The sequence below is a fragment of the Mytilus trossulus genome, unplaced genomic scaffold, assembly GCF_036588685.1.
Source record: "Mytilus trossulus isolate FHL-02 unplaced genomic scaffold, PNRI_Mtr1.1.1.hap1 h1tg000128l__unscaffolded, whole genome shotgun sequence".
Taxonomy (NCBI): domain Eukaryota; kingdom Metazoa; phylum Mollusca; class Bivalvia; order Mytilida; family Mytilidae; genus Mytilus; species Mytilus trossulus.
Window position 1 is genome coordinate 3,288,208 of NW_026963301.1, and position 72,089 is coordinate 3,360,296.

The window sequence follows — 72,089 nt, forward strand, 5'->3', positions numbered from 1 at the left end:
AGGCATATGATTGTCTAGGATCTGAGGGATTTGAACACTTAAAAGTCAACCATTCTGTAAATTTTGTAGACCTGAAACAGGAGCGCATACAAATACGATTGAAAGTACTTGGCGAGCACTCAAAAAATCACTTCCAAAATACGGCACAGTAAAATTCCTTTATGACACTTATTTCAGTCAATATTGTGTACGAAAAAAATATATTATTGGCTCTGAGGACCCTTTCCTAGCATTTATTAACCTTATTAAAAAAGTGTATAATCCGGAAAAACAAAAACAAGCCCTAATTACGACAGAAACTATCACCGTCAGTGTACCACAACCTGCATCTAAAAAACCAAGAGTACTAAACGAAATAACAAACACACTAAATTCTAGTCTGGATGATTTTCAAGCTTAAATGGGTAAGTGCATTATATTTATTTTTAATTGTTCAGTTTCACTAGTTAAAATCACTTTTTAAAAATCATTTACATCGACGTCTTTCGAAGCGGTAAAAAAAATGGCCGCTGTTTATATTTCAGCATAGCAACGTAACTCGGGGTTATCGGTCATGCGCATAAATTGTGAATCTTCCAACTTCCGGGGTCCGCTAAAACAGATTCTTCCCTCTGTGTAAAATGTACAGCAGATAATAATCAGTTACACTAAGATTTGTCTACTCTTATTTATAAGTCTCTTTTCTGTGTCATTTTGGTCTCTTGTGGAGAGTTGTCTCATTGGCAATCATACCACATCTTCTTTTTTTTTATCTTTATTTATGTTTTGTACACGTTTTTTATGAATCTTAGGTATTAAAAGGATCTTCAACCGAAGCTTTATATTTTGACTCTCCCCCTACGATATTACGAGCCCCACTGACTAGTCTGATGTCAACCTATCGTTGTTTGTCCTTATTGCTAAGTCAACGTGCCGGTCATAGTTTTTCTTTGGAAAATAACAGGTCTAACATACATGCATTTTAATTAACTGTAGTGGCGGACCTATGTATCTCTTAATGCTAAATTAAAGTATAAATGTTAAATCTCAGATGACGTTCCTTCTGTTTCAATCAGGGAATAATTTGGTTGTGTTTCAAATAAACTAACATCTTGATTACAACACACTCAAATTCAATAGTCGGACTCGGCATTTTATCAATTCTCCAATATATAATTAAGTTCCCTTATGGCACTTAATTGCTTTGTTAGGGTTTTTTTTATGGGAAAAAATGTTTGTATACTCTTAATTTTGTTAAATTCTTCAACAATTCCGTTATGTTTTATGGATCATGACTTCAGGAAAGATTTAATATAAAAAAGAAGATGTGGTATGATTGCCAATGATACAACTATCTACAAAAGACCAAAATGGCACAAACATTAACAACTATAGGTCACCGTACGGCCTTCAACAAAACGCAAAGCCCATACCGCATAGTCAGATGTAAAAGGGCCCGATAAGACAATGTAAAACAATTCAAACAAGAAAACTAACGGCCGTGTTTATGTAAAACAAAATGAACTAAAAACAAATATGTAACACATAAACAAACGACAACCACTGAATTACTTTTTTTTTTTTTTAATTAATCAAAGTTTTATTGCACTTTTGCTGTTAACAATTTACTCAATCTACAGCTTCAATTAAGTATCCCTTAAGGTCAAGGAACAGTAAATGGGCTATGTCGCAGATTTTGCTAAAAAATCCATACAACATTGGCTCGTTGAACTACAACTGAAAATCGAAAAAATAATACATTTATCTCTTTTTTTTCTGAAAAGTTGCTGATTGATTTCTCTTAATATGGGTGAACATTTGTATAGAAAGCACAGAAAATCAGCGAAAAACCTTCTAAAATTTGTCTTAAAATCGCCAAATCTCTAATTCTACTTTATAGATTTTTCTTAAAAAACTATATATTGTTGACACATAAATTTCTGTTTTAATGATATAAAATAATCATAGGGTCACCGACTTCGTTTTTTGCCTAATAATCAATTTGTTACCTTATTGGTAGTAAAAAAACGTCAAAAATCAACGTTTTACGGCCTGCAACGCGATAACGTTACGATTATTTCGACGTTTTGTTGGATTTTTTAACAAAGAACACAACTTTGAATGATGTATACCGTAAAAACGAAGTCGGTGACCCTATCTTTATTTTGCATCATTTTAACGGAAATTTATGTATCAACAACATATAGTTTTTTAAGAAAAATCTATGGAGTAGAATTAGAGATTTGGCGATTTTAAGACAAATTTTAGAAGGGTTTTCGCCGATTTTATGTCCTTTCTATGCAAATGTTCACCCATTTTGTAAAATTTCGATCAGTAATTTTTCAAATGATAATTGAGATAAATGCATTATTATTTCGATTTTCAGTTGAAGTTCATCGAGCCAGAGCTGTATGCCAAATTTTACTAAAATCTAAGACATAGCCCAATTACTGTAACTTGACCTTAAATTAGTCATTGAATATTTAGGGGAAAATATTCAATAAGTATATCTATAAAGTTAGTTGTATTTATTAAATACATAATAGCACTGAATTACAGGCTCCTGACTTGGAACAGGCACATACATAAATAATGTGGCGGGGTTAAACATGTTAGCGGGATCCAAACCACCCCCCTAACCTGGGACGGTGGTATAACAGTAAACATGTATTTGAAAAAGAACACGTGTAGTATTGAAAGATTAAAAGTGTGTCACTAGTTATTAATTCATCCTCAATATTTCTAAATATTTTCAGAACTTTTTTTGAAAACAAAATCTCAACTAGTACAGCAGATACTTATAAAGGTTGTGCATCCTTAACATTCTTGTAAGTATATGTTTTAATATTAATAATTCTAGTTTTGTTTACCTTCAGTATGCTTGTTTGATCGTTCATCTTAGTTACCTAGAGTCTCTATGTTGACTTCCACATTATTATTTTTTTCGTGGATGTTGTTATGAATGCGATCGCATACCAGTTTTTAAAAGTTAATATCAAACGCGCCCGTCTTTTTCAAGTATTATCAATTATTTTTTCCTGACCTTTCTATAATTCTATATTTATTTGTAGATTTTAAACAGAAAACGAAATTTCATCTATAGCAGCTAACGCATTAAATGATCTGGGTGCTTTGGAACAGCTGTAAGTATGATCTATTCAGGTAACGAACAACTGAAATTCTAGTTGTAAAATGCAAAAAAAATGACATTTTGAATTAATTTATGCTTCTCAAATCATGCTATGGTCACTGAGCTCCTTAAGTAAGTGAGAGGTTTAGCTAGTTATAAAACCAGGTTTGATGCACTATTTCCTTCATACGAAAATGCCTGTCCCAAATTAGGAATATGACAGTTGCTATCCATTCGTTTGATGTCTTTAAACTTTTGATATCGCTATTGCTTCGATATATTTCGCTCTTTTTTTTCTGTTGTTATTTTACATTTGTGCACCGTTAAATATCATTAAATAGTAGTACTACTAGAAACCTTTATAACTAGAAAAAATACATCGATTGCAATATTAATCATCTTTTATTGATAAGCCATTCTAGTTTTACATTAAAAAAAAAGTAAAATAACAAAAAAATGAGCTCCGAGGTCAATTCATAACGGAAAGTCCCTTTATCAAATGAATAATAAAAATCTCAAATACATGAAAAGAAAGATAAATGCTTGTCATTTTTAAATCACTGTCTGGTAACTTCTGTAAGGGAAAAATTGCAGCTACAGGCGTGGATAAGCATATTTGAACATGTTTGAATATGGCCTATAGTGTGTTAAGATTAAGATTCATTCCGTTTTCCCCTCTTGCATTCCTAACAAAAACTTTCAACCGCATTAGGCTCTTAAAAAATTATCATTTACAAATGTAAGTCGTTACAGAAATTGAGAAACCATATTTCTATTCATTAACGACCATTAGCGTGAGGAAGACGGGAAACTTAAGTTTCTAATCAAAACATATGTCGTGATTAATAATCTTCAATAGTATTTTACTTACAATTAATTTGATCCTAATCTTTTACCAAATAAGCATTTGATTATCACAAATGCATTTACATGAAGTAACTAGTGATATCTAACTTTCCAATGATTGTTTTGCAATTGATTGTATTAACATTATCACGTGTGAATGGATATGCAGCAAAACATGTTATAGCTGTAGATGTTTTTATGGATGTAAAATTTGATTTGTGAACATAACATCTATGACGCAATTTTCAGCGAATCACTATGATATTACAGTTTCGAGTGTAACACCAATAAAATGTAGTTTTTTTTCTGTTAATAAAAGTGGTCTGCAGAGGATTAATCAATTCTTAATTTATTCCAGGCAATTAGGTGGAAATCAAATCTAAACTCTAACAGCACAGTTGTTTAAAGGTCTTTTGTCATTGAGATCAGTGTATGTATGGATTATAAATAGTATTTCTTGCCGAAAGCATGCCTAGACATCGTTTGTCTGTCATAATTATTGAGTCAACGTTCTTAATTATATTTCATGACGTCAAACTGCGACATATTAGGAAATAATGCATTTTTTTATTGATCTTTTAGTAATAGACTGGAAACGAGTAAATGAACCCCTCGTTTTAAACTGAATTTTGACTTGGTTCTGTATAATTCTTAACTTCGTTTGATGGGGTTTTTGTTTGAGGTTTTGATTTTGTCTTTAAAAACAAAAATCTCATCAAAGATAAGGTGTAATACATGTACCAACAAATCATGATACATCGCATCCGGTTTTATACGAAAAAAGGTCGAAAAATATATTTCATGGATTTGACAGTTGTAGGTAATTAATTCTACATTTTATTGCAGTAAAACTTTTCTGTGTCATAAACATATGTCTTGGGTATTTCAAAGCACATTTTGTTTTTATTTGGGATTTCTATAGAATATTTTGTAAACTTGAGGTTACATGGTTACTAAACCTTGTACATAAATTAAATAAGGGGAGACATTCGATTGGTTAACTTCCAATGATGGTTATGTTCTTATATGCAATGAAGTATGACTTGATTTTGCCATTTGACTAGAGACTTCAATTTTTTAAATTACTTGTGATTCAAGTTTTCGATATTAAGGGAATAGAGATCCCTGACGAATATGACTTCCTGTCACACTGGGAAGGATAATAGCGTCTTGTGTTCAATGAATTTAAAATGTGCTAATTAATGATAACTTTTTTTCCAGAAATTTGAAAAATAACCAAATTTCAGCTATCGCAACAGATACGTATAAAGATACTGTGTTACTTGAATTCATTACGTTTTGTTTTTACTTATACATGTTATATAAGGAATGTTACTTGAAATGGGTGTGTTATGGATATTAGTAAATTTAGGCTCAAGATCCTTCAAAAAGTCTACAACTAAACGCGTTTTTTTTGTGGAGAATTTAAGATTGTTTCCAGTTTTTTTCGTGAAGAAGATCTAATATCTTTTTGTTGTCAAAATTTCGCGTACAATTCGGTACCTTTTCATATATTACAGTGTGTTGAATGTTGTACAGGTAACCTCATGGTTCTATACATTCTGAATTTAGACTAAAAAGCAAGTAAAATTTATAAACCATACATAATTTACCGCAGTGGATCAGTATAATTAAGACATGCACGATGTTTATAACCTAAGTTTATAAAGATACTGTTGAATCATTCAGACCTGTTCAGATTAAAATTACCGTTTCAGCATGTTCAGTTGGATATTGGTACACTAGCATACGTTCACGCTGTCATCCTGTGTATGAACAATTTTTTTTTTTTGACATACGCTATACAATAAATCAATGTGTATCGCCTTAGTTTTCAGATCGGAATGTCCTTCTGAATGAAAGAGTTTACTTTATAGCTTGTACATTCAACATGCCTTACATATCTTTGATAACTGGTATAGAATACGAAGATGACGTGTCATAGTCTATTTAAACACACATTATAAATTGCTTGCGAGTTCTTCTTGATTAACCTTTCTAGTCGAATATTTAAAAGTCAAGCCCAATAAATGAATAACAATGAAATACAACAATAAAAAGTAAACAAAATCATGTATAGATAATTTGAAAGTGTGAACAACCTGTTGTAAAATGGCCTATTAGTTTATATGTATTATTTTTAAAATCTAAAGGTTCAAGCGCATTAGGTGCTTGCAATAAATGTGTAGCGTAGGTAACCATATCAAATAAAATATGAGCAATTAAAGGTTTGAGACATATCGCAATCGACTTTTAACATCATGAACCAGACCCAGCTAGCTATGTAAAGTCACTCGGAAAAGACTTCGAAAAAAGAGTTAAACAAGTCCGTCTTTAAAAGGCCAAATGAAAAGATGCAATTAAATTAGTTTAGAGTATTCTCTTTTTTGTTAAATTCGGGTTGTCTATACACAAAGCCCCGTTCATTGTAGAATATCTGTTATTCTAAATGTCTTCATTATTTTTTCTCAAATATTGTGTGAAGTGCTTTATGTGGACACACAGACAATAACTGTCTTTATCATGTAACTATTTCTGTATATTGTTAGTTTCTAAGAAAGACACAAATATTCACATGTTTTGCCTTTATTTTCCTGTTTGAAATGCTTGAAGACAAGTTCTCAAAAAAGACTCTTAAATGGTCAACAATAAAGCATCGCCCAAGGTGAATAATTGTCTATTTTAACATAACCAATAGTTTCAACAGTAAAAACAAATATAAAAACATTGTCCAATTTGAAACAAAAGTTGGCATACGCTTCAGAATTTTGAACTTGACTTTCACTTAATATGCATGCTGAAATTGACATGGCTTATTTTGTTACACATGTACACATTCAAGTTTTCATATCGATTGTCGTCGTAGAAAATGCTGCTGTTCATGTTTTTCTGTTATCAGAAAACTAGTTTAATTCCTTTTGCTCTAAAGAAATATTTGAAAACAAACAGAATTTATAAAGTTAAAGTTATCGTTAATTCGCATAACGTCAAACATTACGTCATTGGAATGCGACAACATTACACATTCTTAGGTGACACCGTTGCATACAAGCACTAACAAAAGTCAATAGAAATACACAAACCTAGTCAGGCAGTGGGTGGAGCTCTGAAGCGATATAAACGTACGTGTAGTATACAGATACAGCAAAGCGATATATGTAGGGTTGTATCTGTATAGTAAGACACCCAACTGCAATATATAAAATAAATTCGTTTTGAATCTGCGAGTAAAGCTTGTAATACAAACTTCGATCTAGTTATCCGAAATGAGTGCAATTTCATGCAAGTCAATTATGCATCATATACTATTAGATGGCACTGGATAATGAAAATGTCTATTCCATAGAACATGTTATATGTTTAGCAAATCAACACACCAGAAAATTTACATGTATAATATTTAGATATCAAAATTAATGATAACAAGTTCATAACATGGATATATCATAGTTGAAACATATATTATAACATGAATAATGTGCATATCTTTTCCCCCTTTGTCAAATTTGTAGAATTTATTTTTAACTACGAACTCTGACAATATGTAGCAATAATGTTATTTTACAAGAGGTGGGCAGCGATAACTTATTACTATCATTTCCTTACCAATTTGAAACATATACAAGAAAGACAGGTTTGGTCCTCCAGCCAATAAATCATTATCATGCAAATGGTTTTATCGTCTGGTATTAATTTGTACCTTTGGAACGTTTGATAATCACGTTTTATTTATTTCAAATTCATTTTAGTACCAAGCTTACAATATTAGGATTAAATTAGTGAAACAATTGTCGTAAAAAAAGTATCAAATAAATGATATAGAAGTGAGGGAAAACTTCTATACATACTTGTCTGAATTATTGATATGTCTTATATTAATTAAGTTCTTGTTTTCTTTATAAAGCAAATTGACATGTAAATATTACGTGTATCATTTTCATTCATCTTTTTGTTTTGTACATTTGTCTGGTATACTTATTTACAGATGCATGCAAACTTGACAAAGGCACAGACAAGAAATAAGGTATAATGTTCAAAACTTAAGACCTTGTCCTTAACCGAGATGCTTTTTAACTGCTTAAAAAATGACATTTGTTTTAATTGTGTATACAGCATTTCCTAACAAATTATATAATCATATATACCACGGGTATGTATATCAAGCATGTCAAGGGAACTTCGTTTAAGTAAATTCAATGTAAAACAAATGTACCCTATCATTTTTAGGGTATTTAAGTGTATGACGAGAACTTTTATACCAAATGCTACAATAAATCGTTATAAACTGCTGCTTTATTTCTTTTTTGGTGGTGATTTCATTTGGAACTATAAACCGATTTTTATAATGTCAACGTTTTATATTTCATTAGAATCTATCTTTATATAATTAGTATTAAATTTTGAGGTATTGGCATTTTTTCTAGAAATTACTTAAAATGTTTGCTAAGTATTATCATTGAAACACTACTTTGGCTTTAGGTTAAGTCGTACCAGTAGAAACATTAAACATTCTAAAGGTTAAACAAGTACTGCTTCAGCTATATTTAGCTAGAATTTTGGAATTTTTTTACTTGGTCATAAAACAAATTGTATGTGACCACCATTTATGAGTCTTAAGTTGACAAAACGCACATCTGGCTTTATTGATAGGATTAAACACGTTTTCTAGAATTTATTTTTGTGCAAACTATGACGAATCACTCTCTCTCAAACTGAATAATAGATCACACTGAAAGTAGTTTTGGTAACTTGGTTTAACGAAGTGAAAAAGTAGTGAAAAACCTCTGATGGGCGAATTATATGCAGATATGCAAATCATATAAGAATTATTAAATCAAAAACCATATATCTTTCCTCAGTTTTATTTACTTAAAACACAAAACTTCTTGCTTTTATTACCTAAACAACTTTTCGTACCATTAAGATATTTTAGTATATCAAACATGTTTCAAGAAATGAATGTAAAAATTACGGACGAACCTATATAATTGAATTCGTGTCCCTTTGGTAAAGCAGATAATGGAAGCTAAATGAGTTTTTGTGGTAAACTTTTAATCATAAAACAAGCTATTATTCTGTATAATATTTCAGTATGCCATTTTTTCAGTCTAAAATTGAAGAAGGGAAGGACATGGAAAAGTGAGACTCATCACAGTGATTTAAAATTTGACGGATACAAAGAAATAATAGTAGACGGATGATAGACTTCATATTTCAATATAATGTTGTATAAATGAATTCAAACCTTGGTTTTCTTTTTCTTTTTCTTTGAAACATCATTTTGAAGGTTAATAAATGGGTTTAGTTTATGTTTTACATATATCTGTCTATCATGTCTATGAGTATTTTACTGTTATAATGGGGAAAAAGTGTGGTTAAGAAGGTTCATTGGTAGCTTTTATATACATACATTTACATTCATTTAGGCAAAAGCATTGAGGCCATTTATATTATTATTGTGTTAATTTGATTTTACATACATTGGGACATATATGGAAGCATATTGAAATTATTTTGTTTTTAACATATTTTTTTCGGTTTTTGTAATAAGATAAGATGAATTGTTTGTTTTGTTTTTTTGTTAATTCATTCCATACATTCATTTGTATGTATTTCCTATCATGATTCCTTTGTTAAGGGTTGCTTCTAACCATAATGTTTAAACAAAGAGTTCAAAGAAGTGAATTTGAAATCATCACTTCGTAAAATATACGGACATTATCACAAGTTGGGTGACCGTTATTAAATACTAAAAATGTCTGAACTACAATCCCGTCCCCTTTCCACCAAATGTAACCTACCGAACTAGACTGATCATCGGGTTTGTTCTTTCATAAACAACACGATGGGGACAAAGTGTAGAACAGGATATCATTACCCCTACGGAGCACCTGAAATTACCGCCGGTTTTGTTTGTATTTTTATATTGTAGTTTTATAATTGTTTTTATAGGGTTCATGTTGCTGAGTTTTTTGTTTTTTTTTATGTTACGCCTTGTGTACTTTTGATTGTCTTTTTGTTTTCTTTTTTTAACAATGACACTGTCAGTTTGTTCTCAACTTATGAGTTTGAATGTCACTTTGGTTTCTTTTGGCTCTCTGTGGTGATGAAATTTGAAATGGTGTTTGAAATACCTATATGTAGTAATAAATGTGGTACAAAGGTGGGGTATATTACAACATGAGAAACCTCGTGCAAGGTTCATTGTTATCACGATTTGGATCGGTCAATACAAGTTGGACTATGCGATGCCGATTTATCGTATCATTACATTTTGTATATTAAGTAGTGTATAAATTATGCTCAAATTTGTTAACAGAAAATAGTACGATTATCAATTACCGTGTTTTAAAGAGATCCAAATTGAATATAAAAATACCACAATAAACAAATAACAACAGTAAATTAACGATTTTGAAATAATATACTATTTTAGTCCACTGATGTTTTTCAAACAGTCGAAACACCCTCATAGCTTGCCAAACTAGTATATTGGAATCTTGCTTTTAATTTAATGAAAAAACTTCAAAAGTAGATACAGGGTCGTCGACTAGTTAAGCGTCTTCCGCTGTTATGACGCAATCCATCAAGCATGTCAAGTATATTTTACTATTTTTTTTCGTAAACCGTTTAGTTATAAATAAGTGCATTACTTTTCTCATTTGGAATGTTTCTTATATTTTACGTCTTTTTTTAGCTGACTAAACAGTATGCGATTTTCTCATTGTGAAAGTTTTTTTGTAAAAGGAAAACATATAAATAATGGCAAGCCAAGTTAAAAGAAGTGTTATCGTCTGTTCATTCTTTCCAAAAATCTTCTGTATGAAATCACCTACACATGAGTAAAGAAACAAGTATTCAAAACGAAGAGCAAACGTACGCATTTCAGCTTGATTGTACTTTTAGATATCAGTTGATTCTCATGATTTTTTTATGTTGTAAACACATCATTTTAATATGATTTTTCCTTTTATAAGTCAAGATACCTGTAAAATAGTTCAACTTGATCCTTTTTTTAACGAAACAAAGAAGGACTAGCTCTTTCAAATTTGTTTTTGAGTTTGGAATGTACTGCAATGCGTTAATACAATTGCAACCTCAAAAATTCTTTGTTTCCGTGTTGAAGGTCTTTGGATTTATAAGTATTCACATCTAAATAACCCTACCTTTATACTAGACAGTTACCCATTCTAAAAGGGTTGAACTCTTCTATTGACTTAAGATTGAAGATAAATTGGATAGACATTTAAAATTTGAAAATACCATGTATTGTTGCTTTTATATCAACGTAATATACTACAATTTATATTGAATCTATTGTATTAAAAGATATTTAATAGTTTATTTTGATTGTACTGATAGTGATAATCTTCACAATGTCATATACAATATCGTCATATTCGATTTATGGGGAAAAGGTGTCCATTTGAATCTTTTTCATTCATAATAACTCACTGATTTTTCCACTTGACATTGCTGACGTTATTTGCATATTCAAGTATTTCCTTTTTTTTAATTTCAAATAATAATCAATTGAAAACTTTATGAACGAAAACAATTAAATATAGTGGTAAATAGCCAAATCATTACAATTTTAATTGAAATGGATGAACGAGGAAAATTATGTTAATGTAGTAATGTAAGGGCAGACTTAGTGTTTTGTATCACAGTAAAACATTAAGTATTGTCATTTTATCTGAACGCGTAGGTGGAGAGCAATATCAACTGGTTCAAATCAAAATGTCACTTATATCAGACATGTAGATTTTTATATATTAGACTGTTGGTTTTTCCGTTTGAATGGTTTTACACTTGCAATTTTTGGACCCTTTATAGCTTGTTGTTCGGGGTGAGCCAAGGCTCTGTGTTGATACCGTACCTTGGCCTATAATGGTTTACTTAAATAAAATGGTTTTTGGATGGAGAGTTGTTTCATTGGTACTCATACCACATCTGATGGTGTCTATGTAAATGTAAAAACAAATATTATCACCTTAAAGAACCAAATTATTTATATCGCATTACTGTAGGGGAAATCCATTCCACAACATCAGCTAAATGGAATTTTAAATATCAGTTCATTCTCATGATTTTTTTTATGATGTAATAAATAAAGGCAACAGTAGTATACCGCTGTTCAAAACTCATAAATCCATGGACAAAAAACAAAATCGGGGCAACAAACCAAAACCGAGGGAAACGCATTAAATATAAGAGGAGAACAACGACACAACACCGAAACGCAACAGCACACAGAAACGGACCAAGCAACAGACAATATACCACGAGAATAACAAATATAACATCAAAACCAAATACATAAATATGGGATAGACAAGTACCGTGCCACGTCTTATCTCAAAATTAAGAGAAAACAGAAACGACTCAACGTTAAAATGCAACACACACACAGAAACGAACAATATTATAACAATGACCATCTTCCTGACTAGGTACAGGACACTTTTAAAGGGGAATAAAAGTGGTGGGTTGAACCTGAACACATCATCTTAATATGATTTTTCTCTTTATAAGTCAAGGTACCTGTATCTAAGTTCAACTTGGTCCTTTTGTAACGAAACAAAGAAGGATTAGCTCTTCCAATTTGTTTTTTAGTTTGAAATGTATAACACTGCAATGCGTTAATACAATTGCAACCTCAAAAATTCTTAGTGTCCGTGTTGAAGGTCTTTGGGTTTATGGGTATTCACATTTTAATAACTCTACTTTTAGACTAGTCAGTTACAAATTCTAAAAGGGTTGAACTCGTCTATTGACTTGAGATCAAATTACAAAAGATTGAAGATAGTTTGGATAGATATTTAAAATTTGAAAATACCATGTATTGTTGCTTTTATATCAACGTAATATACTACAATCTATATTGAATCTATTGTATTAAAAGGTATTTAATAGTTTATTTTGATTGTACTGATAGTGATAATCTTCACAATGTAATATACAATATCGTCATATTCGATTTATGGGGGAAAGATGCCATTTGAATCTTTTTCATTCAGAATAATGCACTGATTTTTCCACTTGATATTGCTGACGTTATTTGCATATTCAAGTATTTCCTTTTTTTATTTCAAATAATAATCATGTGATAACTTAATGAATGAAAACCATTAAATAAAGTGATAAATAGCCAAATCATTACAAATTTAATTGAAATGGACGAACGAGGATAGAATGTTAATGTATTAATGTAAGGGCAGATTTGGTGCTCTGTATCAAATTAAAACATTAAGTATTGACATTTTATCAAAACGCGTAGGTGGAGAGCAATATCAACTGGTTCAAATCAAAATGTCACTAATATAAGACATGTCACTGTAAAACAATATAATTATTATCATCTTAAAGAACCAAAATATATCCATAACTGTCGGGAATATCCATTCTACAACATCGCTATCATTACAAATGTGTTCTGCTTCTCTTTTTTATGAAATTTACTGTTCATTGTCCTAATGTTACTATGTGACTAGTATTTATAATTCAGTTACTTGTATCCTTTCTATGTGATTTCTATCACGTGAACTCTGTAACTAGAAGAATAGAGTTTAATTGGATTAACAAAAACAGAACAAAAGTACCAAGAAACATACTAATCAGAAAGATTCTTATCAAATGGTACACGCAAAAGCTCATATAAATCAAACGAATGGAAACCAATAGTCATATACCTGACTGTGTACAGCATTTTAATATCAAACCGTTGATAAAATCTTTTGTAAAGCTAGCTTAACTTCCTGCTAGTACATGTTGTACGGTAGTGACAACCTACTAGTACATATATTATACAGACACGAAAGGAGTTTAAGAGGAAGACAAAACAATTACCCGTCATAATCAAATGTTGAAAATTGGCAAACTGAAGTCAAACGGACCATACTTTGATCAAATTAAAACAAATCGGAAAAGTATAGATCGAGTACAAAATTTTTAAAAGATATCCTTAGTTATCAAAGGTACCATGATTATTATTTAGTACGCCAGACGCGCGTTTCGTTAACATACATGTTAGACTCATCAGTGACGCTCAATACCAAAATATGTATAAAGCCAAACAAGTAAAAAGTAAAAGAGAATTAAGGATCGACAATTTCAAAAAGTTGTGCCAAATACGGCTACGGTAATCTATGCTTTGGATAAAAAGCCCTTGGCTTTTCGAAAAAATCAAAGTTTTTCATGTCAACATACAACTATTGTTAAACTAGCAAAAAGATATAATATTTTCTTGACAAATTCTCCAATATTGTTTTTAAACTGGAATACACATAACGAGAATAAATATTACAGTAGTAAATGTTATTATAGATACCGGGAGATACCAGAAGGATATTAAAACGAAATTAAACTGACATTACCATGGCTAAAAATAAAAAGACACCAAACAGAAAGTAGTTTACTTTACATAAATTCTGACAAATTTAACCACTAACGATAAGTGAATATGTTGAAATGAGCTAAAATCATACGTATTGATTTTCAATCATATGTTTTATTGACTTATATTTAAGTTTGAAAATGTTTAATATAATAGTTAACTATTCCAAAATGACGTGTTGAACTTGCTGAAATCATCTGACATTTATTTTCAGTAACATTGTATTCGAATCCGTAGCAATCATGATTTAAAGTACAACTTCTGGCACAATTTAATCGTGACGTCACCAGGATTGCCTTTATAAACACATGGGTACTCGTGTGTTCCGTCAGTTTATAATTCACATCAAATAAATCATTTCCTAAAAAAAAAAAAGAAAAAAAAAATTTATCGAACAAATAATAAAGGAAAATGAGAAACCAAATTTGCATTTTTCTCCTCATAATAATTTTTTTTTAAATTACAAATTTTACAAAATGTATATAGACATATAGTAACCGATCAATATTTACTGCGCCATATCATGCAGATGTCCAGTTATTTGACAAAAACTATGGGTTTTTTTTATTGTGAAAAAACAGAATTCCAACATACTTCGAAGAGTTATTATTGCAAACTAGACCAAAACGTACATGTATCATGTATTACCAAAACTAATAAAGAATCAACGATCAGCATAATGGAAACAATATATATGACACGGAAGAAGGCGTTGACTGTATTAACTGTCTTTCTAGTTTCACTAGTTTCTAACGTTTGTAATAATTGGCCTCTATCATCACTTAAGGTAGCACAATACAAAGATTTTATAACTCCAGCTCCCAAGTTTTAAAATGCTGTAACTTTCATAATAATGCTTTAAAATTTATAAGAGTGGTAGTTTTGGATAGCTAACAGATTACTCTTACAAATTGATGCAATGTTAGTATTATGCAACAATTATGTAACCAATTATAATGTTAACTGTGTCTAAAATATTTTTCACCAAATTTCCACTTTCAAATGAAATTAGCTTCTGCATAGGTTTCCCTAGAGGGTTTATTTTATTATATGTTGTTCATGTGGCCATTATCTACAAAAGAGTGTCTCAGATTTCAGCTAGAATGTATAGAACAAATTTTACACCTAATTAAACATTATCTTCTTTTATAATGTTAGGATGTTTACACTAATTAGAGATTTAAAAGAGAATGGAACACCATAGAGACAATCTGAGACACCCTTTTGAAGCCCATGATGTGTTGATTAAGATATCGTTAAAATTTTTTGTATAGTTAAAGAGATGATAGAGCTAAATTCATTCGAGTGAACTTATCCATATTTTGCCGCTAATTACATAATGTTTGATTACATAATGATTGCATAATAAAAATATCGCATTCATTTAACAGATTAATCTTTTATCTATCTATATATACCTCTTTTATTATTTTCTATGCATTCATAAGAAAGTAACAGCATTTCAAAGGTTAGTGTTTGGAAGTAAAAAAATCTTTGTATTGTGCTACCTTAAAAGACAATTGTTGTCGAAAAACGCATCTATAATAGAGTTGAAGAAACATAAATGGAACATATCTGATTAAAAATTATGTATGTAATTAAAGAAAAGTATGCATAAGACTCATCAGTGACTCTCATATTGAAATATTTATAGAGCCAAACAAGTACAAAGTTGAAGAGCATTGAGGATCCATAATTCCAAAAAGTTGTGCCAAATACGGCTTAGGTAATCTATGTCTGGAATAAGAAAATCCTTAGTTTTTTAGTCCTTCCAGAGGACTTGAGGTCACCTCTCGTTTTTCGATTGGATTCGTGCTGCTTAGTCCTTAGTTTTGCTAGGTTGTGTTTTGGGTATTATAGTTTGTCATTTTAATTGTCTTTGGTTTGTGTTTTAGCTACGGCGTTGTCAGACAGATTTGGAATTTATAGCCAGTTTTATAGCTAGCTAAACAGCTGGGTTTGTATAATAGTAGTATTAAACTACATTAAATTGAGAATGATGTGTGAACAAAAAAAAAACATACATCATAGGTCAAAATAGGTGTACACCATTCATTATGTTATAATCTGTATCACTACAAAAAATATGTATCAAAGGAACACAAAGCGGGATAAAAAGAAAAGTTCATTAGCAAACAAGAAAACAAATGGCATTGACAAAAGAGACATACCATTTATTGAAGTAACTTGAAACACCAATACATTGACAGAGGTTTATAGAACACTTCACTTACTTTCTTCACAGTTTTTTCCCTTATATGCGATATAACAGTTGCATGTGTATCCATTTATTAAATCTGCACAGATACCATCATGCTGACATGGATTGGAACTGCATTCATCATTATCTGAAGTTGTGTTTGTAAATTGAATATGATAAAGCAATTTTAGTATTTAGTATATAACTAAAGCATTACAGTGACTTCGATAGGTATGTCTTGAAAATACGTTCTGAATTGATTTAAACTAAGCCTAAGGGGTTTATAATTTAGAATCTAAAAATTGGCAGTGGATGTGCCTTTAATATTTCAGTTATTTCATTGTTCTTATACATGTTATATGCTTGAATAATTTGATATATCTGTCGATTGATCAAATAGATAAATGTAGTGCATATTGCAATACATAGGATACATGCTATGAAAATGTATCCCTTTCCGAACCCATTGCATATTTTTTTTTTATCAGCGTGTAGTTACCTGTGATCTCAGTAGATTATTAGATTAATTTAAGGGTCATAACCTTTTAAGCTAACTGGCTGAATGAAAATATGCTAACAGGTGTTGATGAAATTGACAAATTCGTGGAATGCTAAAAGGCACTTGAAGGTAATTTTTGTCTAACATAAATATTCTTTTTTTTTACAATCAATAGAGAAACAGATTCTTACATAGTAACTTGTGGATTATCGGATTTCCGTGATACTAACTGCAAGGCATTTCAAAGTGCAATCAAAAATAAAATAAGTGTCTTACAACAAAAATGCAATATGCGTGGTAAGAATGATGCGTTAATAACAAAGTAATGACTCAGTTCTATCAAAACCATGTATTTTGTTCAAGTGCAGGACATCAAACCCAGCCCAAACTGACACTAATAGAGCATGTGTTAGGCAATATACTCACTTTCTTCACAGTTATTTCCCGTGTATCCGTGCACACATGTACACATGTATCCATTGATTATATCTGTACATATTCCTCCATGCTGACATGGACTTGATGCGCATTCATCAATATCTACAAAATATATTGAACAGGATTAAACATAGTTATAACTGATTTAGAGACCAAGTAACACTTCGATGAAGGTAATCCAGAAAAGTGCTTCGGACGCAAGCAATATTTAACGTGTTGTTTTCAATTTTTTCTCAATTGTGATGTCTTCAGTGTAAATTACATTGTGTAACATGAAGTTGACCGGTCTAGAGCAAATTTGAAATGAATGTCAATAAAGTATGAGTATATGTCAATCTCGCGTGAAGTATCGATTCTTGTTGACTTGAAAACATTTCGACAATAAAATGAATTGTGAAAAAAAAACATATAATTAATACGGTGTACAACTTTGATTTACCGTTTCATATCTCAGTTTTAAAACACATTTTGCATTAAAATAAAAAAAATACAATATTGTTCAACTTTTAAAAGTGTCGATAATCATGGTTTTTTTTTTATAATACAACAACTAGTTATGTCATTCTTGTTGCAACACACTATCGTGAAATTCAAACTTCTAACAAGTCACTTCAAAACAAAACATTATGAGTTTTTTTCTTTTATATGAAAGTTGTGGATTTTCATCTTTATTTTCGCATATCAAAACATGTTTACCTTGGAGTTGCAAGTTTATTTACAAAACTCTTTTAATGTTGAAACTTACGAGAGCGCACCGAGATTCTAGTATGTTAAATCATATATGATGTGTTTGAATATTGCATTTTACCTTGATTAAGTTGAACATTTGTGTCCTTTTTCAAATTACGAAACTTTGCTAGTAATGAATTTTAGTTCGATATTGTTGATCATTGGTTTCATTTTCCAATGGTGTCGGTATACTTTTAGTAGAAAATAAGTATTATCTTTTCTTTATTTTTGAAATTATTCTTAATAGCATATTGGAACACAAATATCTATGATTTGCCTTTTATCGAACGAATGATTCCTTTGTCATATAACATGTCTGTTATAACTCTTAAACAGAAGAATTTCAAAACGACAAAAAAAAACTGTTATCGTTAATTCATGAAATGCTTTTTTTTCTGCAGATAATCTTAGATGCTATCAATCGTATATTTATCAAACATAAATCAGTTAATCGCTGATTCACCCATCAATTTTAAGTAACAGCGTTGTATTTTGGGGTTACTGTCATTAAATAGTTTTTAATGTCCCTTTCATGAATGTTGTTCAAGAAGTTACACAAGGATTATATCAACAGAATATTTAACGTTCAATTGTTTACCTGAACATGTGTACGTAACTGTCATATATTTATATTTATTTGGGCAAGGGTCAGTACCAATGTCTGTTGGCTTAATAGAACAGGTCTGCTGGTCCTGACATCTTTGTGTGACCCAATCTGTTGAGTCCATCGTGCAATGAAAACCACTGGAGTATGGGCCGTGACCATCAGCGCATGTTGTTCCATCATTTCTGCCATACGTTGAACTAGCTACTGTTATAACCGAATTTAAGGCACATGAAATGGTGTCTGTAACCAAGTGACAAATAGTTTGTTCAAGGCCTAAAATTAAAATTTATAAATTATTGATCTTTAGATAAAGGAAGATGTGGTGTGGATGCTAAGAAGACAACTCTCAATGTACAGCCATCAACACGCATCCTTGGCTCACACCGAACATAAGTTATAAAGGGTCCCAAAATTACTAGTTTAAAACCATTCAAACGAAAAAAACAAACGGCCTAATCTAAATAAAAAATGAGAAACGAGAAACACGTATCAATTACATAAACAAACGTCAAACACTGTACCTCAGATTCATGACTTAGGACAGGTGCAAACATTTGCAGCGAAATTAAACGTTTTAATGGTTCTGAAACTCCTCCCTATTTCTGTAACAATAGTATTACATAACAACACAGAAAAACACACGATAAAATATCAGTTGGGAGGAATATCTTATTCAAAAAACTTAAATTAACACACTTTGAACGAATAAATTTAATCTGCGATAAACCATTACATTGTTTTCTGTGTTGTTTCTACTTTTCGGGTTTAATAATTCCGAATTAGATGAAAATAGTACGCATTCTATAAAATCATTGTTTTGTATTCACTACTGTTTTGTTTGCAGAAAAAAAACTGAACTATATGACCTACATCGCATAAAACACAGCTTGAAGATTTAAGAATGTGTCCTAAAGATTGTTCTTCGACAGATGATTCACGAGGAACATGTTACCTTTATGGTGAAATTTCTTTTTTTTTTTAAGAAATCTTCTTTTTGGGGAATTTAAGATTTTTACATGTGATTATAAACGCCTTTCAAATAGTCTGTTTATTTCACGATTGCGATACATGTCGATTTTGTGAAACAATTAAAAATTATGTATATTTGTTTTATCCCCGAAATAAGTTAGAATAGCACAAGCTTACCATATATTATTGAAACATGTATATGTATAGAATAGAAAATCCATAACAACTGCATGGTCACAATATACAATAAAAACCTTAACAAATTGGTTTGAAAATGCTTTAACTGAAGCTTCAATAAAGTGAGAAAAAAATGTTAATTAATCCTAGATTTATAGAGCTTATCTATATTGATTATAGTTATACGGAATTATTTTTCCTAAACAGTTTTTGATTCATTTAATTGGTAATTCCTAATTGTCTAGTCTTAATTGGTGCTTTCTCATTGGTTAGTCTTTTACCATTGTGATATACCTATTTAAAAGAAGATCAAAATAAATATTTGATATTTAGTGGTATAATTTCAGTAATTTTCAAATTGATTTTGTTATACAGTTGTAATTAATTTTCAAGCATGTACTTACTTTCTATTGAAAAATAGTATTGATAACAAAAAAAATGAAAATTATGCACTATTGGACTCAAGTTCACAGTTATTTTGTAGTGCATTTCTTTTAAACAATGCATCCAATCAAAGAAATTGCACCTGCTTGATTGCAAAAAGATCTTTTACTGTGTAGAGTAATTCTCTTTTGACACATCAAAAATAATAATAATCAAAAAAAATGTCTTCTATCTTTAACTCAAAATATTGAAAATTCTTTGAAAAGGGGGTCTACAATTCATTGTGAAAGCTTCAGACATACTAGTTTTAATCATTTTTTAACCGGACTAAATCACTACTTGACATACAAATTCAGCACCCTGATTTTTTAACGTCATTTCATCCCCTTACTTATTTATTCAAGCATAATATTTAAAGAAATAACTCTGAAAAGTGTGTGCTTTTCTATGTTGTGATGTTATGCTATTGTTTCAGAAAAAGGGAGAAGGTTTGGATCCATTAAAACGTTTAATCCCGCTGAAAATGTTTGCACCTGTCCTAAGTCAGGAATCTGATGTACAGTAGTTGTCGTTTGTTTATGTAATATATACGTTTTTCTCGTTTCTCGTTTCTCGTTTTGTTTATATAGATTAGACCGTTGTTTTTCTCGTTTGAATGGTTTTACACTAGTAATTTTGGGGCCCTTTAAAGCTTGTTGTTCGGTGTGAGCCAAGGCTCCGTGTTGAAGGCCGTACTTTAACCTATAATGGTTTACTTTTTTAAATTGTTATTTGGATGGAGAGTTGTCTCATTGGCACTCACACCACAACTTCCTATATCTATGAAGAAAATACGAGTTCTACACTGTCCACACATTTTCATTAATAGTATCGAAAGCACATATGTGTGTTTGTTTATGTTCAATACGTATTTACGAGCACCCGGTTGCATACCTGGTTTGTTGTTGTATGATGTGATTGGCTTATGTATGTCGCATTGCAGGTATCCTACCCGTTTGTATGAGGGTAGGATCATGGTTCTCGTGCAGACTCTTAAAATAAATAATAAACATTTTTATAACCAGTTATTCGACGTTTTGCCTTTTCGAGAATCATACCTTTCGTTTCGTTATACATAAATCCCACCCCACCCATTTGATATATTTGAGTTTAATGGTGTGACAAGATAATTGGATTTATTGTGTTTTGTAGATTATTGTTGATTTGATTTTTAGTTGGATGGAGTTCCGATACGGAATGAACTTTGTGTAATTGTCTTGGATGAGTTATAAGATGCAGATTAACATTTAAATGAATATTAAAATATGAATATATGAAAAAGTTTTGATGTTTGAAGAAAACATAAAGTATTACAACGAATGCTACTCACAAGAAGAACTCATTCCGATAGTATACATGTGTTTAGTTTTATTGATTAAATAATTTATGTTCGATTAATCTAGTCGAATCAGATCCTAATAAGAACTGAATGTGTAGACAACAATAATCTGAGGACGATAACTATGTCATTGGAACATTATAGTTGCCTCAAAAATCAAATGTCATAATGAAACTACAAAAGTTGGAAATGCATTTAATTGGCTAAAATTTACTACACAACAAATGTTTCGTGAACTATCTGGTGTATGAAACTTCTAAAATATAATCAAAATCTACATAAATGTAGTGCTTTTACATAATTGCCTTCAAATGTACTAGTCCCCCAATATTTTCTCGTAGGCATTGACCTCGACTACGATATCTCTATTTATAACTCCGGCAGTCACAAAATATGCATATGGTTGATAGGGAGACACTCGTTAGAAAATGTTTACACACGCATATGGCAGATAAATAGTAATAACTGATTCTTAAATAACAATATAATATAACTCAACAGATGATTTAATGAATGTTAAGGGGAATTCTATTAACAAATGGAACTGAATGGGAAATATGAAATGTCTCTTCCAATTCACCTAATTGTTACACGTGCTATATGTTGATTATTTTTCAATATTACGAGTCAATGCAGTTCCTATATGATTAGAACTAACACACTAATTGTGTTGTTATTAACATGTATAAGTAATCAACTACCAAATAAACATAGAATAGAATCATTTAATAGATATAGGAAGATGTGGTGTGAGTGCCAATGAGACAACTCTCCATCCAAATAACAATTTAAAAAGTAAACCATTATAGGTTAAAGTACGGCCTTCAACACGGAGCCTTGGCTCACAAGTCTTGTTTTATGGAATGGTATTCCAAGACTTGCAGATTGGCTACTTGACAACAGTATAAATATTTCGTTATACTAGAGTTGATATTTAACTATATGCCTGTGATTTTTATAATGAAATGAACCTTTGAAATGCTACTTCAGTTCATCTTTTGACTATTGATCAAATGTTCACACATTGCCGATAAATGGGTGCTCAATTTGAGAATGGATTGTTATCTTGTTGATTTGCATTGTGTTTTTAAATCATACAATGTTGATAAAATCTGTATTTCAGTTCATTGTCATTATCTGTTTTTAAAAAAAATTCTATGATACTCATACACTTTATTTAATGTGTTTTATAGGGATTTAATGTGATAAAATAATTTCATTCACAACATTTCAATCGAAATAAATCATTTATTTTACTAATGACGTTTTAAACAGTTTTTCGGACAGTCAACTTTGATCTTCTTTTAATTCTCATGACAATTATGCCAAGACATTGTATATAAAACATTAGTAGAATCAATTAGAGGAGCGGATTGTGTTGAATAGCAAATCAAATACAATTTTTAAATGTAACTGATGACAATAGCATTAATGTTTACATGTATAGCCCTAATAAAGGCTCTTCGTCATAGTAAATCAAAGAAAGTTTTGACATAGATGTTGGATACTATCACTCACTCAGATAAACATTTTACCTTCTAAAGGACAAGCAATTTAATAATGAAAAACAAAAAGTTGCAATGTTATGATCAAAAGCAAAAAATGTCTACTGCAGTCTTATCTGGCATTACTAATATCATTTAGAATGATGCGATGCAAAACTTATTCACAGTAAATTAAAATCGTAATTTTATAGATGTGGGACAATATCAATTACTCAGATAAAAACTTGACCTTCAAAATGCTAGGTAATTTAATAGAAAAACATTTGGGAAGATTAAATAAAAAGCGAAATAAGTGATAATGCAGTCATATTTGGCATACTGATATAATTCAAATACTTAAAATTATGTGAAGCAAAACTAGTTCACGTGCTTTAACCGTACATAGCATAACTTTTGGGTCCTCAGTGTTCTTCACGACAACTGACCTCCACACAAAGAAAACTGATAAACACCAGTTCCTTTCTCCAAAAAGTTGTCACCCGAAACACTGCTCCAGGAGTATACCTTACAGTCAAGCCATCAGACTAAAGCGAATTTGCTCCTCTGAATCCTAACTAAACTATAGTTTGGGACAACTAAAAACACAGCTGAAATCAAGAGGATATAAAACCAAAAACATCACAGACGCTTTTGATAAAGCTAAAGAAAAAGATCGAGCTAGCCTCATGGAATACAAAAATAAGGCGACCCGTGCAGATAGAATTCCGTTTGTTGTAACCTTCCATCCCGATTTGACAAATATTTCATCTTCTATCCGAAAGCACTGGCGTCTAATCGAAAATGACTCTTCCTTAAAAGAAATTTTTCCATCACTTCCTCTTATTGCCTATCGCAGACCCAAAAATCTCAAAGACATACTTGTGACATCAAAAGTAAAGAAACAAGAAACTTCAAAATTTGGGTGTTACAAACAATGCGGTAGAAGGAACTGTAAGTGCTGTAAAGCCGCCAACACTGACCACTCTTTCATCAGCATAGTAACAAAGCAGCGATACAACATCTATGTTACATCTAATTGCAAAACGGAAAATAGTATTTATATTCTTACATGTGGAACTTGCAAGCTGCAGTATGTTGGTGAAACAGAAACCACATTCAACATCAGACTAAACAATCATCGGTCGTTCTATACAAAAGGAAGAAACTGTCCAATTACGAGACACCTCTTAAGAACAGGACATACTTTTGAAAGTACTTTTTTCAAATAATTGAGGTAAACCAAAATTGGGACTCAGATATGAGAAAAAAAGAGAGAAAGGTTCTGGATGCATCAGCTACGTACTCTTGAACCTGATGGACTTAATGAGAGGGATGAAAAACAGTTCTACTCGAAACCAAAGGAATAACTCAGCAATTTTACTTCTATTTAACTAAAACAACTATTTGTTTTAATTTTTGAAAAAAATATTTATGTACAATAAACGGCAAAAAATTGTTTTATACAGATCATTAATCAATATGTTAAACTTTTGTGTAGCTCAAGCTACAAAGATATTTTTTGTCATGCATCCGATTTCACCTAGATAGATGCACACGCCCGATGAAGCTAATTTGTTTATCGAAATATTGCGTGAATAATATGTAAAATATAACACCTAATTTTATAACACTCATTTTATGTGTAAAAGTTACATTCTTAGACACTTATATAATTCAATTTAGTAACTGCATCAGTTTAATTACAAACTGATCCACACCTAGATAGATTGAATGTTGATTGTTGCTATTTTTAGACACTATATATATATATATATCTATATATATATATATATAAGTATGTCTGAGTCGGTGACAACCCTACAACAAATGTATCCATCGGATCGCCATCAATGATGGTGATACATGGTTGTGTACATAATGTATATACAACTCGTCTAAAAATCAACCCAATATATATATACAACTCGTCTAAACATCAACCCAACAATGTTAGATCTGTTCTTCTCTCGCCGGGATTCGAATCCATGCTACTGTGATATCGTGACACCAAATCGCCTGCACTGCAGCCGTCCCGCTAGACCACACAACCACCTGGGCTCTCATATATATATAAGTACGTCTGAGTCAGTGAGAACTCTACAACAGATTAATCCATTGGATCGCCATCAATGATGGTGATACATGGCTGTATACATAATGTATATACAACCCTAAACACATATATATAAGTTCAGTGATAATGAACGCCGTACTAATTTACAAATTGTACACAAGAATCTAAAATTAACATAATACAAGACTAACAAAGGCCAGAGGCTCCTGACTTGGGACAGGCGCAAAAATGCGACGGGGTCAAACATGTTTATAAGATCTCAACCCTCCCCCTATACCTCTAGCCAATGTAGAAAAGTAAATGCATAAAATACGCACATTTAAAAATCAATTCAAGAGAAGTACGAGTCTGATGTCAAAAGATGTGACCAAAGAAAAAAAACAAAATGACAATAATACATAAATAACAACAGACTACTAGCAGTTGACTGACATACAAGCTCCAGACTTTAATTTAAACTGATTGAAAAATTATGATTTCATCATATGATTGAAACATTACGATTTCATCATATGAATATCAGGCACAATCCTTCCCTATATATATATATGACAATGAAGCCCTGGTGGTCGTGTGCAGGCGAATTGGTGTCACGATATCGCAGTAGCATGAGTTCAAATGCCGGCGAGGGAAGAACCAAAAATTTGCGAAAGCAAATTTACAGGTCTAACATTGTTGGGTTGATGTTAAGACGAGTTGTATATACATAATGTACACAGCCATGTATCACCATCACTGCTGGTGATCCGATGGATAAATCTGTTGTAGAGTTGTCACTGGCTCAGACGTACTTACAGTATATATATGTATATATATACAACTCGTCTAAACATCAACCCAACAATGTTAGATCTGTAAATTTGCTTTCGCAAATTTTTGGTTCTTCCCTCGCCGGGATTCGAACCCATGCTACTGTGATATCGTGACACCAAATCGCCTGCACTGCAGCCGTCCCGCTAGACCACACAACCACCTGGGCTCTCAAAAAAAGAGCTAGCGGTGGGCATGTGTTACCTTTCCACATCAGTTTTAATCTAGCGGCGTACTACAGTACATGATATATAAGGCATGAAGATTATTGTTACAGATCAGCTAAATTATCTATAGTAAAGGATCCTACAAATTAATGTAAGATACAGTCACAGAAAAATTATTATATTCATAAGTATAAGTACGTCTGAGTCGGTGACAACCCTACAACAGATGTATCCATCGGATCGCCATCAATGATGGTGATACATGGCTGTGTACATAATGTATATACAACTCGTCTAAACATCAACCCAACAATGTTAGATCTGTAAATTTGCTTTCGCAAATGTTTGGTTCTTCCCTCGCCGGGATTCGAACCCATGCTACTGTGATATCGTGACACCAAATCGCCTGCACTGCAGCTGTACGAGTCTAAATTGAAAACTACGTTCAAACCTATGATTGCGTTGGATAAAAACCGCAATTTTCATACATGTGCATGTTAAACAAATTTCGTTGTAGAAGGGTCTAAAACAGCACAAACAACATTTTCCAAAAGACCACAAAAGTGAAAAAGTATATATATGTAAACGAGTCTAAATTGAAAACTACGTTCTAACCTATGAGTGCGTTGGATGTATATAAACTGGATGGAAAATATGATACAAGCCCCAAAAAAAATATAAAAGAGTCTAAATTGAAAACGACGTTCAAACCTATGTTGGCGTTGGATAAAAACCGCATTTTTATATGTGTGCATGTAAAATAAACTGCGTTGTAGAAGGGTCTAAAAATATCACAAACAACATTTTCCAAAAGACCAAAAAAGTTAAAAAGTATTTTTAAACAAAACACATTTGACTAACAGGTCGAAGAACTGATGTTCTTTAACTCTGCTGACTGCCATTGGCGATTGCCAAATAAATTTAAAAAAACAAGATGTAATAAAATGGATCTTAATATAAATTTAATACTAAACAGAAAATTTTTTTAACTTGTGGCCACGATGTTATGCCATAAACATACGGTGTATACCAGGTCCGTATTTCGACAATAAATGTCTCTTCAGTGCTTTTAGTATTTTAGATAACAATGAAGATGCCTTTTTGTGACATTTTGGTAAACACCCTTCCAACGCATCAGTAATCAAAATAAATTGACAAAAATATAAACGAATGCATACAAACGTTTCTTTTTTATAAGCAATTTATCATATTGGCTTCATTTCTCCTTTCTGGAATGCACAATCCTTTTTTTTCTTCCGTTTTCTTTAAAATCCATCGAAATAACTAACGTTAAACGTTTGTTAAATGTTTTGTGACGGGAGCCCTGTGGGGACTCATATACATAATATAATATTATGAAATGCTTAAAAAGAGACTGTGATATGAATAAATGCCGTTCAGATGTTTTAGATTACCGGACATGTAGTATTTTCTGACTAGATAGCATGCTTTAATTTTTTTACTCGGTATTGATCATTTCAAGTAGAGCGTATTTTTTTTAAACGTTGTTGTTACAGTGTTTTTTTGGGGCTTTGATTTTATTATGATGTCGAAGTTCTCATTGATTTCGTTCTATTAAATTGGGAACTATTGTTTTTTAAGCATTTTCCAAATATGTATACATAATGATATTTGAAATAAAGACTTTAATGACAAAAAATCTTGCTATCGATGGATTCTCATCTGGTATGCCGCAAAGGGCTTATATTTTTCGTTCAGTGTCTACAAACTGAACTGGCTTCTTCAAAGTCTACTCGATTCGAAAATGGTGTCAATTACGAAATACAAATATGACATCTCAAAGCCCTTACGTTCCTCTTCAAAATGGTATAAAACTTTTATATCTTATTCACTTGTGGGTATCCGAAATTAGAAGGAACCCTCAAAAACAATATAAGTATGTTACCCGTCTACACGCAACACATATGATTTGTCTCGTTTGTTTTTGGAAAGCATATTGTTAATAGTGAATAAAAAACTAATAAGCCACTGTAAAACTAAAGTTTTAAGTGCTCCGACGATTTGAACGCACAAAATTTAAGGCACATGATATGGTGTCTGTAACCAAGTGACAAATAGTTTGTTCAAAGCCTAAAATTAAAATTTAGAAATTAGTGATCTTTAGATTTAGGAAGATGTGGTGTGAGTGCCAATGAGACAACTCTCAGTGTACGGCCTTCAACACGGATCCTTGGCTGACACCGAACGATAAGCTATAAAGGGCCCCAAAATTACTAGTGCAAAACCATTCAAACGGGGAAACAAACGGTATAATCTTTAAAAAAAAAAATAGAAACAAGAAACACGTTTAAATCACATATTAAACAAACGACAACCACTGTACATCAGATTCCTGACTTAGGACAGGTGCAAACATTTTCATTTGCAGCGGAATTAAACGTTTTAATGGTACTAAACCTTTTTCCTTTTTCTTAAACAATAGTATAACATAACAACATAGAAAACACACAATTAAATGTCAATTGGAAGGCTTTTCTCACTCAAAAACGTAAATTAACACACTTTGAACGAATAAATTGAATCTGCAATAAACCATAAAACTGTTTTTGGGGTTGTTTCTAGTTTTCGTGTTTAATAATTCCGAATTAGATGAAAATAGTACGCATACTAGAAAATCATTGTGTTTGTATTCACTACTGTTTTTTGCAGAAAAAAACGAACTATATGACCTTGATCACATAAAACACAGCTGGAAGTTTTAAGAAAAAATGTACTGTGTACAATTGTCAAATATTCTCAGGATGTTTCCTAAAGTTTGTACTTCGACAGATGATGCACGAGAAACATGTTACCTCTATGGTGGAATTTCTTTTCTCTAATTTTTGTGCTAATTTCACATTTTATGACCGGCGTGAGAAAAATAGTTCTCCCCACTAGTGAAAAATCTGCTCTCGGCAAATGATTAGTCCAAATTTGATTATGACGTCTAAATGTTTTGTTTTCTTCTCAATTTTTCTATTGTGACGTCATGAAAAAAGTCGACCTTGCCTTATGACGTCGCATATAAAGAGCACAATTTTCTGAAAATCTTCGAAAAAGTACGATTAAAACCATTAGAGAAACAGATTCCGACACTATAACTCGTGTATTACGATATTTCTCCACTCTCGACAGTTAAATTTTATTATTTAAAGGGCTCGGCAAGCCTCGCGCTTTAAATAATAAAATTTAACTGTCTCGAGTGGAGAAATATCGTAATACACTTGTTGCAGTGTAAGAATCTATATTTCTGTAAGAAATCCTTTTTGGGGGGAATTTAAGATTTTTAGATGTGATTAGAAATGCCATTCAAATAGTGTTTTATCCCCGATATAATTAAGATTAGCACAGGCTTACCATATATGGTTGAAACATATATATGCGTAGAATACAAAATCCAATACAACTGCATGGTCACAAAATATACAGTAAAAACCTTAACAAATTGGTTTAACAATGTTTTAACCAAAGTTTCCACAAGGGGAAAAAGATGTTAAGTAATCCTAGATTTGCAGAGCTTATTTATATTAATTATAGTTACACGGAATTATTGAATTATAATTAAGTTCAAATACAAATTAAAATCGTTATACCTAAACGGTTTTTGATTCACTTAATTGGTGATTTCTAATTGTCTAGTCTTAATTGGTGCGTCCTAATTGGTTTCTCTTCTTCAAATGTGATATTCCTTCGAAGATGAAGATCAAAATGAATATTTGATAATAGTGTTATAATTTCAGTAATTTTCAAATTGATTTTGTAATAAAGTTGTAACTAATTTTCAATCATGTATTGACTTTCTATTGAAAAATATTGATAACAATAAATTGAAAATTATGCATTATTGGGTTCCAGTGCATAGTTACTTTGTAGTACATTTTTTAAACAATACATTCAATAAAAGAAATTGCACCTGCTTGATCGTAAGAAGATTGTTATTGTGTAGAGTAATTCTCTTGTGACGCATTATTTTAAAAACAATAAAAATATGTCTATCATCTTTAACTCAAAATATTGAAAAATCTTTGAAAAGGGTCTATAATTAATTTTGACAGCTTCACGCATACTATTTTTTAACATAATTTAACTGGACCATATAACTACTCAACATAAAAGTTTAGCACCTAATTTGCTGAACATTTAATTTCAACCCCTTACTTGGTAATTCAAGCATAACATTTAGAGAGATAAATTCGAAAAGTGTATGGACAAAATGCTAGTTATACACTCTCCACACTATATGTGTAGCCAACGACAATATAAAGACAAAAACTGTGTCCTTGGAACATTATGATTGCCTTTGAGAGTTATATGTCACAATGAAACTACAAAAGGTGAAACTGTTTTCAATATTTGAATGGGTAACATTAACATCGTCACAAATGTTTTGTGAACATTCTGGTGAGGGAAAAATCCTTCATATTATCAAAATCTATATTCATGTAGCCCCTTTACACAATTGCCTTCCTGCGTACATGTACTAATCCCCCACATATTTTCTCGTACGCAGATATTTTATCTACGATTTCTGTATTTATAACTTCGGCTGGTGCAAAGTACAATTGCAAGGGAGACACTCGTGAGAAAATGTTTACACAGTCACGTGTATTGCAGGTAGATAATAACAACTGATTCATAATGAACAGCTGAGCGAGGAGCACATGATACGCCCGTCGTCTTGTGTCTGATGTTTTACTCACCCCGCCCCGGTTTTTTTACAAAAAAATCTAAATTGTTCTTAAATGAAAATTTTAAACATCACCAAAAGGTATACAGATCTTTAGATTAATATAAATATGAAGTGCTTAAAGTTTTCAACATAAATCGTTTTTGAGATACGACGCGATATGTGAAAAAAACACCTCTGTTTCAATTACAAAGTCCCGTAATTCAAAAAATATTATTCTAAATTTCCCCAAAAGTATACAAATCGTTTGAAAATCTTAAGAAACAACTATGTTAAGTTTTATGAAATTTAAAGATGGACAGACGGTCGCCGGACATTTGTAAACCAACATTACTCCCTTAAAATTTTGACAGGCGTTTGAAAAACACAGCAGATCATCTCTAAACACTGGTTAGGTTCAGTTTGATTAACAAACGCAATCGCATTAAAAATTAAAAAAAAATGACTCTTACAAATGAACTAATCGTAACAAGTAATCTGTAAATGAATTGTTATCTTGTTGATTTGCACTGTGTTTTTATATCATAAAATATTGATAAAACCTTTATTTCATTTCATTGTCATTATCTTTTTTTTAAATTCATTCTATGATACTAATACACTTTATTTAATATGTGTTATAGGGATTTAATGTGATAATATCAGATTATTACATGGTATTTTTCATATCGCATGTATTATCAGCCCTATGTTCAATATCAGCCCAAGAGCCGCATGGCTCGAGGGCTGATATTGACCGAGGGCTGATAATACATGCGATCTGAAAAATGACATGTTATGATCTTTTTATTATATGCTTCAACAGTAGAGAAAAATAACAGATTCATATATAGATCCTTTTACGTGGTTCCCGAAAAGAAGTTGAAAGAGTAAACAGTTCACGGACGTCGGACCCAAAATTTGATACATTCTATATGAAATATTTCTATCATATGCCTCAATAAAGAGAAAAAACTAACACATTTTTATATGGACGAATCGACAAAAAATAATTCAACAATATACATAATGAACATTGTTTGGAAAAGTCATTTTTTTTAAAGTAACTTTCTAAATTATCATGTTTCAGAAAAACTTAAAAAATGCATTTATTTAATATTTTTTTTTTAATTTAATTTAATTATTTTACACAATATACTTTCCAGTATTCAAATAATTGTTTTGTACTACTTTGTAATGTTTTTCACTGAAAACGTAGCATTGAGGTGTATTTTCCGGAATTTGCCGAGTATCACCGGAATGCCTTGTGATAACTTTACGGAGAGGCATGTGATAACAATCGAAGCATGTGATAAACTTTTCATATCAGCCCGCTATACACAAATTCGAAAAATATGGAAAATACTTTAATTTAATGCTATTATCATACGGTAAAAATCATATGTTATTTCGTCTAAGTATATGATAAAATAATTTATCATATACTTAGACTAAATAACATATGATTTTTACTGTACGATAAAAGCATTAACTTAACGTAAATTACAATTTTTCGAATTTGTGTTTAGAAGGCTGATATAAAAAGTTCATCACATGCTTCAATTGTTATCACACGCCTTTCCGTGACGTTATTGCATGGCATTCCCGTGTTACTCGGCAAATTCCGGAAAATGCACCTCAATGCTTAGTTTTTAGTGAAAATCATTACGAAGTATTATACAATTATTTTTTTTTTGGATACTGGAAAGTACTATTGTGTCAAATAATAAAAAACAAAAACAAATATTGATTATTAAACTGTATTTTTAAAAGTTCAAACATAATTTAGAAAGTTACTTTAAAAATAGTTGACTTTTCCTAACAGTGTTCATTATGTATATTGATGAATTGTTTACATTGTTGATTCGTCAATACTGAAATATTTTCTTCTCTGTTAAGGCGTATGCTGGAATGTACTAAAATCAGCGTGTAGCACTGACGTATGCCGGGTGTGCGTAAAACATGTACGCTGTCAATAGTTGTCAAAGGTACCAGGATTATAATTTAGTACGCCAGACGCGCGTTTCGTTTTAAAATACTTATATAGCCAAACAAGAACATAGTTGACAAGCATAGAGGATCCAAAATTCCAAAACGTACGCCAGTTATTTTGAGCGCATCCTAGTTGTCAATCATATCTGTATCGTGTGCACAAGGAGCTTTAAGCGTCTTTTGTGGCTTACAAGAAGCGTACATTGTACATACGAGTTGATCACGTGTTCTAGTGACATTGGTTGGCGTAAATTTGGCGTTTGTCTAACGTTGATGAAATGCACAATACGAAGTAAAACGTCCGTTGAAATTATTTGAGACGCGTCCCGGTCGTAGCGTGGGTAGATACTTCGTGCTTTGTGTGTGTCTAGCACATGTAATGGCACATGTTATTATATTGTACTGTTACATCACTGTCCAAGGTTACGGAAAGGGTTGGGATTCCGCTAACATGTTTAACCCCGCCACAATATGTATGTATGTGCCTGTCCTAAGTCATTTTCACCTGTATTTCAGTTGTTGTCGTATGTAACTGTGTTACACATATATTTTTCTTTCATAATTTTTCACATAAATAAGGTCGTTTATTTTCTGGTTTGAATTGTTTTATATTTGCGATACCTGGACCTTGTTTATCTGATTATATGCAGTATGGGCTTTTATCATTGTTGAAGGCCGTACGTCTATCTATCTCTATATATATACAACTCGTCTAAACATCAACCCAACAATGTTATATCTGTAAATTTGCTTTCGCAAATTTTTGGTTCCTCCCTCGCCGGGATTCGAACCCATGCTACTGTGATATTATGACACCAAATCGACTGCACTGCAGCAGTCCCGCTAGACCACACGACCACCTGGGCTCTAAAACAGAGAGCTTTCGCTGGCCGTGTGTTACCTTTCCTCGTCAGTTTTTATCTAGCGGCGTACTACAGTACATGATATATAAGGCATGAAGATGTTATTGTTACAGATCAGCTAAATTACATATAGTAAAGGATCCTACAAATTAATGTAACTTAAAGATACAGTCACAGATAATAATTATATTTATAAGTACGTCTGAGTCAGTGACAACTCTATAACAGATGTATCCATCGGATCGCCATCAATGATGGTGATGCATGGCTGTGTACATCTGTTGTAGAGTTGTCACTGACTCAGACGTACTTATATATATGGCCTTCCAAATACCGTTTCGATCCCTAACATCACTGAAGAGACATATATTGTCGAAATTTAGATCTGGTGTACTAAAGAAATATTGACACCGAATGTTTGTGGCACAACATCGTGGCCACAAGTTAACAATATTTTTTTTCTGTGACGTATTAAATTTATATTCAGATCCATTTTGTTACATCTTGTGATCAATTTTATTTGGCAATCGCCAATGGCAGTCAGCAGGGTTAAAGAACATCAGTTGTTCGACCTGTTAGTCAAATGCGTTTTGTTTAAATATACTTTTTCACTTTTTTGGTCTTTTGGAAAATGTTGTTTGTGCTGTTTTTTCGACCCTTCTACAACGAAATTTGTTTAACATGCACACGTATAAAAATTGCGGTTTTTATCCAACGCAATCATAGGTTTGAACGTAGTTTTCAATTTAGACTCGTTTATATTTTTTGTTTGGGCATGTATCATATTTTCCCTCCGGTTTATATGATCCGTTCATCCTATATTGTCTCTTTAAATTCAAGAGTCAATCTTAAATTGAGAGTAAATTATATGGCCTTCCAAATACCGTTTCGATCCCTAACATCACTGAAGAGACATATATTGTCGAAATCTAGATCTGGTGTACTAAAGAAATATTGACACCGAATGTTTGTGGCACAACATCGTAGCCACAAGTTAACACATTTTTTTTCTTCTGTGACGTATTTTATATTCAGATCCATTTTGTTACATCTTGTGATCAATTTTATTTGGCAATCGTCAATGGCAGTCAGCAGGGTTAACATCAGTTGTTCGACCTGTTAATCAAATGCGTTTTGTTTAAATATACTTTTTCACTTTTTTGGTCTTTTGGAAAATGTTGTTTGTGCTGTTTTAGACCCTTCTACAACGAAATTTGTTTGACATGCACACGTATAAAAATTGCGGTTTTTATCCAACGCAATCATAGGTTTGAACGTAGTTTTCAATTTAGACTCGTATATATATATATATATACAACTCGTCTAAATATCAACCCAACAATGTTAGATCTGTAAATTTGCTTTCGCAAATGTTTGGTTCTTCCCTCGCCAGGATTCGATTTATATATATATAATTATATAAAGAAGATGTGGTATGATTGCCAATGAAACAACTGTCCACAAGAGACCAAAATGACACAGATGCATATGTGTTAATTTCTGTTTCATTTGGTCTCTTGTGAAGAGGTATTTCGTGGGCATCCCCATATTTTTCCCCATAGTTATGGAGTGTTCTCTGAACTAGTTCACTTTTTTGTTAGGGGCCAGCTGATGCCCACCTCCGGTTCTTGAATTTTCTTGCTGCTTTGAAGACCCAAATGAAGGTGGTTTTCGGCCGTTATCTGCTCTTTGGTCGGTTGTTGCTTCTTTGACCTTTGTCTCATTTCTATTCTTTATTGTATTGTTTGTACTACTTCTTGATAGCCATGGTTTTGTAAATTCATGGACATATATGTATTCAACCATATAAATGCCAAAGTTTTGATAGATGTTAGAATAAGTTTTTGATATGCCAGGCGTATATAATAAACACGTCCCGTGTACGTCCAAGTAGAAGTCCAAATAAAAGTCTAACGATCTTAAGGCGTATACAACGTGCCCTAAATGTGTTTCAAACTTATTTGTAGCGTTTTCCAGCGCGCTTGTAAAGTATGTATTACATGCGTGTTGCAATCAGATATACGTTTAAAAAACGCTACTGCTAGATGAAATTGTTTATGCTGCATAACAATTTCTTGGAGTTAGAGCGTTCACCAAATGTATTCTTTCGCATTTCGACATACATAATATGCATATAATGTATACGGACTTACTCTCTGTACGTCTGGTGCACGTCGGTTGATACGCAAATGTGTGACGCCGGCGTTATAACGTCTACCAACCGTGCGTCGGACGTATTGAAATTTAAGCCTGGTACCTTTGATAGATAATTGTAAAAAAAAAAAACGTTCAAAGTGTAAATTGATTCAGGATTATTAGAAATACCAACCAAAATGAGATTATTCTGTCTATTTAAGTCGCTTTTCCTTCCATCATTGTTGAAAAGCGTGGTATGGAAGGAACACACCGTGTTGTTTGGTCTATAGTTGTGTTTTTGTCTCTTTAACAAATTCCCCATTTCCATTTTCAATTTATTATTTTGTTCATACAATATGAACAGACGAGATCGTTACATTATGTATCAAATGAAATACATAGCGTCGCCCGGTGAAAATGGTACTAGTTTTATGTTGCTGTAAAGAATATAACGTCGATGATTGCAAAGAATAAAATCATCACGTCTGTCACACAATCTAGATTGTAGTTGACCATATTTGTATATGTCGTGTACACATTGCAATTTTGTACAGGTTATAAATATTACTTACAAACGGTTTTAACCTGTACAAAATTTAAAAATAATAAAACAGAATAGACGATTACGATTGAAATTTATCAAATAATAAAAAAACAATAATCAAATGCAAAAGAAGGTGCATTATTTAAAGCATGCATAAAATACTTTATTTTCATACATTTTAGAAACAAGTTTTGCTACAAGACAGATAAATGTGACACTTTTGAGTTGCTTAAACCTTTCACTCTTCTAAATTTACACCTACTATACCTACAACTGTATTTTTTACACTAACAATGCACTAATCATTGCCCTCCCCCCTTAATGATATCTTATTGACAATCTCTCTAACACGTCTTTACTCAAGTATCCCTTTATTTGTCCAACTAAGTCTTGAGTTCCAATTTTGTAGCCGCAATATGTTCATTCACATTCATCATTAAGCCTGTTATGTTTTCCGCATATGCAGGGCCCATATCAATGGACTGAATGTGAATGATAACGTTATCGCCTTAGGAGAGAACAGTTTATCTAGTTTTTGAGATTTTTGTCAAGGCATGGGATTGTACCTCTAGCCAGAAAGGGTCACCTTTCGTGCACGCTTGAAGTCAGTATTTGAAATTTCAGATAAATCCTCTCTGGTATTGACAGAAGGAATATCACCACCAGAACGCACCCGGTTTCGAGGAATTATACCAGTAGATGTCATGCTGATACTTCCTCACTAACCATGTTAGCATCACTGTATTACTAGTGTTTCTGTTTTTAACTCATTTGTTCGTCCATTGGTAGCAGCTGAATCATTACAACTCAATTAATCATCAGTATTAATGTTTGTACCAGTAATTATGACTGTCTCTGAAATTATTTTCAGTTTCGATTTCAGTGTCTGTATTATATTCTGTCTCGGTAAAAAAAAGAGTTTTCACTGTCAGTGTTATTAGATACAGAACTTGCATCAAATATTGCTTCTAAGTTTTCTTCTGTTTGTATACAAGGGAGGAATACGAAATAATCTTAATTAACTACATGTGAATTTAAAAGTCTTTAAGGTATTATGTAATCATAAAAACTATTTATCTGGTCAATAACTATCTGTATCAAAAAGGTATAACACTAACATGAATGAACTATAACAACAAATTATTAAAATATCATTGACTTAAGTGGCATGTGTTGTAATAATAAAAACATATCTTTATTTTCAAATTTTGTACACGTCAAAACCATTTTAAAGCAATATTTTGTACATGTTTTAACATGTAAGAGGTTCTTTTGAACATGTTATAACTTTTTTTGCACTTTACAAATTATAACATGTACAACATTTTTGTACATGTTATAACCTGTACAAAATCACAACTTGTACACGACATATATATAACAACAAACATAGCTTTTTGCCTGTGTACTGTTGTTTTTTATTAGTTTAATTGTAAGTTTTCTGATTTATACTTAAGTTTTGTTTAAATGGTAACAGGATATCCTCGATATATCTGAAAGTGATATAACAAAAACCTGTTAGGTTTTGTAAAGGTTTTGTATGTTTTGCCTCATATGGGTTTAACAGTTCAGCGAGAAGGAGTGCACAATTAGCTTGCAGTTGAAATATGAATATACTAAGCACAATATCATTGGATATATACATGAAATAGGTTGTCTGTTTGTAAAAAAATCCAGTATCTTCATCATAGATTTAGTAAGTTCTGGTATGAGTGCCAATGAGACAACTCTCTATCGAAGTCACAATTTATAAACGTAAAGCATTATAGGTCAAGGTATGGTCTTCAAAACGGAGCGTTGACTCACACCGTAGAGCAAGGCCCAAAAACGTAACTTGTGTAAGCCATTCAAACGGAAAATAACGAACGGTATAATCTATATAAAACTAGAGGCTCTCAAGAGCCTGTCTCGCTCATCTGAATCTACTTGGGTTTTTGAAATCATATGAAAAAAGAATAAAATTTGGAGGCCATCTTGGATGATGCATCGGCTACAAAATAACAACTATTGGTCAGGCATTCATAAGGTACATTCATGTCATGTTTGGTTTAATTCCATTTAGTGGTTCTCTAAAAGACGTCATTTGTATGCCTTTCCCATAGGGTCCTATGTTAAACTAAGTCCCCCCACTGGCGACCATCTTGGATGTTGGATCGGCAACAATGTAACAACAGTTGGTCAGCATCTCAAAAGGAACATTAGTGTTTGATTTGATTTCATTCCGTTCTGTGGTGCTCTAAAAGAAGACAGTTTGTATTATTTCATATGGCCTTATGTTAAACTGAGTCTCCCCTGGTGGCCATCTTGGATAATTGATCGACTCCAAAGTAACAACACTTGGTCAAGCCCTCATAAGGAACATTCATGCTATGTTGGGTTTATTCCATTCAGTGGTTCTTTGAAAGAAGTCATGTGTATGCATTTCCCATAGGGTACTATGTTCAACTAAGTCCCATGCTTGTGGTCATCTTGGATGATGGATTCGCCAAAACATAACAACACTTGGTCAGCATCTCATAAGGAACCTTCATGCAATGTTTGATTTCATTCCATTCAGTGGTCCCCTAGAGGTTAAAAATGTTAAAGTTAACGACGACGACGGGGGACAACGACGACGACGGGGGACGACGACGACGGACGACAGACGACGGACGCAAAGTGATGAGAAAAGTTCACTTGGACCTTTAGGCCATGTGACATAAAAACGAAAAACGAGAATCACTTATGAACACCATCAACGAACCGACAACTACTGAACATCAGATATATGACTTAGGACAGGCGCAAACAAATGCAGCGGATTTAAATGGTTATTTAACCAATGCGACCTATTCCGTATAATGTATTATTCCGATTCATTATGATTAATATTGAAAACAACTGAAACCAGTTTGCAAGAGTTTGATCTGTTTTCAAACTTTTCATCCCTTTTTCTTCCTTAAACGATATCGATCAAGATACAATAATCAAATCTTATTTGTATTGAATGTAAAGTCTAGACATGTTTCTTTTGATAAATTATTTAAGGGCGAAATAATGACTGTGCTTTATCATTTCGCTTGAAGTGAAGTAATAGTCATTTTCTTTTGAAATTAAAATTGAGGTATTGAACATTAACAACGTTTTACAAGGCTGTATTAGGGTCAGACAAACATGTCTAGTATGTACTAATGTTCAGTTTTAAAATGAAAACGGAATTATACACTTTTATCCTTAACTGTATATGATGCTTACGTTAATAATGAATAAAACAGTTTTGATTTCTAATTCGGGATAAAAGACATGCAATTCCCCTTTATACGACTCATTGATATTGCCGGAATCGAAAAACATAATCGAACAATATGAGCATTTTTTTTTTTAGGAAATATATACTTATAACACGTGTAAATATAGAGATACATATATTCATTCATTATGTGTGCAAAAAGTTCTCCAAAAAAATACTGTAATAGTAGTTGACTGGAACTTTTTTTTACTAGCACACATTTTGGCTAACACATGCACTAATCGAAAATGTTATTTTTTATATATTGCCTAATTTTGCCACGATACATGTGGTATATTCGTTGTACAGCCTTTACGACTTGTTCTATAGTTTTCAATCATTGATTTACATTCACTACAAAATGCTCAGAGTCTGAATTGACCAGTTTTTGTCCTCGGCCAGTAAAATCGAGCACACATTTTACTCGACTAGTCTCGACATTGTCTCGACTGGACTTTACTGTACTTAAGTGTACTCGACTAGGTCTCGACTTTACTTAGTTAGTCTGAAATGGTCTTGACCAAGGCTCGACCTGTCTCGACTCAGTCTGAACCAGTCTAGACTTGTCTCGACCAGTCTCAACTCAGTCTGAACCAGTCTCGACCTGTCTCGACTAGTCTCAACTCAGTCTAAAACAGTCTCGACCTGTCTCGAGTAGTCTTGACCTTCAAATTTAGTTTTGACTAGTATAAAGAAGCCCATCTAACTAAATTAAATATTGATCTTACAAAATTCAAGCTTATTACGTAGTTTGATTACTGGCTGTGAAATAAAAAAAAAATTACAATAGGTAAAAATAAAAATTATTATATAAATTCAGATAGGCATCTTTAATTTGTTTTATATCTTTTTCAAATCAACTTGGAATTTCATCAAACTATGCAGCTAACTTAGATATATATCAAGCTTACTGAATCCCATTTCATTCACTTTTTGTTGTATTGCTGTCAAATTTAAGAATTAAAGTAATGTTGGTAAAAAAATGCTAGGATTTACAATTTCGGACAAAATAGAGATAGTACACTTTAATTTTTTTTATAACTTTTTCAAATCAAATTGGAATTTCATCAAACTAGGCAGCTATCTTAGATATATATCAAGCTTACTGATTCACTTTCATTTACTTTTTTGCTGTATTGTTGTAAAATTAAAGAATTAAAGTCATCTCGGTAAAAAAAAGCTAGGATTTGCAATTCAGACAAAATAGAGCTAGTACACTTTTATTTTTTTAATAACTTTTTCAAATCAACTTTGATTGTCATAAAACTATGCAGCTATCTTAGATACATATCAAGCTTACTGAATCCCATTTCATTTACTTTTTTGTTGTATTGCTGTAAAATTTAAGAATTAAAGTCATCTCGGTAAAAAAAAAGCTAGGATTGGCATTTCGGACAAAATAGAGCTAGTACACTTTATTTTTTTATAACTTTTTCAAATCAACTTGGACTTTCATCAAACTATGTAGCTATATTATATATATATCAAGCTTACTACATCCCATTTCATTTACTTTTTTGTTGTATTGCTGTCAAATTTAAGAATTAAAGTAGATGTTGGTAAAAAATGCTAGGATTTGCAATTCGGACAAAATAGAGCTAGTACAATTTGATTTTTTTAATAACTTTTTCAAATCAACTTGGATTTTCATCAAACTAGGCAGCTATCTGAAATATACCTCAAGCTTACTGAATCCTATTTCATTTAATTCTTTGTTGTATTGCTGTAAAATTTAAGAATTAAAGTCATCTAGGTAAAAAAAAAGCTAGGATTTTCAGTTTTGACAAATTAGAGATTGTACACTTTAATTTCTTCATAACTTTTTGTCAAATCAACTTATATTTTCATCAAACTCTATAACTATCTTTGCAATATTCTTGCTAAATATCTTACTAAACCATAAGTTGTTATTTAGTTTGATGTATTTCTGTCAAATTTAAGAATTTAATTAATCTACATGTAGGTCCTAAAGCTTTGATATTATCAGATTATTACATGGCATTTTTCATATCGCACGTATAATCAGCCCTAGGTACAATATCAGCCCAAGAGCCGCATGGCTCGAGGGCTGATATTGACCGAGGGCTGATAATACATGCGATATGAAAAATTACATGTTATGATCTTTTTATCATATGCTTCAACAGTAGAGAAAAACAAACAGATCCATATATTGATCCTTTTACGTGGTTCACGAAAAGAAGTTCAAAGAGTAAAAAGTTCACGGACGTCGGAATCAAAATTTGATACATTCAATATGAAATCTTTCTATCATATGCCTCAACAGAGAGAAAAAAATCATTTTAATATGGACGAATCGACAAAAAATAATTTAACAATCTTCATAAAAAATGAACATTGTTTAGAAAAGTCAACTTTTTTAAAAATAACTTTCTAAATTATGTTTCCGGGAAAATTTAAAAAAAAATTCAGTTATTTAATAATTTGTTTGTTTATTTTGTTATTTTTTGTTGTTATTATTTTAAATAATATACTTTCCAGTATTCAAATAATTGTTTTGTACACTACTTTGTAATATTTTTCACTGAAAACGTAACATTGAGGTGTATTTTCCGGAATTTGCCGAGTGTCACCGGAATGCCATGTGATAACGTTACGGAAAGGCATGTGATAACATCGAACCATGTGATAAACTTTTTATATCAGCCCGCTAAGCACCAATTTCGAAAAATGTGGAATATTCGTTAATTTATTGCTATAATCATACGGTAAAAATTATATGTTATTTAGTCTAAGTATATGATAATAGAAGTATATCTTTCCTTAAATATAAATGAATTATTATCATGAACTTTCATAACAATCCTTGATAACCTTTTAAAAAAAGAAATGTGTTCCAAAATTATGAGGAAAGATATATTTCTAATATCGTAGCTTTTTGACCTACATGTAGATCAATTAAATTCTTAAATTTTACAGAAATACACCAAACTAAATAATAACCTATGGTTCAGTAAGATTGATACATCACCAAGGTAGCTATATAGTTTGAATAAAATCCAAGTTGATTTGAAAAAGATATTAAAAAGTCTAATTTAGTACTATCTCTATTTTGTCAAAACTGCAAATCCTAGCTTTTTTTACCCCAATTAAATTAATTCTCAAATTTGACAGCAATACACCAAACTAAATACCAACCTGGGATTCAGTAAGATTAATACATTGCCAAGGTAGCTATATAGTTAGAATAAATCCAAGATGATTTGACAAAAATAATTAAAAAAAATTAAAGTGTACTAGCTCTATTTTGTCCGAATTGCAAATCCTAGCAATTTTTACCAACATCTACCTTTAATTCTTAAATTTTACAGCAATACAACAAAAAGGTAAATGAAATGGGATTTAGTAAGCTTGGTATATATCTAATATAGCTGCATAGTTTGATGAAAGTCCAAGTTGATTTGAAAAAGTTATAAAAAAATGCAAGTGTACTAGCTCTATTTTGTCTGAATTGCAAATCCTAGCTTCTTTTTTTTTACCGAGATGATTTTAATTCTTTAATATTACAGCAATACAACAAAAAAGTAAATGAAATGGAATCTGTAAAAAACTTAATATATATCTAAGATAGCTGCCTAATTTGATGAAATTCCAAGTTGATTTGAAAAAGTTATAAAAAAATTAAAGTGTACTATCTCTATTTTGTCTGGAATTGCAAATCCTAGCATTTTTTACCAACATTACTTTAATTCTTAAATTTGACAGCAATACAACAAAAAAGTGAATGAAATAGGATTCAGAAAGCTTGAAATATATCTAAGATAGCTGCATAGTTTGATGACAATATAAGTTGATTGAAAAAGATATAAAAAAAAATTAAAGATGCCTATCTGAATTTATATAATAATAATTATTTTTACCTATTGTAATTTTTTTTTTATTTCACAGCCAGTAATCAAACTACATACTAAGCTTGAATTTTGTAAGATCAATATTTAATTTAGTTAGATGGGCTTCTTTATACTAGTTAAAACTAAATTTGAAGGTCAAGACAGGTCGAGACAGGTCGAGACTGGTTTAGACTGAGTCGAGACTAGTCGAGACTGGTTCAGACAGAGTCGAGACTGGTCGAGACAGGTCGAGACTGGTTCAGACTGAGTCGAGACAGGTCTAGCCTTGGTCAAGACCATTTCAGACTAACTAAGTAAAGTCAAGATCTAGTCGAGTACACTTAAGTACAGTTAAGTCCAGTCGAGACAATGTCGAGACTAGTCGAGTAAAATGTGTGCTCGATTTTACTGGTCGAGCTCAAAAACTGGTAAATTCAGACTCTGAGCAGTTTGTAGTGATTTGGGCTACAATATCACCTTGACATTTGCCATTTCATATGTTTTACTACGCATGTTAACAGTGCAAAAATACGTGCACTCAGATATGCCTTCTAGTATTTTCAACCGTTTTTTTAGGTAACCAAAAACTGCTCATATATTCTATCTACGGTAAACATAAATGCAATTGAAAATTACAACAAGATTTCGGCAGAACATGAAAGGATTCCTTACCTTCTAGTGTTGTAAATTAAATCAAGTAACAATAAATATACCATATATCTATCCTTTTTTTTTATTCCTTTATTAGCTAATATATACATTTAAAAGTGTTTGACATAATAGTTCACTTTTCCAAAAGCTCTTGTTGAAATTACCGAAATCATCTGACATGTATGACCAGCAACATTATAGTCGAATCCGTAGCAATCGTGATTTAACGTACAAATTCTGGCACAGTTTTATCGTGATAGAACTAGAGATGACTTAATAGAAACATGGATACTTTGGTGCTTCTCAGGTGTATACTTTACATCAAATAAATCATTTCCTGCAAATATGAATACTGAATTAATAGTGAAAATAGATAAGTAGGTGAAGATAACACTGATCTTTTAACATGAGACTTATTTTTTTATTTAATTTTTTTCTGAAAACTATACAAATGATTTTATAATATTAACGGCGCAAATGTAACAGTCAAAATCTGAGAATTTTAACGATAACTATCTTTGAAGAGAAGTTAGAAATAAAAGAAAATCCAAATCATCATTCAATTTTTGAGAAAAACATACTTAAAATATGTTTTACAAGAGATATGGAAGATGGATGTTGTCAGAGTAATGTTACCAGATTAGTCTGTTTTTTTGATAAATTTCCTTTTGTTTTTGTTAGATTATTTGTTGGCTTTTTTATTAATTGTTTTCTTTATTTGCTATTTTTTGTTTTATAGATGTGTCGGTGATTTTGAAGACAATTATTTGTTATTGTCCCCTGTATATATCATTTATTGTAATGGAAAACAATAGGATTAACTTTTATTTCTAGATAACTATGTTAAATATATACAGTTACAATTAAAAGAATTTATCTATTGTAAATATCATCACTACAACATCCGGAAAAAAATATGACTTACTCTCTGCACAGTGAGTTCCTTGATATGCCGGATAGCAATTACAAGTGTAGCCATTTATCAAATCTCTACATGTACATGTACCACCATGCTGGCATGGATTAGAACCGCATTCATCAAAATCTAAAAGTTACATTTAAAAATTGTACAAAACAAGAGATAGTTATCACTGATATATAATTGATGCACAACTTTAATTATTACGTCTTTTCTACCTCATGAATGGATTACATTAGCTGTATTTGGCACAACTTTAAGGAATTTTGGTCTTCAATGCTCTTCAACTTCGTACTTTATTTTGGCCTTTTTTACATTTTTTTATCAGAGCTTCACTGATGAGTCTTATGTAGGCGAAACGTGCGTCTGGCGTACTAAATTATAATCCTTGTACCCTTGCTAGCTAATAGGTACATTGTAAACATAATGTACAAAAGCACACAAAAACGACAAGTTATGAATATAATTTTTGTTCAAGCATTTGAGTCAATTAAGTATCATGAAATAAATGATAACTGTCACATTCTTTCTGTGAAACGTGAAATTCGTATTAAAATAGATTAAACTGTATTAATATATTTAAACTGTTTCAAGAAAAATCCATAGAGACATTCGAATTTGATTTAGAAAAATGAATTTGATGACAAATAGTATTACATATTATATTATAACTATTACTTAAGCAACATATTGGGGGTCAATAAACAATACTTTTTTTTTTTATCTAATTGCAAAAATAGGATCACAACAATGTTTCATTTCAGAAATTTCGGTATTATTTAGTAGAACAATAGGCATTGCTTCAAAACGCACATATCAGGTATACACTGTTAGAATGTATCTCAGACAATATACTTACTTTCTTCACAGTTACCTCCCGTGTATCCTGTGACACAGGTACAAATATATCCATTGATTCCATCTGTAGATGTACCACCATGTTGACAGGGACTTGAGGCGCATTCATTTATATCTTAAAATAAAATTATGAATATAAATAAAACAAGTATAAAAATAGGAAGCCGACCTATGATATATCCATCCAATTGTATACAAGAATTATAGCAAATACTATTCAAACCTAACAACTTAAACAAAAAGTGCCGCTGCTAGAAACACGGTTGAAAAAAATGCTAGTTTGAGTTGTAAAAAAACATACAATTAAAAGGCATGTTAACATACACATTTGAACACATTTGATTTGTACTTGTTTTGCTTTCTAATTATGTTGATCTTAGTGTCACTGATGTGTCTTATGTAGACAAAAAGCGCGTCTGGCGTATTAAAAAAATTATAAGGTTGGTACATATGATAACTGTATGCTATACTGATCCAATACACACAAACTATTGAAATTGTTTTTGATGCAATGATATATATTTGTATTATCCGTTTTCGGTTAATTTTAACATAAATTGAAAATGGAAACGGAAAATGTGTTAAAAATCACCATTCCAATTAAACAACAAATAACAGCCGTTTGCAACCTGTTTTTTTTTCAACACAGCAAAAATATAATAAACACCCGGAGTCGAGTATTATATAAGCTCTAAACAAAAAACGGTGTCAACTGTCGGGTTTGGCGAAAATAGACGTCACACTATACCCGAAACATTACAATAACCCGGAATAAAAAAACCAAGTTGAGAAAGTCGCAAAAATACAGCTTGAATTAATATTTTTGCGAGATCGCAACCGTTCTTTTAGACATCAAGCTTATGCATAATAAACAAACAAACAGCTATAGCACAGTAAAAATCAGTTACGACCAAAAATTCGATGTTAAAATATGTAACAGAACAAATTACCTAAATGTCAAAGACAACATCAATCGAAAAAGGACTGCTAGCAAATACTGATATTAACATCTGAACCATAAACACCTGAGATTTGTTGTATATGAAAAGATAATGGTTAGATGAATTTCCTCATTATGACCATGAAATAAATGTGCTGCATAGGAACCTCTTGAGAGACTTTTTAGTCATTTGATATATTTTAATATGGAATATAATATGAAATACACCTTGTTCCCTGTGGACAACTAGCAAAACAAATGATTCTGAATATAGAAATTGTTTACATGTGTTCCCTTCTCATATTCAAAGGAACATGGTACCGTGACCAATAGTGCATATACATTGCCTATACTTTTACAATTATTATAAGAAGGGATAAAGTTACGATACTGTTGTCAGGTCATAATAACCAGTTGTTGGCATGACACGGGTTATGTTCTTCTCATATATGTTATGATGGAATAATGCTTAACCCCTAACCATGCTAACCGGAAGGATTGTGTCTGATGTTCATATGATAAAATCAGTCTTTCAATCAGTTTAAATTAAGTCTGGAGCTGGCGTGTCAGTAAACTGCTAGTAGTCTGTTGTTATTTATGTATATATTATTGTCATTTTGTTTATTTTCTTTGGTTACATATGCATCTTCTGACATCAGACTCGGACTTCTCTTGAACTGAATTTTAATGTGTGTATTGTTATGCGTTTACTTTTCTACATTGGCTAGAGGTATAGGAGGAGGATTGAGATCTCACAAACATGTTTAATCCCGCCGCATTTTTGCGCCTGTCCTAAGTCAGTAGCCTCTGGCCTTTGCGAGTCTTGTATTGTTTTAATTTTATTTTCTTGTGTACAATTTGGACGTTAGTATGGCGTTCATTATCACTGAACTAGTATATATTTGTTATGGGGCCAGCTGAAGGACGCCTATGGGTGCGAGAATTTCTCGCTACATTGAAGACATGTTGGTGACCTTCTGCTGTTGTTATTTTCTATGGTCGGGCTGTTGTTTCTTTGACACATTCCCCATTTTCATTCTTAATTTCATCGTGCGTCGTTGTAATGTTGATGTTATAATTAACACTGCCATTAAAGCGGGAGGTTTGGCATGCCACAAAACGAAGTTCAACCCACCAATTTTTCATGAAATGCCCTGTACCAAGTCAGAAAAATGGCCATTGTAACATTATAGTTCGTTTCTGTGTGGATGTTATATTTCGGTGTTGTGTCTCTGTTGTGTCGTAGTTCTCTTATATTTTATACTTTTCCCTCAGTTTTAGTTTGTAACCCGGATTTTTTTTTTCTCAATCGATTTATAAACTTTGAAAATCGGTATACTGATGTTGCCTTTATTAAATTGTTTAAGCCACATTTCGATCACATTAAACAAAATTAAAAAGTAAAATATCGATAACTTCATTTTAGCAGCATCATTTTTTTTTCAATACAAATTAAAAAAATAGAATAAGTTTAGGAGCTACTGAAATGACTTCTTTTAACTGGTCTTTCGACATGTTTTCTAATCGTAATACTAACTTTCTTCACAGTTAACACCGGCATATCCAGGGTCACAAGTACAAGTGTATCCATTGATTTCATCTGTACACATTCCGCCATGTTGACATGGATTTGAAACACATTCATCAATATCTAAAATTGAAAAGGCGTACGATCAATTTTAGTTAAACCCTGGAAGATTCTATTCAAATTTCCATTATTAATTGGATACTTAACAGGGTTAAAACGTCACATAACAAGTGTTTTTGGACCATAATTCTTAAAAATGACAGAAATTGTTTTCAACATTTACATGTAACGTATCAAAATTCAAAATAAAAGCTTATTTATTATTGTTAGAGCTAGTTCTTTTCTACAGGCACGAACATACAGATACTGTACTATTTGCCTATTTTAGCTGTAAAACAAACAGTTTCAAAACATTTATAATTAAGAATATTTATCATTATGCAATTTTCTGGAGGCTTTTTTCCCTGCTCTCCAAATTAATACAACATTTAAAACTAAATATATTGTAAACTTGGATCACAAAATACGTAAAAAAAAAGTACTTAACCTGATAATTAATTTAGTCAAGATAGCGAGTATTTCGACTGAATCTTAAAGTTTATAACTCTGAAGCGTTATGCGAAGCAATGATGCAGCAGAATTTACTGTAACGTAAAATGTTTAAACATATCATTTTAACGAATAATATTAATTATTATTTTTATTGATTGATTTTTTTATATGCCCACAGGCACTTGTCTCATATTTCCCCCTATATACCTAAATATAACACAAGGTACTAAACTCGCATTTTTGTTTAATGGCACCCGGTCGCAAAAATCCGTTATGTGCCGATCTCGTTGTTGTCAACCCCACTAAGGCTTGTTATCCCGCAAATCCAAATTGATTTTTCTACATTATTGTGTATGGCACGCCTAATTTTGTTGTTGAAATCTACAGTTTTGGTCGTACCAAAATTCTGTCGACCGTAATTAGTTCGTCTAACTACGCAAAATTGGAAACACAGCAGTGTAGAAATGATTAATTATAAAAAATATTAAAAACAAATGTTGTTTTTAGTCTAAATAGAACTTATAACTCGATATTGTCAAAGATTCCGTGAAAACAAATCTAGCAAATGGTATATTTAGGATATGTCTAATAGTTACGAGTTTCTATTTTACTCAAATCTTACAATTACTTAAATGTCATTAACACTCTCTCTGGAATTCAAATATGAAATGAGAAAAGATCAGATAACTCAAAGAAACATTTAGACCTTCCCATAACATTTGACCAATTGGAAACCGAGATATAAAAAGAGCATTGGAAGAAGATACCTTTTACTGCGAGTTGCATGTTTCTAATCTAGTGCAGAAAGACAAAATAATAACGGTTGACAAACTTGGTTAGGCCTGCTACGACAGTATGCGTTTTATACACCATTGTGTAGATAAATCAATGAAACGCCATAACATTTTTTTTAGGGAGGTTGACAACGGATAAATTGCAATGATACGAATTTTTGCGACCCCCGGTTGACATTTTTCAAAGTAAGTACCTTGTGTTATAGAAGAGTATGCCTTCATTATTTGCACCTGAAGTATTTTAAAATAAGAATTATATCGTTCAGTCATATCTCATATAGACTAAATTTTATCGCTTGAGTTTTGTTATTTGTTTTTTACTGTTTAATCTGTTCTGTCTTTCTTTACTATATACATGTTCGTGTATTTGTCTCTTTTATTTGTCTTTATTTGCATTTTTTGTATATTATCTGTTTGTTTTTACCAATTTCTGCGTATTTGTAATTTTAAGAATTGGTAGATTATCATATAAATATCATAGAATGATTTTAAGTTATTCACTTCAAATTAATGCACATTTTTAGACAGCAAATTGAGTTTTCACATAATCATAATGTATGTGCCAAAAGAAACTGCAAAAATATTTAAATTGAAGGAAGTTTTTTCAAAAATAATAGTTTTTCAAGTCAATTATTTACCTGTCACTCAATTAGGTAATTATTTAATAAATTAAGTAATTGATTTACTAATCAATTACTATGAACAATGGCATCTGCGTATCAAATAACTTTATTTTCATGAATTTTGATCTTATACTGCAAATAGATTAAAATAAGGGTCCATTCAAGTTTAAATGGTTTACCTGAACATGTGTACCAAACTGTCATATATTTGAAATAATTTGCGCATGGGTCCACACCAATGTCACTTGGACAAAAAGAGCAACTCTGTTTGTTCTCACAATGCTGTTTAACCCAATGTGTTGAGTCCATGAGGCATGGAAAACCACTGGAGTATGGTGCATGGCTACCAGTGCATGTTGTTCCATCATTTCTCCCATAGTTATAACTAGTTATTATCATAACTGAATATAAATCACATGACACTGTGTTTGTATCCGATTGACATATAATTTGTTCAAGGCCTACAAACAAAATTTTACAAATTATTGTCTTTAACATATCTAAATTAATCGGGGTTATATAACTAGTGTCTTGTTTTTTTGTCTGGTGATTAATTTGATTTAATAACTGCTTAAATGGTTTACATTTAAAAAGTTCTTTTATTCATTCGTTTTAAAATCTGTGAACTCATATATAATAGTATAGTCATCATAAAATTACGAATATTTCGTCACTAGACATAACATAAATACACTAGATATACATAAAACGTAAAGCATTTATTAAAATGAACTAGGTCAGTTTAAGAGGGATTGCAAATCTATATATCTGTATGGTACGAAATGATTTCCTATGGTACAAAATTGATTGTTTTCATGGTATGAAATCGTCATTTGCGGTTAGAGTTAAACATATAGCAAAATGACTATCTAAAATACAAAATATAATGAATACATAAAATTGGTTTTTCAGATTTACGTATTGTACATAGATTTAACATTATTTGATGGTTTTATTCAAAAGTCGTCGTTTTGGCAACTCATTTTGCAGTAACGGTTGGAGAGGTATCATAATTCGTGTTGATTCCCGAATGAAAAACACAACATTATCTTCAACCATCTTCGGTAATGACGATCTGCGCACTTACTTGAAGTAGGTAATATAAATCCAACTATAAAATATAGAAACTTCATCGCGTCTTCAAAAACAGTAGAATGTATGTATTTGCAGGAGATTACCAACTGTAAGTAATCTAAAATTACTCATATGACTTTTGATATGTTGTTGATTGAATAAACAAATACGGGTTGACATTTCTACCATGATTGTAACATGTGTAATATTTAAAAGTAATGCTAATGGATTTTGTTTTTAAATAAGGTATGTCATCATTTTGATAAGTACACTGGAAAAGAGCAAAACTCATTTATAATTAACACAAGCCTACGTTTCCATTAATTTATTACAATTAAATTTTGACTTAACATGTTAAATTGATAAAATATTTATTAAATTATATACTATTAGTCGATTTATAGATATTTTCTGTTTCCATACCATATGCGAGGATGTAAAATGCTTTTAGTGTTTTAAAATCTGAAAATAAGTAAACACTTTTGAAGTAGTTCACTTACAGGAGATATACCAACATTGATATAAATAGCAGAGGCTTTTGAAACAAAGGTGCAGCTGAAATAAAGCCCTTTTATATATCTTAATGAGGTTAAAATTGATCAATTCGTTTCTGTTTCTATAAATGTATTTTGTAGATTTGTTACGGAAGGAAATAGGAAAAAGTTGTACTGAAATATTTATGCCAATTTGGGTACTTTTTCTAAAGAAGGCAATATCAGTTTGCCGATGAACAGTAGTCATTAATCGGTTCAGCTATAACAAATGTCGTTACAACCTAAATCAAAGTGAAACAAAGGAACAACGAAAGGAACAACAATGGAACAACATAGACACAAACTGCAACAAAACAAATATACGGGTTTTTTCTTATAAGTTTTCAAGTCGTTATCGGGACTGTACAAGGGGATTTGAAATTTCAAAATTTATTTAGAGCAAATAAAATATCCCAGTTGGTTGTTATCCGCCGTTTATCTAATAAGATTTTTCGTTCAAACAACAATCAGGTTGATTGTGCGTTTGTTACTGTACAAAATAATGTCAATGTCAGAAAAATATTAACTTGTTTGTATTTGGCTGAGAAACTTGGGAAGAGCGCGTTTCAAACGAGCCCTTCGAAATTTGAAATACATACGGCAAATACAAAAAAAATGCTATGAATAATTAATAGAATTCTCCTTTAATTCAACGATCGTACAGTATACGCGAATAACATTAAGATTTAAGACAATTCGATTGATTTTTATTTGGCATAAGCATACAAAATTTATCACAGAATTATTTGATATTTCTCAAAAATTTCTAAGACAGGTCTATGAATCAATCAAATTAAGAAATTTTACGCGGCGGTCGCCATTATGAGCTGATTGGCCATTGTGACAAAAGTGTGTCCGAAATCATATCTGATATTCTTCATCATTCATAATAACCTTCCATCATTACCGAACTGAACAAAGAAATAACACGAAGGGTGCTGTATACGGAACAGGAAATGCTTACCCTTCCGGAGCCCCTGATTTCAATCCCGATTTTTAGTGGAGCTCTTGTTGTGTCTCATTTATTATTTGTAACTGTTGATGTAATTGTCTTTTGGTTTTATGAGTCTTTGTTTACTCCTTGGTGTTGATTTTTATTGTTTTGCTAAACAGTTTGCGCATGTGATTGATATAATGTCTTGGATCCATCACTTCAATTACCAGATTTGCCTGATTGATAAGTAAATTTTGCAGGAGAAACACATTGGCCATCAGTATGGTATTTGGGATCTTAAAGTATCTCTTTCTTGAGGCATATTTTTATTGAGTTCATCTCAACACAGTGTCCTGTACAAAGTTATGAATGTGTCTGTTGTTGTCAAATAGTTAATTTCTATATCTGTACAATGGCGTTTGTATGTTTTGGCGTTTATTATTTCTGATCATCCGTTGTTTACCACTTATAATGATGTGTTTCCCTCGGATTTAGTTTAAAACCCGATTTTTTTGTCTCCATCGATTTATTGCTTTTGAAGCGTGGTAAACTTCTGTTGATGTCAATTGGTATTGAATACAAGTGAACATTGCTGTCAATTTATGTTAAAATTTGTATATTAACATATAAATCACACTCTGTTATTGTATTATTACAATAGATGTTTTGGTTGAATAAAGTATTTGTCCAACGTGTATTCTCATTTTAAAAGAAGGGGACATGTCATGACAAACTGTTTTATAAGTATCACTCACAAGAAGCAAAATAAGAGTAAAGACATGAAGGGCCACACCTGATATATACTATCATATTTAGTGGTCATATTACAGTTTCAGCATATGCGTTGTTTTCTTATAAATGTATGTACTAGTATAGGTTTGTGTTTTCTGCGTCTTTATTGTAAAATTCTTTTAACATCATCATTTAAACATTTAAACAAAAAAAAACAAAAAATTTATTCGCAATTATCAGTAGAATGACGATCCGAGCACTTTTTTTGGGCTGATATAATTAATAGAATGCCAAATGTAAAATAGACAACCTCATCGACTCTTTGATCTCTGATGTGTTTTAGGTATAAGGTAATGTATGCATTTGGAATAAGATTGCAAACTGTATGATAACTTTCAATTATATTGGCACGCATACCACAACTTCCTATATCTATTGTTTTCTCATTCAGGATAAAAGACATGCCTTCATTTTAGAGTCTGTCTTAAAATCTTTGCAATGAATATATTGTAACGGTAACCAATGAATAACATCAATCTTTTTAACATATAATTTATACTATATAGTTATAAGAAGATCTAGTATTATTGCCAATGAGATAACTCTCTATCCAAGTTTTCATTTTTAATTGTAAACCCATAGGTCAAAGTACGTTCTTCAGCACGAAACCTTGACTCATGCACATCGAACAACAAACTAATAAGGGTCTCAAAGCTTACTACTAAAACACCATTCAAACAGAAAATCAACAGTTAAATATGTATTAAAACACGAGAAAAAACCCAAGAAACACTGATAATAGTGAACTCACAAAAATATGAACTCCGAGGAAATTTCAAAAAAGAAGTCCTAATCAAAAGTCAAACTCAAAAGCTCAAACATATACTGGGTCGATGCCACTGCTGGTGGAGATTTATTTCCCCGAGGGTATCACAAGCCCAGTAGTCAGCACTTTTTGTGCTGATATGATTGTCATTGATATGGTTATATTTATAAATTTATTGTTTACAAAATTCTGAATTTTTTGAAATACTAAGGCTTTTCTACCTTATGCATAGATTACCTTAGTTGTATTTGGCAACAATTTTCGGAATTTTGGTCCTCAAAGCTCTTCAACTTCTTTCTTTATTTGGCCTTTTTAACTTTTTTGGATTCGAGCGTCACTGATGAGTCTTTTGTAGACGAAACGCGCGTCTGGCGTATATACAAATTTTAGTCCTGGTATCTATGATGAGTTTATTTACAACCACTGGGTCGATGCCACTGCTGGTGGAGATCTATTTCCCCGAGGGTATCACAAGCCCAATAGTCAGCACTTTTTGTGCTGACATGAATTGTCATTGATATGGTTATATTTATAAATTGACTGTTTAAAAAATATTGAATTTTTTGAAATACTAAGGCTTTTTATACCCCAGGCATAGATTACCTTAGCTGTATTTGGCAACACTTTTAGGAAGTTTGGTCCTCAAAGCTCTTCAACTTCGTACTCTATTTGGCCTTTTTAATTTTTTTGGATTCGATCGTCACTGATAAGTCTTTTGTAGACGAAACGCGCGTCTAGCGTATATACAAATTTTAGTCCTGGTATCTATGATGAGTTTATATATAACAACCGTCATATTCCTGACTTGTTACAAGCATTTCATTATGTAGAAAATTGTAGATTGAACCTAGTTGTATATCTAGCTTAACATTTCACTTGTATGAGAGTCGCATCAATTTCGATTATGATGACAACGAAGTGGTAACAAATTTCAGAGACAATTTGTTTCACAGGAGTTTTGTCACAGAAAATATGTTTCAGCACTACAAAATTTGTTCTGGAACTAATTTTTCACAATATGTTAAATAATAATAACTTTAACCTCACTTAAGACAAATTCTCATTACATAAGATTATGTGTTTAACCAGTGGAACACATTACACAGACACGGAACATTTTTCATCATGTAAACAACAAATCTCACAAACAAAGAACTTATTTTACCAGGTAAGGAAAACATCTTTATACTTGGAACTCAATTTCACAAGGTAAAGACAAAAGGCACTCATTTAGGTTCAAACATGCACTAAACGAGGATGGTACTTTCATATTGGCTAAGTTTGCCAAAATAAATGTGGTATACTAGCTGTACATTCTTTACGACTTGTTCTATAATTTTTTATCATTTATTTACATTCAGGATACAATATCACCTTGTCATTTGCCATTTAAAAGTGTTTACTACGCATGTTTACAGTACAAAAATACGTGCACTCAGATATGCCTTCTAGTATTTTCAACCGTGTTTGAGGTAACCCAACACTTGTTATATGTTATATCTACCCGAAACATCAATGCAATGGGCAAATACAACAACACTTCGGCAGAACATTCAATGATTCATTATCTTCTTATGGCATTAATTTTAAAAAAAAAGACAATAAATATACCACATATCTATTGATTCCTTAAGTAGCTAATAGATACATTTAAAATTGTTTGACATAATAATTTTTTTTTCCGAAAGCGCTTGTTGAAACTGCCGAAATCATCTGACATGTATGGCCAATAACATCATACTCAAATCCGTAGCAATCGTAGTTTAAAGTGCACATTCTGGCACAGTTTAATCGAGAAAGAACTAAGAGAGCTTTGATAGAAAAATGGGTACTTTGATGTTCCTCCAGTGTATACTTTACATCAAATAAATCATTTCCTGTAAATATAAATACTGAATTAGCGGAATTTAATATTGAAGGGGAATATAAAACATGTCTTTTTACTTCAGACTTATTTTTCATTTTTTTTTTGCTGAATACACAAATGATTTGATAATATTTACGGAACAAATATACTGACCGATTTTAGAAACGCAACACTAGATTATTTTTGTGTTATTTTTAAATGAATGTGTCAACGTCAATTTGTTGTAAGGAGAAAGAAACATGATAAGCAAGAAAAGTAGTAAGAGAATCAAAAAAGATTTGGTAAAATAAATCAACAAAATGAGTGTTGCGTTTCTAAAGTCATTCAGTATACTACTGCCAAATTGGAACTTTCTAACAAATACTATCTGTAAGAGATGCTAGAAATGTTAGAAAATTTAACCTGGTTTTAGAATAAAATAATGGAAAAACAGAACTAAATATCAAGAGATACTGTAGATTCATTTATTTTCGTGGTTACTAATGTTCTTGGTTTAAGAAAATCTAACATGTTCGTGAATATTTAATTTCATGGTTTTGACGAAGTTTGCATACAAGCCTACAGGAAATGTACCATTATTTAAATATTTGATATCGTGTTCGTCTTAACCATCTTAATCGACGAAAATTAGCATCCAACGCATGAAAGTGAATCCACAGTATGCAAAATGGATATTTACAGGGTTTTGATACCAGATTTAAAATATATATATATTTCGCTTTGCTTTTGTTAAGGTGGTACCCAACACTTTCACTAAAATTATTTTGGCTCGTTTAATTTTCATAAAACTTTGTCAAGTATTAACCTTGACCCGTTTAAAAAAAATATAAAAACAATCAAATATTTTGAACCAACAGTTTTGTCAGAAAAATTACACTGGTTATATAGCAGTTGGACAAACACCAGTTTTTATCATTGAGAAAACGTTTAGCTGACTTTATAGAGTTATCTCCCTGTAGTATTAAGTACCACCTTAAATAATGTGTTGGCTATTGATTGATTTTTTTTATCTTAATCTTTGTTTCTAATTTTATGTTTTATAGATGTGTTTTTGATTTTTACGACAATCGTTTGTTATAGTCCTCGGATTATATCATTGCTCTCTAAGGATTAAAATATGATTTACTAATCTTTCTAGAGTTCCATGTAAAAGGTATATCAGAAAGATAAACTGTAGTTATTCCTTGTCATTTTATTACTACAACACTTGAACAAATGCACAGAGGGCTTCACACATAGATGTCTGTTATTCAATTGTAGAAAATTGTCATACCCTCTATGTAGACATTGAAGAAATATTAATAGAACAATTGACCTACTCTCTGCACAGTGAGTTCCTTGATATGCCGGATAGCAATTACAAGTGTATCCATTTATCACATCTGTACATGTACCACCATGCTGACACGGATTGGAACTGCATTCATCAAAATCTAAAAGTAACATTTGCAAATTGTACAGAATAAGACATAGTTTTTATTGATGTATAACTGATGAAAAACTTTTATTATAATGTCTTTCATGTAAATTTCACATTGTTTAGTACATTTTGAACATGATGACCAAAGGCACATAAAAACTGCAAGTCGTGATTTTTGTTCTTGTTTTTAAATGAGGTAGTTCCATAAAGTGAATGATTACTGTAACATTCTTTTCTTGAAACGTGAGATCAATATCCAAATTGATTTCAACTGTATCAATATTTGATATTTTTTGGTGGAATAAATCAAAATGATGAATTTAGGTTTGTTTTAAAAAAGTCAACTCCATAAAAAATAAGTATAACTATTACTCAAATCATAATTTGATAATCAAATATTTCAATTGATGGATTTAAATGCAATTGAAAAACTAGGCATATAACTATCGTGTTTCATTGCAGAATTTAGTAGAATATTTCCTCGGAGTTTCGTATTTTTGTGTTTTTACTTTTTTATGATTAATGGCTTCAAACCTCACATTGAGAATTTCCCCCAACTTACTTTCTTCACAGTTATTGCCTGTGTATCCCAAATCACAAGTACAAATGTATCCATAGATTCCATCTGTACACACTCCGCCATGTTGACATGGATTTGATGCGCATTCATCAATATCTGAAAATACCATTATGACTATTAAAAATTTCCCCAAAACTAGTTTCAGTTGTACAAATGCATGTACATAAAAATCTTGAGAACGTATATGTGATACTGATCATACACACATACATAGCTGATTATGTAAAAGTATGAATATTTTGCAGTGGTTTTTTTTGTGGTCAATATTAAGTTGTAAAACTGCATAAGGCATTTAAAAGTTAAGCAGGAAACATTAGTAATTCTTATATTTTAGTTCTTATGAATTTTGTTCAATTTTATTCTCAGCGTTTTACCGCAGTCCCACTAGTTCACAATCTACGAACTGTGAACAAATACAAATTTTGATGATTGTAGTGCAATCATGTAGATCGCAGTGAGGGCGTACCACGTCGTGGTGAGTTCTTCAAGATCATGATGGTCAATTTTGAACATGTTGACAGCAATCTTAGCTAAATCAGGTTGTAGTTGAAGCGTAGTTAGAGCACAGTCATGTCATTGAACGATCGCAAAGGTCACAATGACGTTGTAGCAAGAGCGTAGCAAAAGTTTGATTTTATTTGTAGAGACTGCGCTACGATATATATAACGACGTTGTTGTGACCTTACTACGACCATCACGTTCTCACCGCGACCAAACTACGATTTCACTACGACTATACCATGTTTACAACACGCTGTGCAAGACCATAGTACGATTATAGCTCGTCCATGCCGTCCGCATCATGCTCTTCGTACGACCTGACTACGCTCATACTCATAATTATTTTTGCTATCGATATAATTTCTGCGTGTTTATTTTATGAAAATTACCAAAACAATTGTGTGTTAACATTATTTGCAAGATCTCAACCCTTCTTCTAAACCTCTGGCCAAAAAAAATTAACCAAAGACTACAATATGCACTGTAAAACCCAATTAGAAAAAGTTCGAGTCTAATGTCAGAAAAGATTACAGAAGAAACTCAGGAAAATGACGAGGTCAACACAGATTAACGGACTACTAATAATTGCCATTTGAGTCTGTACCTTCAACACGAGGCTTTGTTTTATATTGCGATTAAACGGTGAGATGAATTTCTCTTTATGACAATGAAATATCATGTGCATCTTCTACATGTACCACTTCTTAAACTATGTAATTACTTGATATATTTTAATATGGATAGAATATGAAAAGCACTTTGTTTCGAATGGAAAACGAGCAAAACAATAAGTCTGAATATAACTATTCTTTACAAATTTTACAGGGAGTGTCCCTTTCCCCAATTCAAAGAAATTTGGTATAGGGGCTATATGATTACAATAAGTACATTGTGCATCATTATAACAGTTTAAGTGGCATTTCGATAACATTTACAATATTAATAAGTAAAAATATCGATATCTTCATTTCAGCAGCAATCGTTTCTTTTTAATAAAAAATTAGAAAATCACAACTAAGTTTTGAGTTATTGTAATGACTACTTGTAACTGCTCTTGCATTCACAGCCAGCGCTAGCACAGAACATCACCGACATACAGCTTCGATGCGTTTTCTGACAGTATTACTTACTGTATTCACAGTTAACACCGCCATATCCCGAACCACAAGTACAAATGTAGCTATTTATTCCATCTGTACACATTCCACCATGTTGACATGGATTAAAAACACATTCATCAATATCTAAAATGAAAATGCATTTGATCACTTGCAGTTAAAACCTGAATAATTCAATTTATATATATCTATAATTAGCTGAATATTGAAAAGGGTTTAAATCGTCAATAATCATGTGTTATCGGGATATAAATTCACAGACTGAAATTGAATCAACATTTAACGTATACAAAGTGTTTATTATTGTTTTTGTATATGGTCAAGTTGTTGTCTCTTTGACACATTCCCCATTTCCATTCTCAATTTTATGTTCATGCTTTTGTTTACTTTTAAAAACAATTTCCAAACATTTATAATTACGAATATGTACCATTATTCATAATATCAATTTTCTATTATAATATTATATTTTTTTTTATTACCTAGCTCTTTAACATTGATATAACGATTGAAATATCAAATATTTTGTCATCTTGGATCACCAAAAAGTACAGGAATGGTCGTAATATGAACATGATGCAGCAAAATTGTTGTTACTGTTAAGTAAAATGTAAAAACATATCATTTTAACGAATAATTGTATATTCTCATGACATGTGCACATACACTAACATGCAGTAAATTTATATGAATTTTTCTACACAATGGTGTATAGCACGACTAGTTTTGTTGTAGGAATCATATGTAGCACGCTTACCAAATTTGTCAACCGTAATTATTTCGTCTAACTACAACAGCATGGAATCACACGACACGCAGTGAATGATATATTATAAAAATTGAAAAAAAATAACTTCTTCTCTAGAGTTGTGTGATATGTTTTTTTTTTTATTGTTTGACCTGTTCTGTCCTTCTTTGCTTTATACGTGTAATTGAATTCTTATTTCCCTCTATACTATCCATTTGTTTTTTCCTATTTCTTCTTTTATTTGTAAGTTTCAAATTTGTCAGATTATCATATAAATATCATACAATAGTTTTAAGTTATTTGCTTCAAAATATTGTTAATCAGCAAATTGACGTGTTTCATGATCATAAAATATTTGCAAAAAAGAAACTGCAATAATATTTAAACTGAAGGAAGATTTTCAAGTCAATTAATGACCTGTCAATGAACTAGGGAATATTCAATCCATCAACAGACTAATTTATTAATCAATTACTATGCACATGAATTTTCATCTAATAATTTCAAAATTAGGTTAAGGCGAGGTGTACATAATTGAAATACACAATAATTTTTTTTTAAATTTCACATAAGAATTCTGCTTGTAAAATTACACAAGGAAATAAAATGAAAAAAGGGGATAACCGTTTTCGTTTTTGAGATACGAGCCGTTGAAATTAACAGCATGATACGCCAAACGTACAAAGGATATATAGGGAAAATCCTCAAAATTATCAGATGTTTCTACAATAACAAGATTTTCTATTTTGTTGGTCAATCGACTTTTTTTTTAAAATTGGTATACGATTCAAAAATGAAAGACGAATCCATCGATGCAAAGAAGTCCTAAGTTGCCGTGCTCCTTTTTTGGCTACTCCTTGTTGAAGTTTGGTTTTTTGGCCTGAACATTCATTGTCTACAGAAAACGTCGCCACAACTTCTATACGTCGTATGAAACTCTATCATACCGTACGATGTCGTAGCAATATCGTGCGTGTGTATTACCCATCTTCCTATGCATTACAAATAATCTAGCGTTATAAATTGACAAGGAAGTAAACTAATTAATTCTAAAAAGTATTTCTGTTGCAAAAAAGATACAAATTTGTAATTAAATTCACCCGCAAATTAAAGAAATTTACCGTTGACTTCAACTTCATCTTTTCTAGATTAGTATAAATAAAACAAGATGTGGTATGATTGCCAATGAGGCAACTCTCCCCAAGACACCAGAATAAGTAGACAGGAGTGGTTTCTGCACCTTTTTAATGCTTCATGGATTGTTATTTTTTTTATAATTCCAATATCGAGTTTGAATTAGTCCCGGTTAACACAGTGTTGTCAGAATGAATTAATCGGTTTTAGTATTAGAATTGGGTATCAGCTCGTTTTCCATATTACTTCTGCATGTTTGTATTTGAAAAAGTAGACCTATTTTCTGCATATTTGCATCTTCGTTATTTCTGTATGGTGTTTTTCTGAGAATTTGTACACAACATATTCTTCATTATAAACCCATATCATTAGTCATGTTTACACACATGCTCGCAACTCTGCAAAAGGATGTTTTAAAAGATTAAATTTTATAAGAATCTACTCAGTGTAAAGCACGGAGATTATGCATAATGTATTGCTACACGAGTTAACCTAGCGAAGTGCTGTACGAATATTTTCTGCATAATGCAAATGCTAAGCTGTCGTATTTGTATGATATAAAAAAAAATATAAGGAGATGTATATGACTTTCAATGAGACAACTGCCCGCCACTGGAAGTCCCTGCAAGCAATAACTATAAATAGCCATACTGTTTTCATCATTGAAGGAAAAAAAATAATGTGTAGGCTACAACATATTCATGGACATTAAAAATGCAAAAAAATCAAACTAGAAAATCAACGACCTTATTTCTAAAAAAATATTAACGGAATACAAATACCATGTTTTTAAGTGACAGATATAAACCAAAGGGAATAACGACCATTTAACCACTTGTCCTATAATATAACGTTTTTTTTATCGTTTTTTATAGTTTTCTTTTTGTTTTTGTTTTTTTTGTTTTTTTGTGTGTTTGTGTGTTTTTTTGTTATATTTTTGTTGGTTTTTTGGGGGGGAGGGGGGGTCAACATTGATAGTATAATAGAAATATTCGATAAAAAGGTTGAGTGTAAATTATACGGTACATAAGACTCACCAGTGAGGCTCGTATCAAAACATTTACAAATTCAAACATGAACTAGGTGAAAGCATAGAGTTGACCAAGTGGGTGATCCTAATGGAAAATTGGTCACATTTTGTGCTGGCATGCCATTGATATTGTTTTATTTGTAAAATTTACTGCTTACACTTTTTGAATTTTTTGAAATGCTAAGGCTTTTCTACCTGAGGCATAGATTACATAGATTGCAGTAGTCTTTGGTTAAATTAAAAAAAAAATCCATTAATTTAAATTGAGACTTGAGAATTAAATGTTACTTCTTCAAAATTACATTCTCTAATTATAAATGATGCACACAGGCACAATAAAAGATAACAAATTAGTTATCTGCGATATTAGAATTTTATAAAGAAGAAATGGCATGTTAAATATTTTTTTTCTTACAGGTCTTCTTAATTTAGATTTTATTAGTTTTCCCGAAAATTGCGGACGGAATAGAAGAGACACCTGTTTATTATATGCACATATAGAATAAGTCGAAATGGGTAGTTGAATGACATAGTTTTTACCTATTATGAAATATACAGATATACATGTAGTTTAGAGTGAGACAACTTTTAACTTACTGAGTATTTTAAGGACCTAATTTATTTAGTTTTTGTTTGTATTCGGTCTTTTTCCTTCCGACTTGGAAGTGTTGCACAAGTGGTCACTTTATTCTCTGGGTCTCGTCTTATTTTCTACTATAAATATGAATCGTGTCCTAAAATTTTCAATTCGCACAAATAACGAACATGTCACCGTCTTTTTATTCTAACTATTAAATTTACATGTCATTAATTATTCATTCGTTACCTAACATAAAACTTTACGTTGAGTAATGTGTGTTTTTCGTTCAAAACTACAGCTTTTTAAAACGATATTGTTGGGTCAATTTAGATTTCATTTTAATTGATATGATATTAATAGAATTGTTACATGTTTATTTGTTTATAATTTTAATGTGAGGCGTTTTTACTTTCTGTTTGTACTAGAAACACGAAATGCCCTCTCCTACCTATGCATCTAATACAAACACAGAGTATTAAAGTCAGGCTGTGCAAAACAATAGAATGCTTTGATATCTAACTGGACTAATTAAGATAATTGCTATGAGGTTATAAGATAATGCAGGCGTGCTTGTTAGATTGATGAATCATAGATCGCACGAAGTAGTTTCTCTTTCATGTGTCCCGTCTTGGAGTAAGGGAGATAACTTGCATACCTAACGACGAACGTTCCGAATCCCGTATTCCGCTAGAGGCGTACACTTACGTTCACTTCTCCTTTAGCTAATAGTCCATTCAATTTAGAATGGTTTACCTGCACATGTGTACCAAACTGTCGTATATTTATGATAATAAGGGAAAGGGTCTACACCAATTTCACTTGGACGAGTAGAGCATGTCTGTTTATTCTCACAATACTGTTAACCCAATTTGTTGAGTCACTGATGCATGAAAAACTACTGGAATACGAAGCATAGCTACCAATTCATGTTGTTCCATAATTCCTACTACAGTTAGAACTAGTAATTGTCATAACTGAATACACTGTCAATCAATTAGGCAAGTATTTCACCAATCAACAGATTAAATTACTAATATGAAATCAATTAGTTTGCCAAATGACATGTGTATTTCAAATAATGTTTTTTTTATTATTATTATTATCATGAATTGTGAGTAATAACTGCAAAATTGATTTAAAACAAGAGTGCATTCAATTGAAAATGGAATACCTGAACATGTGTACCAAACTGTCATATATTTGAAATAATTTTCGCATGGGTCCACACCAATGTCATATGGACGAATGGAACAAGTCTGTTTGTTCTCACAATTTTGTTTAATCCAATTTGTTGAGTCCATGAGGCATGGAAAACCACTGGAATATGGTCCATGGGTATTGGTGCATGTAGTTCAATCATTTCTCCCATAGTTGGAACTATCTATTGTTATAACTGAATACAAGTCACATGATATATTGTCTGTATCCACGTTACAAATAATTTTCTCAAGGCCTACAAACAAAGGTTAAACATTATGTTCTTTATTAATATATAAATTTAAATGGCCGCATATTTTCTAGTGGTAGATGGCTTCTTTTTTTCTCACAAATACTTAATATAAAAAAATGTACAATCATACCTTATGCAAACATTAATTGTGTCATAACGAGCATTAAATCAGATCGAGTATTATTATGAAGTATAAACTTTACATACTTGGCATTTGTTTATTTTCTTCATAAACATAGTCGCCATAAAAAATTTAAAAAAAACATAAAAGCTTCACTTTATTTTTATTATAAATCTTTACTGGAACGAACAATCGACAAAGCACGTCAGATTACTAGCTGGAAGCTTATAACCAAAGTGTAAAACTTTTAGACTCTTCATTTAGACTGTCTTGTGAAAGAGTAAATGTTGAGATACATGTGTATGATTTTACCGTAGATAGTAGGATTAGTTTATCATTCTAATATGACGTCCTTATTACGCTTTGTTAACAAAGCCGTGTGTTCTAATGAGCACACAAAATATGTTTGACACATTTACATTTAAGCAGCATGCATAAACTTTTATTATATATTTTTATCAAACAACATATATCTCCCCTGGTCGTAGTTTTTGAACTTATCAAATATGAAATGTAATATACAAACTCCTCGGGGAGGAAACGGGTACAGCCAAACAGTCTTACGGTATTTTCGTACGCTTCGACCTATAAATATATTGTATTTGTTATGTTAGAATCAAAATAATTCCTTCATGTCATGCTCAATGCTCATTTTAACATGGGTAAGCATTAAAGTTGACCACATTTTACACCTCGCTAACGCTCAGTGTAAAATATCGACAAAAATAATGCCTACCCATGTTAAAATGAGCATAGAGCATGACATAAAAAATATTATTTCTTAAATAATATCATGTATCATCCATAACCACTTGCATTGACATCTTCATCAAAAAAGTGATTCAGAAGATGTTGTATGATACCAATAAAGGATGATGACATATATTAATCAGAGTTCTAATGTTAAATATATAAGCAATGATATAATGCCATACGGCCTTCAACAACTAAAGGCATATCGTTAAATGTTTACAATACGTTTATGTCGGAGCCAATTCATATGTCTCTTGCGTGTTTACAATTGTCAGTTAATCAAATACTGGGTGGTTTTTTTTAAACATTTTGTTCAATTATTAATAGCATGATTGAAGGATGGTGTACATGTACGATTAGTCCGATTGGAAAATTGTTGTAAAAATGTTCGGCAAACAATCTTATATTTCATTTTGCAAGATACGATCAGTTTAAAAAAAGTGTGTCTATCGAACAGAAGAAATATAATACCTGCACACGGCACGCATGTTTGTACAAGACTACTTTTATCGATATGTCTCGTTGGTAATTATTTATTCGTGATGTAAATCATATCGACTGTCATGCAAGTGAGATGTTTAGCTAGCTACAAAATCAGGTCCAATCCACCATTTGTTACGTAAGATGATTTCTGTACCAGGTTAGGAATATGACATTTGTTATCCATTTCACTTTAATCAGGAATTTTCCTTTTTGAATTTTCGTCAGAGTTTAGTATTTTTGTGATTTTACTCATTTCTGGACAGTCGAATTTATTTGAATGATGTTGTAAACATAAGCAGTAACATACGAGTTGAAGCGATTATACCATATACACGTACATAATAATTGCATTTTCTAATTTTATTTTTTAATTTGCCGTGCATATAAGATTTAGATCGTGGTTACTCCGTACTAAAACAATTCATTTCGTTCCAAGTCAGGAATACGACATTTCTTCTCCATTCGTTTTTTATGTGTTTTCTCATTTAATTTTGCCATGTGATTATGGACTTTCTGGTTAGAATATATACTGTGTTTGTTGTCTCCATTCTCTTATATAATATAGTTTTTTGTTTTATTGTCATTTATTGTAATTTCAATGAAAAAAATTACCACAATTATTTGTAAACTTTAATCTAAACTGTAATTGTACTGATCCTCGGGGCGTCTTGATTGACAAATAAAAATTGTTGTTTTTGTTGTTGTTGGTTAGATTTTCCTTTGAGTTCAGTATTTGTGTGATTTTACCTTTTTCGTACTATAATAAAAATCATTTCGCTAACAATTTCTACCATATTGAAGTAAATAACAGCTTGAATGATGTATACTTAAGAAGTACTTTCATTCGTTTTATTTCAAGATATATATAAAACCGAAAACATCCCTTAACACGAACTGGCCGGGACAGCATAAGGAATATTGCATATTATAAATGGTGAACCACAACTATAATTAAATAAGCATTCTGTCCATACGGTATTTTTTCAGTATTGTACGAAATGAATCCGTATGGTACAAATTGATTTACCATCATGGTACGAAACGTCAAGTTCATGGTACGAAATTGTCATTTTGGGTACGAATTGACAATGGAACAGAAAGACTGGATAAATACTAAGGTATCACCTTATTTGACTGTTTTCCAGGCGCTTTTTCGTACAACATAAGAATATGATTAAACAAATTTACAAATGTTGAGCTTTAATTCGGTCAACATTTTATTTTTAAACAAAGTATCAAATATTGGACTCTTTTTTTCATTTACCATTTAGAACAACTGGCACCATCAAACTCATAAGAAAAAAGAAGCCGACCAAAACACAAATGATAAACAATTAAAACATAAACTTTAAGGCTATCTTATGTGTTCCTTTCTTCTTTTGGATGATCACTATTTATTAGGTCTTTCCACTTTTCTGTGGAAAGACCTATTGTTTTTCTTCTGATTATTTTTTTTTTTTTTTCTTCCGCCTAATTTTGTTCTTGCGATAAACATTTGTTTTACAATATGTCGCTTAGATATTTGGTATATGATATCGAACAATTGATGCGCTTTTGAAATTTACCCTGCATAACCGAAAACTTTTCTTTGTAGGAGTTATCTCCCCAAACACTGTTTTCCTTGTTAGCACAACTCCTTCGCAACCGTAAAATATTATGACAAATTTATTTTACAAAATTGCTCGTTATATCCTTCGCATGATTTGTCCTATTTTGACCGAAGTGATATGAACGCTCCATATGAGAGTTATTTCCCCTAATTCATTTGATATAAGTGAATTGCATTTCTAACTGGTAAACCATAATTGATAGAGACCTAGGATCTTTTGATTTGAGGTCCTTGGTCCAAAAAAATTAAAATTAGGTCAAGGTAAAAGGTCAAGGTCATATTCTAATTTATGAATATGGCTCATTTCCACTCATTTCCAGAAAACGTATAAGATATCGACAAACTATTTTTTTCTAAATTGTTTGTTGCGACATGTCGTAACACGTAAATTTTGATTGCAAGGGTACGTTGAATGTAAAAGGGAGTTTTCTCCCCTTTGGTATTTAAAAATACGCCTATGGTGATATAACTCATTAACTAAACATAATTAAGACCTATGGTCTTTTGATTTGAGGTTCTTGGTTAATGACCTTAAAATTGATCTCAAGGTCATAGCTTAATTTGACGTTCTAAATTTTGACCTTTGCTTTTACCTCATGTGTATACATAATAAAGTCATGAGACTTTTGACAAACGGTATCAAACCATTTAACCTTGAAAAAACAACCGGAAGTGACCTTGTGTAAACCGGAAGTAGCTACTTTATTATATAAAAGTATATAGAACAAGATAATTTTGGAATCAGTGTCAAGTAAATAGTCAAATATTATCGGAAATAGAGTTTTTCAAACCGGAAGTAAGAAATTATCTCCCTTATCTAAAAAAATATTGTTTAGAAACCATATATTTTTGGAATCAGCGTACAATAAGCTATCATTTGACGATTGATATGACATTTTAAACCTATTTTTACACCATTCATATTAAAATACATTGTTTTGGTGGAAAGACCTTCAATTGTTCTCTGAACAATTGGTTTTTAATTCTAGTTATTTTTTTTAATATATCTTAACTACACAATACGTAGTATTTATTGTTAAAGATTACGAATTTTACATGGATTTAACAACATTTGAACATTTTATTCATAAGTCGTTAATTTAGCGACTTACTATTTAGCAACGGATGAATATATATCAGCATTTTCGTTGTTTTCGTATTAATGTATGTTTATGTTCGGTTGCTGTTCCCAACAAAAAAAAAAAAAAAAAATCTGTTTTTTAATTGACGATTTGCGTACTCACCTGATATAGGTAATATAAAGCCAACTAAAAAATACAGAAACTTCATTGAGTCTTCCATCACAGAAATATATAACGTAGTAGTTCATTTACATCTTTGAATGATATCGCCAATTATAAGTTTACTGAAGTTATTCATTTGACTTTTAATATGATATAACCAGAATAAACAAAGATGTGTTGACATCAATATCAATGTAATATTTCGAATTTATTCAAATGAAGTCTTTGACTTATTTCAGAAATAAGATGTGTCGTAATTTTGATACGTCCATTAGAAGAGTACAAAATTTATCAATAGCAGACACAAATTTACGTTTTCTTTTCACTTGTCTGATAACAATTAAATTTTGACTTAAATAGAACAAATATTTATGTACGTTTTCAAATAATATAAACTATTGGTCGATTTATAGATATCTTCTGTATCCATACGATGTATCAGGATGGTTAATGCTTTTAGCACTTTGAAAATCTGTATAAAAGTAAACAGTTTGAAGTAATATACCAATATCGAGTTAAATAGCTTAAATGGTTTTGCGTGATGAGGTTTAAATTGATTAATTATTTTCGGTTTCTTTAATGTATTTTGTACATTTGTTACAGAAGGAAATTGTCAAAAGGTGTGCTGAAATGTTTTTGTCAATTTTAAAAATAAAAACGGGCAATATAAGTATGTCGCTGTTCAGTAGTCATTAATTAATTGAGCGAAAACAAATCTTGATTGTAATTTATAAAATAAACTGGATCGGCAATACGTTATTTTAAGCCATCATTTGATATTCCCGGGCTGGTATTTCCTATCATGATTTCCTATATGACATCGGATATGTTCCTTATGTCGTAACTACAATCCCTTTCCCTCCCGAAAAAGACTATTTACCGGCTGTGTATTAATATCAGCAACACGTAAAAAAAAACTAGTTTTTGGTGATTTTGTGTTTTTGTTGCGCCCTTTTTGTGACACGACACTTTGTTCACGCATCTTTGTCAAAATTTGAAATTTGAATTTATGGACTAGTATATGGTTTCATAATTAAACTATATATATGTACTTAAAAACTAAAATGGTAAAGGATACGAATAAAAAAGAAACTTGTAAAAATTAGTTTTTAAGTAAAACAGTAGAGTTTGTCAATACAATTTGGGTCTACAAGATTATTTACAGGGGTAATTAATATTCATATTCTCTAGTTATGGTTTAACTATGAAGAACTTAGCTATATCACCTAGTATTTAATTAAGTATATAGACTTAGTAGTATAATACTTGTTATATGATGCATTCCCACGACTGACAGCCACTTGCAAGTTAAGCTCAGATCTCAACTGATTGTTCATTTGCTTTCCAAAAGTTGGGTTCTTTTAGCATGCAATGCATAGATCCAGTCTTTGCAGATTCGTTCTAAATCTCTCTGCTGTGAAACAGTTATAAGGTCGTTCCTAGAACAGTCAACCAAGAATTCGAGAAGATTCTCATCAGAATCAATTATACTGCAATAGAGGATTTGATTATCCTCTAGTAGGGATTTCAGTCTATTGTGATGAATTTTTCTCACACAATTCAGACTTTCACACTTGATCAGAAAATGTTTATAATCCTGCAGATTTTGTTTCGTCAAATCGGTTGGTAATACTTTGGGTTTTGTAAGTTCCTGTAAGTATCCTGAATTTTATTATCCCTTTCCTAACATCTCTTTTATGATCTCTGATATTGCTCCAACAGAAGTTTGGTTTTTTAAAGTTCCAATTGTTTACTTCCATATATTTGAGTGTTGATATGCTTCTAGCAGTTTCGGTCCATCTATTTTTCCAGGTTTTGTCTATGACATCATGAGTCAATCTTTTCCAATTTTTCTCTGGATTTAGTATAATCTCATGTGCGGATGGAAGATCATAAGATTTGAGAGTTTTGTCCACATTTATGTACCAACTATTTGATTTATCATCTTTTGTAGCTAGCTGTCTAATTCCAATTTTACACTCGATTGAGTTGGGATCTTTTGATATTCTTAGAAATAGGGAAATGACAGCTTTATGTACGAGTTGCTCAATAGATTCGGCTCCGAGCAAGATATAGATAGCAGCATCTGCAGTTCTTTGTGGTAAAGATAGAATTTGCTTAAATGTTTTTTTCTGAATAGCTTCTAATTTTTGGATATCAGTTTTAGTAATGTTGAGAATTTCAATTCCATAGAGCATTCTTGGTATAACGTAAGTCCGCCATAGTTTATAAGATAATAGAGGATTTATACCATTTATTCCATGTAATCCAGCACATAATAGTGAATACATTGTCGCTCTTGCAGCATAGATTCTTTTCTCAACATTTGGATTATTTTTCTCTTGTCTTTCAATTCCTTAATGTTTGATGTTTTGCTTTTCGTCTATTTTTTCATTAAAAAGTTGAAGATTTATATCTTTATTTTTCTTGTTAATTATTAGAATTTCATTTTTTTTTTCTGTTTATCTTTACCCGATCGTTTTTGGTACAGTTTTCAATGATGCGGAGTTAGGTTGAGGCATCATGTTCTGAGCCAGCACATAGCATTATGTCATCTGCGCACGTTGGGCAACCCACATAATTGGTTCCAATTTTAATTCCTATGTTTGTGGATTCAAGAGTATCAAGGATATTTTTATTATAGGCCTTGTAAAAATTGGCAGAGAGAATTCCTCCTTGTTTGACTCCCTGCTCATTTACAAATGTTTCCGAGATGTATCCTTGAGATTTAACTTGTGTAGTTGTCTTGTTATATAGTTCCTTAATTAGTAACCATGAAGCTCCATTAATTCCTTGATGATATAATTTCCAAAATAGGTGTATATGGTCTACCATGTCAAATGCTTTTTCTGCATCCAGAGTTATTAGAATGAGACACTCGTTTTTATCTTTGGCTTCA

At 31.4% G+C, this 72,089-nt stretch overlaps 1 protein-coding gene across 1 annotated transcript; it reads right to left on the minus strand.

The window, feature by feature from the left end:
* Positions 1-17,459: 17,459 nt before the first annotated feature.
* Positions 17,460-58,527, minus strand: LOC134700298 (fibropellin-1-like). The gene is made up of 7 exons (XM_063561653.1): positions 58,401-58,527; positions 57,738-57,851; positions 48,493-48,606; positions 46,017-46,130; positions 45,164-45,283; positions 18,816-19,097; positions 17,460-17,590 (listed from the first exon to the last, which is right to left on the minus strand). The coding sequence occupies exons 1-7, from the start codon at positions 58,525-58,527 to the stop codon at positions 17,460-17,462; spliced, it is 1,002 nt and encodes a 333-aa protein (XP_063417723.1).
* Between the last annotated feature and the right edge of the window lie 13,562 nt (positions 58,528-72,089).

Bases quoted from the DNA above. Each gene is read 5' to 3' on its own strand.
- LOC134700298 (XM_063561653.1), bottom strand. From the start codon at position 58,527: ATGGTATTTTCAGATATTGATGAATGCGCATCAAATCCATGTCAACAT. The intron at 57,852-58,400 runs GTAAGTTGGGGG...TGTTACTTTTAG, and splicing joins AGGCAATAACTGTGAAGAAA to ATTTTGATGAATGCAGTTCC. The intron at 48,607-57,737 runs GTAGGTCAATTG...TTTCAATTTTAG, and splicing joins AGGAACTCACTGTGCAGAGA to ATATTGATGAATGTGTTTCA.